Here is a 72,089-nt window from a genome sequence, read left to right as displayed (position 1 = left end):
TTGGTCCACAAAAGTTCTTATAAGGACTGGTAACTTGGTATAGGGTGCTACGGTACATAGGCTTGAGTGCGGTACAGTCTGCTGTTCTGTAAGGACCGCTATCGGTCCACAATAGATAGGGTTGACGTGCACCACTGCTGACCGCTGCCCTATACTGCAGCAGTCCTTCAGCGGTATAGGGACTGACGTACAGTCTGCTAATCACTAACACACAACCTGCTTGTTCCACAAAAGTTCTTATAAGGACTGGTAACTTGGTATAGGGTGCTACGGTACATAGGCTTGAGTGCGGTACAGTCTGCTGTTCTGTAAGGACCGCTATCGGTCCACAATAGATAGGGTTGACGTGCACCACTGCTGACCGCTGCCCTATACTGCAGCAGTCCTTCAGCGGTATAGGGACTGACGTACAGTCTGCTAAACACTAATACACAACCTGCTTGGTCCACAAAAGTTCTTATAAGGACTGGTAACTTGGTATAGGGTGCTACGGTACATAGGCTTGAGTGCGGTACAGTCTGCTGTTCTGTAAGGACCGCTATAGGTACACAATAGATAGGGTTGACGTGCACCACTGCTGACCGCTCACCTATACTGCAGCAGTCCTTCAGCGGTATAGGGACTGACGTACAGTCTGCTAATCACTAACACACAACCTGCTTGTTCCACAAAAGTTCTTATAAGGACTGGTAACTTGGTATAGGGTGCTACGGTACATAGGCTTGAGTGCGGTACAGTCTGCTGTTCTGTAAGGACCGCTATCGGTCCACAATAGATAGGGTTGACGTGCACCACTGCTGACCGCTGCCCTATACTGCAGCAGTCCTTCAGCGGTATAGGGACTGACGTACAGTCTGCTAATCACTAACACACAACCTGCTTGTTCCACAAAAGTTCTTATAAGGACTGGTAACTTGGTATAGGGTGCTACGGTACATAGGCTTGAGTGCGGTACAGTCTGCTGTTCTGTAAGGACCGCTATCGGACCACAATAGATAGGGTTGACGTGCACCACTGCTGACCGCTGCCCTATACTGCAGCAGTCCTTCAGCGGTATAGGGACTGACGTACAGTCTGCTAAACACTAATACACAACCTGCTTGGTCCACAAAAGTTCTTATAAGGACTGGTAACTTGGTATAGGGTGCTACGGTACATAGGCTTGAGTGCGGTACAGTCTGCTGTTCTGTAAGGACCGCTATAGGTCCACAATAGATAGGGTTGACGTGCACCACTGCTGACCGCTCACCTATACTGCAGCAGTCCTTCAGCGGTATAGGGACTGACGTACAGTCTGCTAATCACTAACACACAACCTGCTTGTTCCACAAAAGTTCTTATAAGGACTGGTAACTTGGTATAGGGTGCTACGGTACATAGGCTTGAGTGCGGTACAGTCTGCTGTTCTGTAAGGACCGCTATCGGTCCACAATAGATAGGGTTGACGTGCACCACTGCTGACCGCTGCCCTATACTGCAGCAGTCCTTCAGCGGTATAGGGACTGACGTACAGTCTGCTAAACACTAATACACAACCTGCTTGGTCCACAAAAGTTCTTATAAGGACTGGTAACTTGGTATAGGGTGCTACGGTACATAGGCTTGAGTGCGGTACAGTCTGCTGTTCTGTAAGGACCGCTATCGGTCCACAATAGATAGGGTTGACGTGCACCACTGCTGACCGCTGCCCTATACTGCAGCAGTCCTTCAGCGGTATAGGGACTGACGTACAGTCTGCTAATCACTAACACACAACCTGCTTGTTCCACAAAAGTTCTTATAAGGACTGGTAACTTGGTATAGGGTGCTACGGTACATAGGCTTGAGTGCGGTACAGTCTGCTGTTCTGTAAGGACCGCTATCGGTCCACAATAGATAGGGTTGACGTGCACCACTGCTGACCGCTCACCTATACTGCAGCAGTCCTTCAGCGGTATAGGGACTGACGTACAGTCTGCTAATCACTAACACACAACCTGCTTGTTCCACAAAAGTTCTTATAAGGACTGGTAACTTGGTATAGGGTGCTACGGTACATAGGCTTGAGTGCGGTACAGTCTGCTGTTCTGTAAGGACCGCTATCGGTCCACAATAGATAGGGTTGACGTGCACCACTGCTGACCGCTGCCCTATACTGCAGCAGTCCTTCATCGGTATAGGGACTAAGAGTTTTGTCACAGGGTCATTTAAAAAATGACAGGCAGAGGAAGAGGCAGGCCCTTCCGCAGGGGTGGTAGGGGTAGGGCAGGAGCAACAGGCTTGAGCCAAAGTGGGAAGTTGCAGAAGGTGCGTTCAATTACTTTAAAGGATGCACCAGACTTGGTTGAGTGGCTCGCTCAGCCTTACTCTTCTGCACCCTCCTCATCCTCTCGATCTGCACCCTCTTCTTCACTCTCTGCTATGTGCACCCCCAAAGACACTACCACCAACAACACGACCACCACCACCACCACCACATACCTTCCGCTTGAGTCACTGGAATTATTTTCCGATCCATATCAAGAGGACATTTCTGATGCGCAGCCACTCTTGGTATTGGATCAGGAAGAGGAGGTAGCAACAAGCGCTACTCAGCAGTCTGACGCCAGTACCCAGATCAGCCCAAGGAGGAGGTTGGTCCCCGGTGTTGCTGCCTACTCCGAGATCTCTACTTATAGCGGTGGGGAAGGTGACGTTGATGATGACGTGTCTAGTGATGTCACGTGGGTGCCCACAAGAGAGGAAGAGGAGGGGAGTTCAGAGGGAGATATGGACCAGCAGATAGGGAGGAGAAGCAGCAATGACTTACATTGCACAGCAGGGACAAAGCAGACTGCAAATGTATCAGGAGCGAGTCATCGACCATGTACGGTCACATCTGGCGCTCCCAGGACACCGGCACATGGCTCCGCAGTGTGGGCTTTTTTTAACGTGTCCGCTGCTGACAATAGCGTTGCCATCTGCAATCTTTGCAGTCAACGCGTTAGTCGCGGTAAGCCCAATACTCACCTAGGGACGACCGCCTTAAGAAGGCACATGAGCAGCCATCACCGAGCCCAGTGGGAGCAACGGAACACACAAAGCCACACTGCAGGCTCTCACCGTCCAGCCTCGTCTTCTACTTCTCCTTCTCCTCTCTCCTCACAATTGTCCTCCACTCCACCTTCCATCACGCCAAGCTCACATTTTTCTGCAAAAAGGCAGGCTTCCGTGGGCCTAATGTTTGAGCGTAAAAAAATGATGACGCCGGATAACCCTCTTGCCCAACGGTTGGCGGCTGGCTTGTCAGAACTCATAGCCCGCCAACTACTGCCATATAAACTGGTGGACTCGGAGGCCTTTCGCAAATTTGTGGCCATTGGAACACCACAATGGAAGGTCCCAGGAAGGAAGTATTTCTCAGAGAAGGGCATCCCAGAGCTATATGGCCATGTTCAGCGGCAAGTGAATGTATCTCTGGCACACAGTGTCGGTGCCAAGATACATCTGACCACAGACACGTGGTCTAGCAAACACGGGCAGGGAAGGTATATCAGTTTTACTGCCCACTGGGTGAACCTTCTGACGGCCGTCAAGCATGTAACCCGTGGCACCCGTGTAGATTTGGTTTTACCGCCACGGATTGCATGCAGGCCTGACTCTTCTTCTCCTCCTCCTACTCCATCCTCCTCCCTCTCCTCCTCAGCTGCCTCCTCCTTTTCCGCTGCTAGCGTCTCTTCCACTGCACCGCCCAAGCTCCCCAGAACCTATTCCACATGCCAGGTGAGACGTTGCCATGCCGTGCTGCGTCTGTTGTGCCTGGAAGCAAAGAGCCACACTGGCCCGGCACTCCTTTCAGCTTTGCGTTCACAGGCAGATGAGTGGCTAACACCGCTCAATTTGACAGTTGGTAAAGTGGTGTGTGACAACGGTGCCAATCTGCTTAGCGCATTGAAACAGGGCAAAATCACGCACGTGCCGTGCATGGCACACGTCTTAAACTTGGTCGTGCAGCGATTCCTTGTCAAATACCCTGGGGTCCAGGACATCTTGCGGCAGGCAAGGAAAATCTCGGCCCATTTCAGAAGATCTTACACGGCCATGGCTCGCCTTGCTGACATTCAGCGGCGACACCATCTGCCGGTCAGACGTCTTATTTGCGATTGCCCGACGCGATGGAACTCAACCTTCTATATGCTTGATAGGCTGCTCCAGCAGAAACGTGCAGTTAACGTCTACCTGTATGAACTCTGCGAAAGAAACGGTTCTGGGGAGCTGGGTTTTTTTTCACCGCGCCAGTGGCTGCTCATGCGCGACACATGCAGACTTCTGCGGCCATTTGAGGAGATCACCAAACTGGTCAGTCGCAGCCATGGCGCCATCAGTGACATGGTACCTTATGCCTTCTTTCTGGAGCGTGCATTGCGTCGTGTCATTGATCAGGCTGTGGAGGAGCAGGAGCGGGAAGATGAGGAAGTCGCAATGCTGGATGAATTCCCAGGGGGGGCTACTCTATCTGAGACAAGTCAACAACAGGAGTCTGATGAGGAGTCAGAGGAGGATGGTGCCGGGGCGGATGAGCAGGAGCAAGAAGAGCATGCTTTAAACCTTTCTGGGATCCCTGTTGTGCGAGGATGGGGAGAGGAGAATGAAGAGGACGACATTATCCTGGATGATGAGCAGGAGCCAGGCCACCACACCGCTTCCACTTTAGTGCAAATGGGGGCCTTCATGCTCCAGTGTTTTAATAGGGACCCCCGTATAAAAAGCATGAGGGTCAAGGACCAGTACTGGGTGGCAACGTACTTAGACCCCCCGGTACAAACACAAAATGGCGGAAATGTTACCGCCGTCGCAGAGGGCTGTCAGAATGCAGCACTTCCAGGCCTTGCTTCGAGAAATGCTGCATTCTGCTTTTGCGTGCGCTGGCAGAGGAGCAATTCCCACTCCCAGAGAAGGATTTGCGGGTACCAATCCAACAGCGCCTGCAAGAAGAGGCCGGTTTGAAGATGTGTTGGTGACTTCGGATATGAGGTCATTCTTTCAGCCGACCCATCGACAGGTGTCATCCGGATCCAGCATCAGGGAACGCCTAGACCGTCAGGTGTCCGACTACATTGGGTTAACGGCCGATGTGGACGCTCTGAGGAGTGATGAACCCCTAGACTACTGGGTGGGCAGGCTTGACCTCTGGCCAGAGCTTGCCCAATTTGCAATCGAACTGTTGGCTTGCCCCTCATCCAGTGTCCTGTCCGAAAGGACGTTCAGCGCAGCAGGGGGGATTGTGACCGATAAGCGTACTCGCCTAGCTCACCACAGTGTTAACTACCTCACATTTCTAAAAATGAATGAGGCATGGATCTCGGAGGAATTCAACACATGTGACCAGTAGACCATGTATATGTCTATAAACTATTTTTTTAATCAAGCACACAGACCTTCTTAATTCATTTGGCTCACTTCCTTGACCCAAAAAAGCACACCGTACTATATGCCCCTACCCTCCTCTTTGAAGAGGTTGAGCGGTGTCATATTTCTACTGGGGCTGCTTATGATATCCCTGTGCTGTGCTGACTTCCTCCTGGGGGTTCTTATTATGAAGGGATCACACTATCCCTGTGCTGTGCTGACTTCCTCCTGGGGGTTCTTATTATGAGGGGATCACACCATCCCTGTGCTGTGCTGACTTCCTCCTGGGGCTGCTTACGGTGCTGCTGTCAGTGCTGTATGTCACGGTGCTGCTGTCAGCGCTGTATGTCACGGTGCTGCTGTCAGCGCTGTATGTCACGGTGCTGCTGTCAGCGCTGTATGTCACGGTGCTGCTGTCAGCGCTGTATGTCACGGTGCTGCTGTCAGCGCTGTATGTCACGGTGCTGCTGTCAGCGCTGTATGTCACGGTGCTGCTGTCAGCGCTGTATGTCACGGTGCTGCTGTCAGCGCTGTATGTCACGGTGCTGCTGTCAGCGCTGTATGTCACGGTGCTGCTGTCAGCGCTGTATGTCACGGTGCTGCTGTCAGCGCTGTATGTCACGGTGCTGCTGTCAGCGCTGTATGTCACGGTGCTGCTGTCAGTGCTCTGTATTACGGTGCTGCTGTCAGATGCCTCTATCACGGTGCATGTGTCATTCCGGTATGTCACGCTGCTGGTGATCATCTCCTGCACCCTCTTCTTTGCCTACCCTGGTCCCTGACCTTCCCTCTCCTCCATTGCCTTCATTAGCTCCATAGTCCTGAATTGTTAGAACAATTTCCCAAATAAAATAAAAATGCTTGTAGTTATCGATCCCAAATTCACCTCATACATGTATTATGTCATTGTCCAGATGGTGGGACTACGTTTTACCCCCTAATAATTACCACGTGGCCGCAAATTCGACATGAAGGTTTGCAAAGTTCGCCTCCCATTGAAGTCAATGGGGCCCGCGGCGAACGTTCGGTTTCGCGAACGTTTGGGTCCGTTCGCATTTCGCGTTCGCGAAACGTCCCGTCGGAAGTTCGTCCATCACTATTCACGATGGAACTCGCACTTCTCCAGATTACAATAGAGATTGTTCTCTCTTAGTTTCTGAAGCACTTCAGTGTGGTGGCTCTCCAGGGACTTGAAAAATATGAAGATATCATCGCGATAAACCACCAAACCAAATCGCGGTACACCTCTGGCAGGGAGGAGAGTGAAGAGGTGCACAGGACCTTGGCTACCTTTTGGAAGCATGTCTTACTGCATTGTGGTGACCAGGAGAGAACCTCAGCACAGAGCCAATCAAAAGAGGGGTTGTGCCTCTGTAACCAAGGATAACCAATAACAAGCGGAAGCTTAGGTGAGGAAATAATTTGGAATTGGATTATCTCATGGTGAAGAGCCCCTACGGCCATGGACAATGGAACCGTCTCATGAGTCACATGAGCAGGTTGTAGAGGTCCCCCGTCAAGAGCCTCAATGGCAAGAGGAGTGTCACGCAGCTGCAGCGGAATTGAGTGCTTCAATACAAAGGCAGCATCAATGAACAAGCCTGCAGCCCCAGAGTCGATTAGAGCCTGTATCTCGATGGACGACTCAGCCCAAGAAAGGGTGACCGAAACCAGGGGCTTATCCTTCTGGATAACTGGGGAAGAAACAATGCCACCTAAGGTCTGTCCGGGAAAGGACCTCAAGGTTTGGGCGTTCCCTGGACAGTTAGGACAGGACTTAAAAAAGTGACCTGTCTGGCCACAATAAAGGCACAATATCTTCCTTCTCCTAAAGGCTCTCTCATCCACAGAGAGATGTGTGAAACCCAAGTGCATGGGTTCACCTTCACTGCCTGATTCGGTACCAGGAGGCATGGGAGGTGAGGGAGGCATGGGTGGGACTACAAAGCTCGGGAACAAACGTACAGGAGGCCTCCCCAAGCACTCCTTAAAATAAAGTCTTTCTCTGAGTCTGGAGTCAATGAGGATTGCAATGGTGATCAACTTCTCCAGTTCAGTGGGTATATCTCGGCTGCTCTCTCATCCTTGATGGAATCCAAGAGACCATGAGAAAAAGAAGCCATGAGGGCCTCATTGTTCCAAGCAACCTCTGCTGCCAGAGTACGGAATTCAATGGCGTAATCGGCAACAGCTCTTCTACTCTTTTTGATGGACATGAGGCACTTGGCAGCATAAGCGGAGTATGCAGAAACGTCAAATACCATTTTAAAGAAGGCCACAAACTCAGGGTAACTCAAGACAACAGGTTTTTGCATCTCCCATAGAGGGTTTTCCCAGGCCAAGGCTCTCTCAGAAAGCAAAGATATCACAAAACCTACTTTGCTTCTGTCCGTGGGAAACGCCTGGAGCAGCATCTCAAGGTATATCTCCACCTGGTTGAGAAACCCTCTACATTGAACTGGATTGCCCCCAAATCGCTGGGGAAGTGGAGTGGAACAAGACATACCTCTCATAGAGGTAATACTCGAGGCGGTTGCCTGCACAGAGGCTGGTGCAGCAGCATTGATGGCCTGCAATTCAGCTTGTACCGGAGCAGCCACAGTGGGAGATTCCAGGTGAGCCTTGTGACTCAGGAGCGTTTGTAATGTTATGGCAAACTGATCCATGCAGTGATTTTTCTCATCCAATCTGGAAAAAATATTACCATCAAGTGGATTGACTGTATCTTCTGAATTCATGGCCTTCGCCATGAAATCAGACTGAGAGAGAAGTATAGTTAAATCCCACTTCTTTAATAATAAAAGTAAAAAGAACAAACGTAGTCAAAACATAGCCAAAGTTCAGTAACCAGAACGGATCGTCAGCCAAGCAGCCAGTATTTAAACATGAATGCAGGAGATAGTTTATTGTGATGTGACCAAGGCAAAGGCAGGGCTCCTCTGGACTGGATGGCTTAAGTAGGCCAGACTGACGAGCAGGATCATCAACAGCTGGGTAACTGTGGAGAGAGATGGGAGCTGGCAATTAGCCAACAGCTAAGCAGCCAGCTCAGAGATGGAAGGGGTGAGCCCAACTCTGTCTTTAAGCTCCTTTCACAGATGGAAAGGGCTGCAAGGGCTGGGGCAGTGATAATAATGGGGTATTTTAACTACCAGGAAATTTACTGGAGTAATGACACTGTTGGGACAGTTAAAGAGCAAAAATGTATAAACCTTTACAAGACAATTGTATGATCCAGTTTATTGAGGATCCAGTTTATTGAGGACTAGAAATGATGCACTGCTGGACCTGGTAATGTCAAACTACGAAGAGCTTATTACCAATATTCATATAAAAGAACATCTGGGTAGCAGTGACCATAACATGATTTAATTTAATGTTAGCTGTAAGCAACAAACACATACAGGTAATATAAAAACACTTAACAAGAGAGCAAATTTTCCAAGGATGAGGGCTGCTCTCCAAGACTTAGACTGGGAGGGAATAGTTAAAAAATTCCCATGTGTAGTACTAACCCTGTATATATAGTGGATGTAATCAAAATATATGATAAACATAAATACAAAACAACAAAGCAGAGTATTCTACACAGCCAACTGAGTTAACTACATAATTTATTGCATCAAAAAACTATACAATCATTGCTGGGAGGGAATATTGGCATCAATGGACACAGAACAGAAATCTGAATTCTTCAAAAAGACTGTGTGCAAACTTAACCATGGGCAATATGTTTAAAAGGCTAAAAATAAAACCTTTGTGGCTCACAGCCACAGTTAAAATGGCTATAAATAATAAGAATTTTTTTTACAAAAAATATAAAAATGAAGAAACACTATCATCATTTAAATTCTACAAAGGATATAACAGAATATGTAAAAGGGAAATCAAGGCTGCAAAAATTCAAAAGGAATGGAAGATTGCAAAAGATAGTAGGACAAACCCCCCCAAAAAAATCAAATATATTAATAGAAAAAAGATCATGCCTGAGCATGTAGACCCTTTACAAAATAATCTAGAGTGGGTGACTGGGGACAAAGAGGAGGCAAATTTATTAAATACTTTCTTCAGCTCTGTGGGAGCTCATGTCCATAATGGGGCTGGCATAGACACAGCCCCAAATGAGCCACAATGGCTCAAAGTGATATGGCCCAGAAATATTTAGACAGAATAAAGGTGGATAAAGCACCTGGACTAGATGGCTTCCACCCCCGGACTCTAAAAGAATTGAGCTCTGTCATTTCAATGCCATTCTTTCAAATTTTTTGGTACTCGTTAATGACTGGAAAAGTAGCTATAGACCTGTTAGTTTAACTTCTAAAGTTGAGAAAATACTGGAGAGTTTAATAAAAGACCACATAGACGAATTCTTGCTGGTAAAAAAATATTTTAAGCAACAGCCAGGTTGGATTCATGAAAGACAACCGTTGTCAAACAAACCTGATTTCTTTTTATAAGGAGATAAGTAACAAGGACAGAGGGATGGCTGTGGATGTGGTATACTTGGATTTTTTCAAAAGCTTTTAACACAGTTAAAGTCGACAAGGACTGTTAGAACCTTGGAGTGAAGACCCATCCATGAACCGTGGATGCCCGTTGCGTGGGATTTGTAAATCACCCTCAAGAGGAGGACAGTGTCTATAATGTCTGATCCATCCACTGGGGGGCTCAGTCATCTTCACTATCTCTGCTGCACTTAGATGATGTCAGAGCCACATCACCTGATTCCTCCTCTTGTTCCTATTTTAAAAGCTGCCGCCAATTACTCATCATCGTGCTAGGAACCTGTTGCCAGGCGTAGTACACGATCCTCATGTTGCAGCTTACTACTGTACGTTTGGGCCGGACAGAGCCCCCTCTCGCTACTCTTCGCTTGGGCGGGACAGAGCTCCCACTATCTACTCTTCATTTTGGGCCGGACAGTGCCCCCACTCTCTACTCTTCATCTGGGCCAGACAGAGCCCCCTCTCGCTTCTCCTCGTTTGTGCCAGACAGAGCCCCTCTCTCTACCCTTCATTTGGGCCAGACAGAGCCCCCACTCTCTATGCTTCGTTTGGGCCAGCCAGAGCCCTACTTCCTACTCTTCGTATCGGCCGGTGAACGCCCCACCAACACGAAGGCTACCAGTACATCTCTCCAGATGGCACTGAGTGTCCCCATCTGCTTATTTCTACTCACTGCAAGTATACCTGTACCATATAAACTTTGTACCTCTGAACTGCTTGTACCTAAAAGTCTCTCATGTTACCTATGTTATGGCTGTATATAACCTCTCTAAATAAAAACAAATCAAATCTCACAACACACCTTTGTTCCTTTACCTTATACTTGCCCACATGGTGTAACTAATTAGCAACCTAGTATGCATGTAAGTCTGAAGCTGTGATCCACTACAATCACTTCTAGCACACTGCCTGAAGCATTACAGTGTCCAAAAGTTTACAGTCATCCAGGCCAGAGGGATATCCTGTTAAGGAGGATGCCATCATCTGGATACAGTTATTACGCCTGTTACCCCTGCAGGGGTGAGGCACTCTGGTGAGTGCAAACACAAGAGGGGGAAGTGTTTTTGCATGAATCATCACTTATAGACTATGTTTTTTTACTGTTTTTATTCTTTAAGGACTTGTTAATATTTTTGAAGTTTTATTAATTTCTTTTATTCTTGGGATTTTTTTCGGGAATGATTGAAACCCAATTTACGTTTGTCACTTTATTATTTATATTCTTATGGTGTTTTCGGCCACATTATTGGTCACCATCTATATGTTTTTTTGGTATTTTTATTTATAATTTTATTTATACTTTATTCATATGCACATTGCTGTCATGGTTATGCAGTGATCTTCCTGTCTTTGCTTACCTCCCCTCATGTCTTCAGACTAGAGGCCAGCCACTTCCACCTGGTGGTTTTTATAACCTCTCCTCTAAGCATGGCTCCACCCCAGGCCCTATCAGGGAGCCCTATATTAAGCTGTGCACTGCAGGCCTTCAGTGCTGATCAACCATTGTGTATTCCTTTGTGTGTTAGCGTCCTGTTTCCTGCTGTGTGCTCTGCTACTGTTTTCCGTTACCGACTTTGGCGTGTCTTGACTATCCTTGTTTGCCTGTGATCCTGACCTTTTGGCGTGCACCCGACTATTCTTGTCTGCTTGTGGCCCCGACCTTGGCTTTGTCCCTCACCATCCCTATCCTCCTGTTGCCTACTGTGGGTGTGAGCTGGGGGACCCTGGGGGTCGTGACCTGGAGCCAGTTGCAGCCAAGTCCATCCTCACCACTCGAGGCTCTGGTGAACACCTGCTGGCTCTTAGACTCCGCGCCCCAGGGAATCTTACGCTCTAACCCCAGTGGGATCTGTCCCCCGTCTGCAGCAGTCAGCCGTAGGGTCCACAACCTTGCAGTGCACTCCTGATCCCTACGGTGTGCACCTGTCACCTCGCCTCAAGGTGACCTGACAGTTTGATCAGCCATGGACCCGGCTGACGTGCCGCTTCCTGCAGATGATCCATTGCAGAGCTTAGTTCGGCAACTTGAGACCCAAGAATCGCATCAGACCCAGGTGATGCGATTCCTTCAGGATTTGGCATCCCATTTTGAACAGGTTCAGGCCTCATTAGGACCCCCAGTTCAACAACCGCAACCGCTATCGGCTGCTGCACCTATCGCATCAGTCGCAGCCACACATTCATTACTACTACCAGCTCCGGTCCATTTCTCTGGGGACTCCACTCCAAGGCTTGCAGGGGGTTCCTTAGCCAGTGCACTATTCATTTTGAACTTCAGCCCCAAAACTTCCTGTCCGATCGGGCAAATATCGCATATATCATATCCCTCCTGTCCGGCGAGGCGTTAGCTTGGGCCACCCCTCTGTGGGAACTGAATGATCCAGTGGTTTCTAGGATGTCTGATTTCTTGAAACTTTTTCGGAATATCTTTGAGGAACCGGGTCGTGTCTCCTCAGCGGCTAGCGCTCTTTTACGTCTCCGTCAAGAGTCTGCGTCTGTGGGACAGTATGCTCTTCAGTTCCGTATCCTCACAGCTGAATTGAGCTGGAATAATGAGGCCCTAGTTGCAACCTTTTTACATGGCCTCTCTGATAGAGTGAAGGATGAATTAGCAGGAAGATCCCTTCCTGCTGATCTGGACAGTGTTATCACCTTGTGTAACCAGATCGATATTCGCTTTCAGGAGAGGGCCCTGGAAAAAAGACGCCAGCACTCCCCGTTCTTTAGGCAGCCTGAGCCCCCAGTCCCTTCTCTTCGATCCGAGGAGCACCCCCTGCCTGCTGAGGAACCTATGCAGTTGGGCTGGACTAAATTATCTCCCGAAGAACGTGCTAGGCACAGAACTCTGGGCCTATGCCTCTATTGTGGGGCCAAAGGTCATTTCCGTGACACTTGTTCTCTTCATCCGGAAAAATGCTCAGGGCTAATACATCTGGAAGGTGGAGTATTAGACCCTAAAATATCACTTTCACCTTCTCGTCTTCTCCTTTCTGTGTTGCTTCATGTCGGTGCTTCCTCTCGTTCGGTCTCAGCACATCTGGATTCCGGAGCCGCTGACAATTTCATGGATTGGGAAACTGCATCCTCCATGAGTCTTACCCTTTTGCCCCTTACAACGCCATTGGTGGTCTTGGCGATTCATGGCACTGTTCTCCCAGGGGGCCCTATCCACTTCCAGACTCTTCCTGTTAAGATGTCATTAGGGACACTCCACCAGGAGTGGATATCCTTCTTTGTCTTACCTAAGGCTTCATCTCCTATCATATTAGGTCTTCCTTGGTTACGGCTCCATTCTCCGCACGTTGACTGGTCTGCTGGACAGATCCTGGCTTGAGGTTCCTCCTGTTCCTCTTCCTGCCTACTCAAGGGTACCCCAAAGGAGAGACTTCCTGTCACTACCATCCCAGTATCTTCTGCTCTTTCCACTGTATATAACAATTTCTGGGATGCATCCTGCAAAAGTCGGACTGTTGCACTCTCTAGGTCATGTGGTACTCTGGATGAGGGGCCCACCTATGAACCTGAGTCGATCATTCACTCCAGTTCGCATAACCATTTACCTTTGTCTGTCCCTAATCTCCCTTGGACGCACAGCCAGACTAACTTGTCTGCAAGTTCCACAGTTGCTATGCCATGTGATGCGATTGAGATGGTCGCTACACCTGACAATACTACTCAGTCGGCCTCTGCACCAGTTATGCCAGTCCAGCCCATGCCCAATGAGCTTCCTGCTTCTTGTTTAGCACCTTTGGTGACCTGGCCTCACCCTACTGCTACTATGTCCATCCAAACCCGTTTAAGAGGCTCAATCTATCTTTGGATAGAATACCTAATTCGGCCAGGAGGGGTTTTCAATCTTTTTCTCAGGGTTCTCTGCATTCTGTTTGTGTTGCAGCTACCCAGCTTGACTCTTGTGACATGTCACTTTCTAACCAACATGACCTCAGGGATCCACTGACCTCTGCCCAGTCAGGTGGTCCTGTTATGGATGCCCATCTCATTCTTAAGGGTGTGGGGATCCCTGCTCAGACTCCTGATCTTCTCATGCCCTTACCCATTCCTAAAAAGCCTTTAGTCCTCAAGTCCTCTCGTCCTCTCCCTACCTCTGTTTCGGTCTCTGAGGATAATCTAAAATACAAGGTTAGTCAAGTTTTGGATTCCCGGCTCCGTAAAGGCATTCTTCAATACCTCGTACTTTGGAAAGGGTTGGGTCCTGAGGAGAGGTCTTGGATCACTGCATCTGAGGTCTTTGCTCCCTGTCTGTTAAGGAGGTTCCATCTGAAGTTTCCCTTTAAGCCTGGACCCAGGCGGGGGAGGGGGAGGCCTCGTAAGAGGGAGGGTACTGTCATGGTTATGCAGTGATCTTCCTGTGTTTGCTTACCTCCCCTCATGTCTTCAGACTAGAGGCCAGCCACTTCCACCTGGTGGTTTTTATAACCTCTCCTCTAAGCATGGCTCCACCCCAGGCCCTATCAGGGAGCCCTATATTAAGCTGTGCACTGCAGGCCTTCAGTGCTGATCAACCATTGTGTATTCCTTTGTGTGTTAGCGTCCTGTTTCCTGCCGTGTGCTCTGCTACTGTTTTCCGTTACCGACTTTGGCGTGTCTTGACTATCCTTGTTTGCCTGTGATCCTGACCTTTTGGCGTGTACCCGACTATTCTTGTCTGCTTGTGGCCCCGACCTTGGCTTTGTCCCTCACCATCCCTATCCTCCTGTTGCCTACTGTGGGTGTGAGCTGGGGGACCCTGGGGGTCGCGACCTGGAGCCAGATGCAGCCAAGTCCATCCTCGCCACTCGAGGCTCTGGTGAACACCTGCTGGCTCTTAGACTCTGTGCCCCAGGGAATCTTACGCTCTAACCCCAGTGAGATCTGTCCCCCATCTGCAGCAGTCAGCCGTAGGGTCCACAACCTTGCGGTGCACTCCTGATCCCTACGGTGTGCACCTGTCACCTCGCCTCAAGGTGACCTGACAATTGCACTTTACAGAAAGTGCCGTATTTACTCATTTGTGTATGCACTTGTCCACGTTTTAGCTAATATTGATATCACCTATATTTTCCCTGGTACACATGCACTTGCATACATGACATACAGTAGTTACATTTGAACAGCGCCAATTTCCCTTTCTAGAGTTACATACAGTTCCCCACACATGACTAATGTGTAAGGTAAAGTCTACAGGCTTGGAAAGATCAGTTTGTAAATGGATAGAAAACTGGCTAAAATACTGCATTCAGAGAGTAGTGGTTAATGGGGGCAACTATGTGGAAGATGAGGTTTAAAGGGGTTGTAAACCCTTGCTGTTTTTCACCCTAATGCATTAATTAATTCATTCATTAATTAATGCATTAAGGTGAAAAACCTCCTGTGCTGCTGCAGCGCCCCAGAGACCCCCTTATACTTACCAAAGCCCTGTAATTCCCACGACAAGAATGAGCACACCAGCTCTGGCCGGTGTCTCGTGTCCTGATTGAATAGATTGATAGCAGCGCAGCCGTTGGCTCCTGCTGCTGTCAATCAGATCCAATGATGCAATGATCAAAAGACGCAGAAGCAGGACACAGGTGTCCGTAAAGGAGAGCGATTCTCCGACATTGCACTTGAGAAGAGGAGGAGCCAAGAGCGCCGCTGAGGGACCCCAGAAGAGGAGGATCAGGGGTCACTCTGTGCAAAACCAACCGCACAGCAGAGGTAAGTATAACCCCAAACCTTTACAACCCCTAATTTGATAAATGTAAAGTTATACACTTTGAGGCTAAGAATATGCATGCATTATACATACTAGGGGGAGTACAACTGGGGGAATCAATGGTAGAGAAGGCTTTGGGTGTTTTGGTAGATCATAAGCGTAGCCTCCCTGGAGGTATTCCCGAGTCTGGCTCGGGATAAGATTCCAGTACCAAAAACGGTAACCCCGAGCCAGATCGGGATCGATTCACAGTATCCATGTGGAGGTTACTTACCTTGTCCCCTGGATCCTGCGATGTCTCCCCGCTATGATCTGCAAGCCGCTGTGTCTCGCTCGATTTGTCACAGTGCCGAGCTCCATTCCCTGTGAGCGTTGTGACGCACGAGGATGGAGTTCAGTGCCAAATTCAAAAAGTAAAGAACACAGTAGACGCCGTATACTGTAATCTTACAGATTACAGTACTGTATCAAATAATTACACATCCCCTTTGTCCCTAGTGGTTTTCCAGTGTCCTGCATGCAGTTTTATATTATAAATACTATTCTTTATGCCAGGAAACTGGAGATTGTCCATAGCAACCAAAAAATGTCAGTTTACCTCAAAATGCTTTTAGACTAGCTAGAAAACAGCGATAATAAATTAGAATCACTTGCAGAATTGAACGATAGTGATTTGTGGGGATATTCATCATCAAACACCAAAAGTAATGACAGCGACAATTCTGCAACTGAGCAAATTTTATTATATTATTATTTTTTATTATTATTTATAGTTAATTATTATATTATAATTTATGATTTTGTGTTTCAAACTTTATCATACATGGGATGTTTACTAGACTGTCGTTTGGTCAGATTTAAGTGAGGTATTTCTAAGAATTACAGGCCTACAATATAAAATGCCAAATTTCCATGCAAAATAATGGTACCGCTTTCAGCACCTAAAAGCTGAAATAATCATCATATCGCCAGGGAGGTTAATAATGGCATGCAATACCAATCAGCAGTTTCCAAAGTGAGCAAAGTCCTTACTTGTATTAAGAGAGATATAGGAGTTGATTTACTAAAGGAAAATAGACTCTGCACTTTGCAAAGTGCAGTTGCACTCTGTGAGAGCAGTTGCTTCAGGGCTTAGTAAATGAGGAAAAGCTCTGCTGAATTCCATCATCCAATCATATGCAAGCAAAAAGGCTGTTAACATTTTCCTTGCACGTGATTGGGTATGCTTTGCACAGTGAAGCTTTACCTCATTTACTAAGCTCTGGAGTAACTGTACTTGCAGAGTGCAATTACACTTTGTAAAGTGCACAGTCTATTTGCCTAGTAAATCAACCCCTAAGTGTGCCGTTTTCCTGTATTAGGGTTAATTTACACTTGCTTCAAAACATGGCTTCGGACATGCTTTGTTAAAGCTCTTTGAACACCAGCCAAAGCCCCTGTCACTAAAATAATGGTTAGCTTATTGTCCTGTTTATACCTTGCATTTGCTTTGCTTCAGCTTCGCTTCAAAAATTATACCCCATGTCACTTTAGTGGTGCTTCAAAGCTTCTTCAAAGATACGATAGAAGTCTATGGCAAAGCTTGCTTGAAGCACCTACAGCTTTTGAAAGGCTTTACTTCAGCTTTAACTTTGCTTTGTTTTGGAGAAATTGCAGGTATGAGATATCAACACACACAGGGCATCTGCCAAGCTTCATTAAAGGTTCAAAAAACACCACTGAAGCATCACAAAAGCACCACCAAAGCATCATCGAAGCACCACTGAAGCATCACAGAAGCATCAAAAACACATTAAAAAAAGCATGTTGAATCAGTAGGCGCTTTAACCTCCCTGGAGGTCTGATTATGTCTGATTTTTGAATGTCAAAGCGGTACATTGTTTTGCATGCAAATTTTGTTTTATATTGTAGACCTGTAATTCTTAGGAATAACTCACTTAAATCTGTCCAAATAAGAGTCTAGCAGACATCCCAGTTATGATAAAGTTTGAAGCACGAAATCAGAACGTATAATATAATAAATAGCTATAAATAATTATTAATAATATAAAAATAATAATTTTTATTGAATAATGTAATCAAATCAAACACACTGAAATTTGTCCAAACAACAGTGCAATATTTCTAGTCACTGTAATAATAGACACTGCATATTGGTTTAGTAAACATCCCTGGTATGATACATTTTTAAACATGGGACTGCACAAAGGCCAACGTCATAATCAGGACAATGAAACCTGGTTTCCTTTCTGATTTTCTTTTCAATGTCATCTTGCTTCCAGCAACAAACCATGCACATCCTTGTAGGTGCTAACTTTTTCTCTGTTGGTGGTATGTAGTCCATGAAGAGACGGCCATTCAGGCATTCCAGGTTCACAACGCCAACAGCACAACGTCCAGCTCTATTCACAGCCATTGATGGTGTTTGGTGGTTCACAAAGATACGTTCAGCAACTTTCCAAATTAAGTCAGAATGAATCACAGGCTTGTCAATTATTTTTGGGTAGAATGCTGTTTCCTCATTGCTGGGTAGAATGTCATTGCTTTGTTGGCTCTGTCGACACCTCCCATGGTGTTATTGTAGTCTATCAATACTTGTGGCTTCATGATTTTGTGCATACCATAATAGTGGAGGTATCAAGAACTGTACTCATTAGGCACACATCTTTCTTGTCACGCCATCGCAGTGCCATAATTTTGCCTTTCTGACAGACATCCATTTCTCCAGTCTTCAGCTTCTTATTGCCAAAAATGTGCGTCATGTCGCGCTAGTTAGCCCTAGCGGTTTCATAGGCATCCGTATGGTTTTGCAGAAGATACTCATAAAGTTCAGGAGTTGTATAAAAGTTGTCAGTTGTTATGCAATAGCCCTGATTTAGCAATGACTCAATTATGAAAGAACGGAAGATGTTGCCATTCCACAGTTGCTGTATTTTGGATTGAATTTTGTTCCTTTTCCAGTGTATAGGACTGAATTTCAAATGTAGCCAGTTGATGATTCACATAGCATGTAGGATTTTACACCTAATCGTGCTTTCTTTGATGCAATGTATTGTACTTTCATCTATGCTGATATCTCTTTCTGGCACATAGCTCTGTTGGAAATTCTTTAGAATCATTTCAGATACTTCCCAAATTTTCTTTAGTTTTGGTGCAGGATGAGTAGTTTCATCAAATTCTTTGTTGTTTTCCAAGTATAAATATTTCATGATCAGGGGAAATCTGTACTCTGACATGACCATGCCAAAGAATGGAGTGGGAAGTAAATTATTAGTTGTCCAATACCACTTCTGCAGGGGTTTCCCCACCATCCCCTGAATTATTATTAGGCCCAGACATTTCCAAATGTCATCTTTGGTTACTGGTTCCCACTTTCTGCTTCTTGGAAATTTCCCATGCATAGTAGCTAATCGTTGCTCTTGAGAGGAAATAGATGTGGCGCTATACCTATGATACCAATTATTGTTGCGAACCTCTGTGTGAGGACTCTATTGTATGTAATTCTCAGTGTGCTGGCAAATTAAATATGGACATAAATGTGCTATCATACACCCTATGCTATTTGTTAGTGAACATCACATAGGTGGGAACACATATTACATGTAATTCTCAGCGTGCTGGTTAATTTAGCACAAAAACACGTATTACATATATTTCTCAGCGTGCTGGTTAATAAAACACAAAAACACAAAAAATCACAAAAAATCAGAAAATCAAAGACACAGAACCTTGTGACCATAATATGGAATACTTATCTCTATATCATAACAGTGTATAATTATTAATAAGGTACAAGTGCAAATAAATCCATATGTGCCTTAAAGGTAAGGATATACTGTTCGGTAATGAAAATAAAAAGGAAAAGGAGAAAAAGGACTGGATATAATAATTGGTGAAATAACCGTGAATGTGATATTAATATTTTAAAATTGGTGCTCAAAAGTAATATTAAAAGTGAATATCACAGTGGTGGCACAATCTGATAGCTAGTCCAATTGTGATAAATAGTACTATGTAAGATGAAAGAAAACATTTTTTTGCAGTAAACATGAGAATACCATAAAACTTAAATGCAATAAAATACCATAAAAATTAAATAAAAATTGGAAAAAATCAAAATCAAAAATAAAAATAAAAAATAAAAAAATGTGCAAAAATGCAGGTGAACTGTGGACACTAAACGTAGTGAAACAAGTCTCTAATAAGTGACGGAATCTTCCGTGAGTGAAGGGGGGAGGTGATGGTTTCCAGTTGTGTTCCTCACGTTCGGTGGCTACTGTATGTTATATTTTTATGCTCTCACCGGAAAGAATGCCCCATCCGGGGTGGATCAGCCTTCACAATATCAGCTATTGTGTCGCTCTCTGGCTTCCTTCAGATGTAAAATTAGGGATCCCTCGTTCCTCCGTGAGTGCAGTGCGCCACGTTATATAAGGTAAAGAAGAGGCACATCCATAGTGTGATACCATTTAAAACATTGCTTTTATTCCAAGAAAGAGATTAAAACTACTTACAAACAAAATGTTTAAAATTGCGGTAGTGCATGTAGCTTTAAAAGTCCCGCTCTGTTATCTCCGCCTGAGCTCGAGGTGTACGTTGCCTGGCCACGCCCTACGCGTTTCGTCACATGGACGTCATCTGGAGCGGCCATTTTCGTACACCTTTCATGCTTTATAGGGTGTATTGTGTCTATCGCGCATGAGCGGTCAATCTGCGCCATTTTAAGTGAGGGAATGCCCTCATAATCTTGGGGGTATAGGGGTATGGTATTACTGTAAGGAGTATGAAAATGTATAAGATATAGGATATGCAAGGTATAAAAATATGTAAAAAATATATATAGAAATATAAAATGGAATATGTATAAAATGGGAGAGAAATAGGACCCTATCCAATGATCAATATGTGGGGGAATATATGGCAATGTGGGAGAATATAAAAAATAATAAAAATAACAATGTGAGAGAATATAAAAACACAATTGGGTATATATATATATATATATATGTGAAGAATCTTCTTATGATATATGCAAACAAAACCTATAATGAATGAGTTTCCGTTTCTATCCTAAAAATTACCTCCAAGGGGTTTATTTTTATATTTATTTTTATGAATAACGTTCGACCCTATTCTTTACAATAAATGACATTCGACCCTATTCTCAGACTTCTGACTCAACTATTGGTGGGAGTGGGGTTCATAATTAATGTCATCTTAGCAGTATTATATGAAATTAGCTTAGGGTCTTGGTTATGAAAGTCTCTGAAATGTCGCGAGACACTGTGTTTGTCATATCCTTTTTTAATATTTTTAATATGTTCCTTAATCCTCTCATGTAGTTCTCGTGTCGTACTTCCTACATATTGTTTGTGACAGGGGCACACTAAATTTACCTCCACCACTAACGGAAGAGAATTCTCGATAAAAGAGCTAATTTCTTGCAAAAGCACTCATGTGACATATGTCATAGAGTGCCCCTGTTAAAAATATTAAAAAGGGATATGACAAACACAGTGTCTTGTGACATTTCAGAGACTTTCATAACCAAGACCCTAAACTAATGATTTTTTATGCCATCGACAAAATTAAAGGACATTGGCGAGGAGAAGATATGACTATTAAAATTTCACAGAATGAAACGAAGTGGATTTTTAACCTTGAAACGTTACATCCTGCAGGAATGAACATAGACCTGGACCTCAATTGCTTTTTAACTAATTTTTAATTGCTATTAACATATTTAAACAGATTTTTAATTTTAGCACAATCCAGGTCGAATGTAATACATTCAATTAGTCAAAAAATCACACATTTATACAATGAATTTTACGCCACCCAACACAGACAGGATAACCATTCTCCCTACCTTCATCTCCTTACCGACATTCATAGGCATAAAGTTTTAAAGTTTTAAATCGATTTTACATCGATTTTTTGATACTCTGACATTCTGACTTCTCCACTTGTCACACTAATGTTTACAGAGATAGCCATTAGAGTAACCACTGGATCCTCTACATTTTTGTACAAATAACTAATTTTCAATTTTTCTATTTTTCTATTTTTATACTTTCATCACGTAATAATTATATATCTCCCCCCCATGGGAATAAAAACAAAAGCTAATTTCATATAATACTGCTAAGAAGACATTAATTATGAACCCCACTCCCACCAATAGTTGAGTCAGAAGTCTGAGAATAGGGTCGAACGTCATTTATTGTAAAGAATAGGGTCGAACGTTATTCATAAAAATAAATATAAAAATAAACCCCTTGGAGGTAATTTTTAGGATAGAAACGGAAACTCATTCATTATAGGTTTTGTTTGCATATATCATAAGAAGATTCTTCACATATACATATATATATATATATATGATATGATATAATGAATCAGCGTAATATACATTTTATATATAACGTCTTCCATGCCCCTGCAAGACAACAGAGAGTTAATGTTCAAATAGCCAGCACCCACATTCACTTTAACACAATCAACCTCCTCACTAAGTATTTCAGTACAGACGCCCTCACACTCACTAGGAATTTCACATTTGTTTTTTCAGCATTTTATTCTCCTTGTTAAATTATGCTAGACAAAAGTTCCTTTTCCGGTATTAGTTTACTGCGCAGTCCCAATTCTTTATTGTGTATAGTCTGTCTCGCAGTATAAGATTATGAGGGCATTCCCTCACTTAAAATGGCACCGATTGACCGCGCATGCGCGATAGACACAATACACCCTATAAAGCATGAAAGGTGTACGAAAATGGCCGCTCCAGATGACGTCCATGTGACGAAACGCGTAGGGCGTGGCCAGGCAACGTACACCTCGAGCTCAGGCGGAGATAACAGAGCGGGACTTTTAAAGCTACATGCACTACCGCAATTTTAAACATTTTGTTTGTAAGTAGTTTTAATCTCTTTCTTGGAATAAAAGCAATGTTTTAAATGGTATCACACTATGGATGTGCCTCTTCTTTACCTTATATAACGTGGCGCACTGCACTCACGGATGAACGAGGGATCCCTAATTTTACATCTGAAGGAAGCCAGAGAGCGACACAATAGCTGATATTGTGAAGGCTGATCCACCCCGGATGGGGCATTCTTTCCGGTGAGAGCATAAAAATATAACATACAGTAGCCACCGAACGTGAGGAACACAACTGGAAACCATCACCTCCCCCCTTCACTCACGGAAGATTCCGTCACTTATTAGAGACTTGTTTCACTACGTTTAGTGTCCACAGTTCACCTGCATTTTTGCACATTTTTTTATTTTTTATTTTTATTTTTGATTTTTGATTTTTATTTTTTCCAATTTTTATTTAATTTTTATGGTATTTTATTGCATTTAAGTTTTATGGTATTCTCATGTTTACTGCAAAAAAATGTTTTCTTTCATCTTACATAGTACTATTTATCACAATTGGACTAGCTATCAGATTGTGCCACCACTGTGATATTCACTTTTAATATTACTTTTGAGCACCAATTTTAAAATATTAATATCACATTCACGGTTATTTCACCAATTATTATATCCAGTCCTTTTTCTCCTTTTCCTTTTTATTTTCATTACCGAACAGTATATCCTTACCTTTAAGGCACATATGGATTTATTTGCACTTGTACCTTATTAATAATTATACACTGTTATGATATAGAGATAAGTATTCCATATTATGGTCACAAGGTTCTGTGTCTTTGATTTTCTGATTTTTTGTGATTTTTTGTGTTTTTGGGTTTTATTAACCAGCACGCTGAGAAATATATGTAATACGTGTTTTTGTGCTAAATTAACCAGCACGCTGAGAATTACATGTAATATGTGTTCCCACCTATGTGATGTTCACTAACAAATAGCATAGGGTGTATGATAGCACATTTATGTCCATATTTAATTTGCCAGCACACTGAAAATTACATACAATAGAGTCCTCACACAGAGGTTCGCAACAATAATTGGTATCATAGGTATAGCGCCACATCTATTTCCTCTCCTTGTTTTAGCATCTTTCCACCCATTTGAGTGGAAATTAATAGAGGCTGCTCTTACCCTAATGTATTTTGTATTCATTTCTTTATTTATATTCAATTCTAAGGCTCCATAGCGCAACCTGTACCCCACTTAATCGTTGCTCTTGGTACCGGTTGGTCTCAGTAACTATTTTTTCAATAACTTCTTCGGTCAGAAATAGTAGTAAGTATACCAAGGGGTTGTCGTCTTCAATATCTACTTTCATACCAGATGCTCCAGTAAATGGTAATCTTGAGAGCACTGCGTGATCCACAGGCAATAGAGCACCAAGTTCGCACATCACTGAGCTCAGTTGTAGAATCGTTGCTGTCATCACTTTCAATGTCTGATGACTAATTTCCCCACAAATCGCTATCTCTCAATTCTGCACGTGATTCTAACTCACTATCGCGGTTTTATAGCTGGTCTAAAACCGCTTTTGACGTAGAAGGATGCTTTTTGGATGCCATGGTCGTTCTCAAGTTTCCATGTAGAAAGAATGAAAGAAAGAGTGGTAAAGTGCAGGCAAGGCACTGGACAAAGCACTAGGGACAAAACTGAGTTGAAATGATTTGATAAGGTAATGTTTTGTACTTTTTTTAATTTGCTGCTGGTTCTGCCCCCATGCGTCTCAACGCTCACAGGGAACAGAACCCGGAACACTGATGCATTGGGTGGAGGATCCGGTGGAGGTTACAGCGGGAGGACATTGCAGGATCCTAGGGTCAAGCTAGATGATGATGGACAACAATTCATCAGGCCAGCAGAGACAATCCTAAGGCACACGGCCCTACTTTCACTTTTTATATTCATGTGATCAGTGGGTCGAACCCAAAAAGATTTTGATGTAGCAGGTGTAGGTATGTGCAGTCTACTGTGTCCACTGTAGGTGGTGCTCAACTGCAGCAGCAATGCAGAGGGAGAGGAAGTCGTAGGGAATAGAGTCCCTCTATGGTTTCCTGGGTCACAGTAATCCATATGGCAGCCATCTTGGGTGTGGCAGAGTCTATTTAAGACCCTGCCCCTTGGGTTTGGCATGCTTTATGCAAGTGGGTAGGAAAAGGTACCCCATCTGAGGTGGACAGTACTAGTGATAGGGAAAGGTTCCTGACAAGGAGGTAAAGCGTAGGGTCGCATCTCTCTGGATACCTTCCTGATTGGATTAAATGCTATTCTTGCATGTGTTTGGAAAGTTATTTAATATAGCAGTGTGAATATATTATTACAGTGCAAAATGAATCCAGAAGAAATGATCCTACACATTTTGAAATACACATACTCTACACACTTTCTACTCTAATATATACTATATTGTACTTCCATTTAGCATATACACATGAGTAAAAGGAAAATAAAATGGCATTTTTTTTCAAGATACATTACAGAACAAATGTAACTGTACAGTCACACTGCAAATAGTTATTTTATATGAGGAAACTGATCTTTATTGAGGAACCATGCAATTAATTAAGCAATCTGGATGCCGTTCAGCAATGTGTGCCGCATGGGGTGTCACCGATATGTCATACACTGGCATAATGCATCAGATGTCATTTATGAACATGAGAACTTTCTATTTTACCATTAGGGAAGGTCTGAATTCTTCTGAGCTGGAAACTTTTAAAGACCTGTCTTGATTTCTGGTTACAACCCTTTCTGGGATGGTTCCCTGTTCTTCCTATAGATATATATATGCCACTGTAATGCCGCACAGGTAAACAGCAGGCAGATCTTGAAAACAAAATATTCCTGTCTTGCTTATTTTTCTGCCTACAGCACAATGAGGAACGAATTCTGCTCTTTGGCATTTGCTCGGGCGGTTTTTGCAGAATTTCTGGCCACTTTAATATTTGTCTTTTTGGGGGTAGGTTCTGCCCTTAATTGGTCTTCGGCTCTGCCAACTGTTCTGCAGATCTCGATAGCCTTTGGCCTTGCCATTGGTACCTTAGTACAAACGTTTGGACATGTCAGTGGGGCCCATATAAACCCAGCAGTCACTGTAGCTTTCTTATTGGGCTCCCATATTTCTATTTTACGAGCCCTATTCTATATAATTGCACAACTGGTAGGGGCAATTGCAGGAGCTGGCATCATACATGCAGTAGCGCCAGTGAATGTGCGTGGAAATCTGGCTATTAATGCGGTAAGTGCTATGTGTATGTAAGTAGAAGGCTTCCATATCTATCTATCTATCTATCTATCTATCTATCTATCTATCTATCTATCTATCTATCTATCTATCTATCTATCTATCTATCTATCTATCTATCTATCTATCTATCTATCTATCTATCTATCTAACTAATCTATCCATTTCCCTTTCTCCATATCTATAATTCTGTCTATCTGTATTGGTACCCTATCTATCTCTCCATATCTATCTAATAGGGAAGGTCTGAATTCCTCTGAGCTGGAAAGTTTTAAGGACCTGTCTTGTTTCCAAAGTACAACCTTTTCTGGAATGGTTCCCTGTTCTTTCTCTAGATATATATATGCCACTGTAATGCCACACAAGTAAACAGAAGACAGATCCTGAGAACAAAACATTCCTGTCTTGCTTATATTTCTGCTTACAGCACAATGAGGAACGAATTCTGCTCCTTAGCGTTTGCTCGAGCAGTGTTTTCAGAATTTCTGGCCACTTTAATATTTGTCTTTTTTGGGATAGGGTCTGCCCTTCATTGGTCTTCGGGTGTGCCAACTGTTCTGCAGATCTCCATAGCCTTTGGCCTTGCCATTGGTACCTTAGTACAAACTTTTGGACATGTCAGTGGGGCCCATATAAACCCAGCAGTCACTGTAGCTTTCTTATTGGGCTCCCATATTTCTATTTTACGAGCCCTTTTCTATATAATTGCACAGCTGGTAGGGGCAATTGCAGGAGCTGGCATCATACATGCAGTAGCGCCAGCAGAGGTCCGTGGAAACCTGGCCATTAATGAGGTAAGTGCTATGTGCATCTATCTATCTATCTATCTATCTATCTATCTATCTATCTATCTATCTATCTATCTATCTATCTATCTATCTATCTATCTATCTATCTCTTTCTCCATATCTATCTCTCTGTCTATCTGTATTGGTAACATCTATCTATCTATCTATCTATCTATCTATCTATCTATCTATCTATCTATCTATCTATCTATCTATATATCTATCTATCTATTTACCTATCTATCTATCATGCACACACTATCAGAAAATCGATATGTATGTATGCACACTCCATTCAAGCAAGCAGCAGCCAGACATCTAGCATTTCAGAAGTAGAGTTCAGCCATGGCAGCTGATATATTTTTTTTCTGTACAGGTTACCTTCATAATTACAATCATACAGATATGATTCATTTTCATGCTATAAAAACATTGCAAAAGCTGCCATTTCTTATATCAGTCCCCAATCACACGTATATGCTGCAACAGCGTAATTGTTAACCAAAACAGGGTCAGCATGCTTGCAAAAATTTTTGATCACCATACTTTGTTGTGTGTTTCCTCATTTACTGACACAATGCTCAGATGTGACATGGTGCTTGCGAAGCTCCCATACAGGCTTGTTCGATAATGCAGTGGGGTTGATTTACTAAAAACTGCAATGCGCAAGATCTGGTACAACTCTGCATAGAAACCAATCGGCTTCCAGGTTTTATTGTCAAAGCTTAATTGAATAAGATGAAATTAGAAGCTGATTGACCATGTTCTGCTGCACCAGATTTTGCACTCTCCAGGTTTAGTAAATAAACCCCAATGCATTGAGCCATGATGCTGCATAATGTGGCAATAACCTGTGGCAACCAATTAGATTTCAGTTTTCTGTAGATACATCAGTAAGGAGATGACATCTGATAGGTTGCTATGGGTTACTGTGCATTGAACAATTTTATGATTCAAGGTTAATAATATTGCCTTCCTCAACATTTTCGCTATGGGTAGATTTCACGGAATTTCTCTGAATATTTCAGCCATATGTTCCATATCAATGGATGCCTATTCCTACCTCATTGTCTTTTTATCTCAGCCTGATCTCTATGATGTCTCACCTAGTGTCCTATTTTTACTGTACGACAATCTGTTTACATTTATTCAAATTAGCGTTTGTTAGATAACCCTGCAGACGGCATGAGCCTCATTAATTTCACTTGGCATTCTTTGATATCATCTAGATAAACATGTAATGACAACATGGAAAGAATTTGAATAATATATTTTTACTAGATTGAAGCAGAAATTTTATTAAAAACACAGAACACTTACAATTCTGGTCCACAGTGTAGTTGGAATAGTCTCTCTGTGCTGGAATGTGATAGTACAGCTTTGCATAATGTGTATAACTAAATAAATTGTTGGCTCAGGCTGATAGGTGAAATGCAGTCTTAGCCCCTGTACACACGGTCGAAGATTTAGACAACCAAATCCGTCGGATTTTGTCCATCAGATTTTGTCCATCGGATTGTGTCCGAAACTGTTGCATACACACGGTCGGACTAAGTTGTCGAAAAATCTGATTATTCAGAACGTGATGACGTAATTTCGTTACGATGGGACTACGTTCAGGCTAGTAGCCAATAGCTTTGATGTAGGAATTTGATCTGAGCATGCGTGGCACTTAGTCCGATCAAAATTCTCTACACATGAACGGAGTATGTCCGATCGAACCAGTTGGTCGGGAAATAGTTGGAAAATTGGGTCCGACGGATATTCCGACGGAATCAGTCCGATGCATACCACACACAGTGGGATTATCCGACAATATTCCGATAGGACACATTCCGACGGATTCTCCGACCGTGTGTACAAGGGCTTAAAGGGGTGGTATCACAAATAATTCACCACTAATTTAATTTATTTTTGTATGGCAACTACAAGGGGCACTTTACATGGAAATAGAGAAATGAAAGTGAAGGTGATCGCTTCTAATTTTCTTCCAACTGTAATTTTTCTACTTCAGGTTTAAATAAATAGTCTCACTTCAATTTTTATTAATTCGTCCTGTTCCCCAGGAGACAAAGGACATGTTGTACTTTGTGCTATCTTCCTATGGCTAGCTGGGACAGGGCACTACTCCTCCCTCCTCGGCCATCCGACAGCGCAGTGAGCACAGAGACAGCTGCTTTGACAAACTGCCCTTTTCTCCATCTCCAAGCACTTGCTGAACAGAAGTGTCTCAGAACAAATGCAGGGGTCAAGGAGCTTGTCCGTGGCTGAACCGCGCTCTGTGTGTCAATGGACACACAGAGCTTGCTCAGGAGTGCACATGAATGCGTGCCCCCATAGCAAGCGTCTTCCTATGGTGGGCACTCGGCAGGGGTGGGGAGCCAGGAGCGCCAGCGGAGGATCAGAGAAGGGGAGGATCAAGCCTGCTCTTTGCAAAATCATTACACAGAGCTGGTAAGTATACCATATGTATTATTTTAATGAAAAACATGTAAAGCTTTAACATCACTTCAAGTTTTCTAAATAGTCACATATATTTAATGCTGCAAACTTAATTTTCTGAGAAGAAATGTTTATTCTAAAAACAACTGTAGATGTGAGATAAGAGTGAACAATTTCAGTCTTGTTGCCAGATCAAGGAACGATCGTAGTTACATAGTTAAGTTGAAAAAAGACAAGTCCATCTAGTTCGACCAATATAAAAAATAAATAAATAGAAAACCTCCATATGCATAATCCTATGCCCACAGCTGATCCAGAGAAAAGTAGAAAAAAAATGTAATTATGTAAATCATGTAAAGCATGGTCCATTTTGTTCCAGTGGGAACAATATCCAGTTATATTTTGTGCATTTAGGAATATATCCAGCTTTTTTTTTTTAAACAATCTACTGAGCTGGCCAGAACTAGTATAGTTGCCAGTATTGTTAATATCATGTCTATGGAACCCCAGCTGCTAAAACAGCGCAACTGAAGCAATCGGTCAGGAAGGTTTGAACACTTGTTCCATTCAATGTCTTCCCATCAATAAGCCTGTGTTGCTTCCTTTCACCTCTCCATTGATTGTATTACTCTAGGGCAGTGATGGCAAACATTGGCACCCCAGATGTTTTGGAACTACATTTCCCACGATGCTCATGCACTCTACAGTATAGTTGAGCATCATAGGATGCGTAGTTCCAAAACATCTGGAGTGCCAAAGTTTGCCATCACTGCTCTAGGGTCTATAGGCCACCTATAAATACTCCATTTGTTCATATGTGTCTTTTTATTTTTTTTTTTTTTAATATGTTTTTTATTGAAGAAAAAGGAACAGTACATAACAAAACATTATATATACCATGGAAAAAGGTGTATATGGTACATATGACTGGTTATAATAGCAATTACAACATTTTGAACAACCTTGGGAAGGATAACAATCAAACCCTTGTTACTAATCATCCTGATGGCTATTATAAAGCTAGAGGAGGGTAAGTGGGTCTTGTTATGTAGTGACTGGATAATATGTGTCTTACCTGATCCCCACTTAGTCCCACATCCATCTCAGAATTTTCCATTAATTGCAGGGGTTTCCTATTTCATTAGGATTACTGCACAAAATGTTACCTGTCTGTAAGGCCGCGTACACACGCGGGGACTGTTCGCTCAACTTTGTCCGCTGAACAGTGTTTCGGCGGACAGTCCGCTCGTGTGTGGGCTTTCAGCGGACAGTTTCAGCGGACAGTCTGCTGAACAAAGTTTTTCGGAAATTCCGAAAAACTGTCCGCTGAAACTCTGTTTCAGCGAACAGTCCCCTCGTGTGTAGGCTTGTTCGTCAAACTAAGTTCCGCTCATGCTCAGAAAGGATTTACACGCCGAAGTTTGCATTGCAGTGTATAGGACGTCGTATTTTTCGTCCCGTCGTACGTGCCGTTCACGTCATCGCGCACGGTTTCAGCGGACTGTTCGTTCGTCGTGTGTGGGCAAGTCCGTCCATGCTAATTTTGAGCGGACTGTCCGCTGAAACTGTTTGGCGGACAAAGTTGGGCGAACAGTCCCCGCGTGTGTACGCGGCCTAAGAAACGATTTCCCTTTCAACAGTCACTGCTTTGTCATACACCTTTGAAATGCTCATATATTTTTCTTTAACTTTTTTTTTTGTAAATTTAATATACATTTATGCTAAGATTTAAGGTGTAAGCTTTGAGAGCATAGCACATAGTGAGTTAATTTGGCAATATCTTGTAAATGATTTTAGTAACTGATAATGAGGCCATGAAGGTTGCCGTTGGAGGTTAGAGTGTTTGATTGTCTAAGTAGTAATAGGAAATATCCAACATGTATGGAATAATGGAGGTGTGTGTTCAGGCAAAGTAACTCACATGAGGGTCTTACCATGGTCATCTAATAAGGGAACTTTGATAATTAAGGGCAATGCAACAGGTCCACTTTAGAGCAGAGAGGGTAAAGAACATATAGTTACCCTGTGAGTTGTCTGCTTGTTCACCTGGCAGAGTGAAATCTGGTACTCCTGGGTCTCCTGGGGTAGAAGCATAAGGTGCACAGCCTTGGGCATGCTAGGAGGGCCGCTTAGACGGAAGCCTCTCTTACCTCTGCATCGCCAAGCCATGCCCGGCACTATGCAAGTCCTGCAGATTACATGGGGAGAGCTCTGATGATTAGTGATGGACGAACTTCCGACGGGACGTTTCGCGAAAGCGAAATGCGAACGGACCCAAACGTTCGCGAAACCGAACGTTCGCCGCGGGCCCCATTGACTTCAATGGGAGGCGAACTTTGCAAACCTTCATGTCGAATTTGCGGCCACGTGGTAATTATTAGGGGGTAAAACGTAGTCCCACCATCTGGACAATGACATAATACATGTATGAGGTGAATTTGGGATCGATAACTACAAGCATTTTTATTTTATTTGGGAAATTGTTCTAACAATTCAGGACTATGGAGCTAATGAAGGCAATGGAGGAGAGGGAAGGTCAGGGACCAGGGTAGGCAAAGAAGAGGGTGCAGGAGATGATCACCAGCAGCGTGACATACCGGAATGACACATGCACCGTGATAGAGGCATCTGACAGCAGCACCGTAATACAGAGCACTGACAGCAGCACCGTGACATACAGCGCTGACAGCAGCACCGTGACATACAGCGCTGACAGCAGCACCGTGACATACAGCGCTGACAGCAGCACCGTGACATACAGCGCTGACAGCAGCACCGTGACATACAGCGCTGACAGCAGCACCGTGACATACAGCGCTGACAGCAGCACCGTGACATACAGCGCTGACAGCAGCACCGTGACATACAGCGCTGACAGCAGCACCGTGACATACAGCGCTGACAGCAGCACCGTGACATACAGCGCTGACAGCAGCACCGTGACATACAGCGCTGACAGCAGCACCGTGACATACAGCGCTGACAGCAGCACCGTGACATACAGCACTGACAGCAGCACCGTAAGCAGCCCCAGGAGGAAGTCAGCACAGCACAGGGATGGTGTGATCCCCTCATAATAAGAACCCCCAGGAGGAAGTCAGCACAGCACAGGGATAGTGTGATCCCTTCATAATAAGAACCCCCAGGAGGAAGTCAGCACAGCACAGGGATATCATAAGCAGCCCCAGTAGAAATATGACACCGCTCAACCTCTTCAAAGAGGAGGGTAGGGGCATATAGTACGGTGTGCTTTTTTGGGTCAAGGAAGTGAGCCAAATGAATTAAGAAGGTCTGTGTGCTTGATTAAAAAAATAGTTTATAGACATATACATGGTCTACTGGTCACATGTGTTGAATTCCTCCGAGATCCATGCCTCATTCATTTTTAGAAATGTGAGGTAGTTAACACTGTGGTGAGCTAGGCGAGTACGCTTATCGGTCACAATCCCCCCTGCTGCGCTGAACGTCCTTTCGGACAGGACACTGGATGAGGGGCAAGCCAACAGTTCGATTGCAAATTGGGCAAGCTCTGGCCAGAGGTCAAGCCTGCCCACCCAGTAGTCTAGGGGTTCATCACTCCTCAGAGCGTCCACATCGGCCGTTAACCCAATGTAGTCGGACACCTGACGGTCTAGGCGTTCCCTGATGCTGGATCCGGATGACACCTGTCGATGGGTCGGCTGAAAGAATGACCTCATATCCGAAGTCACCAACACATCTTCAAACCGGCCTCTTCTTGCAGGCGCTGTTGGATTGGTACCCGCAAATCCTTCTCTGGGAGTGGGAATTGCTCCTCTGCCAGCGCACGCAAAAGCAGAATGCAGCATTTCTCGAAGCAAGGCCTGGAAGTGCTGCATTCTGACAGCCCTCTGCGACGGCGGTAACATTTCCGCCATTTTGTGTTTGTACCGGGGGTCTAAGTACGTTGCCACCCAGTACTGGTCCTTGACCCTCATGCTTTTTATACGGGGGTCCCTATTAAAACACTGGAGCATGAAGGCCCCCATTTGCACTAAAGTGGAAGCGGTGTGGTGGCCTGGCTCCTGCTCATCATCCAGGATAATGTCGTCCTCTTCATTCTCCTCTCCCCATCCTCGCACAACAGGGATCCCAGAAAGGTTTAAAGCATGCTCTTCTTGCTCCTGCTCATCCGCCCCGGCACCATCCTCCTCTGACTCCTCATCAGACTCCTGTTGTTGACTTGTCTCAGATAGAGTAGCCCCCCCTGGGAATTCATCCAGCATTGCGACTTCCTCATCTTCCCGCTCCTGCTCCTCCACAGCCTGATCAATGACACGACGCAATGCACGCTCCAGAAAGAAGGCATAAGGTACCATGTCACTGATGGCGCCATGGCTGCGACTGACCAGTTTGGTGATCTCCTCAAATGGCCGCAGAAGTCTGCATGTGTCGCGCATGAGCAGCCACTGGCGCGGTGAAAAAAAACCCAGCTCCCCAGAACCGTTTCTTTCGCAGAGTTCATACAGGTAGACGTTAACTGCACGTTTCTGCTGGAGCAGCCTATCAAGCATATAGAAGGTTGAGTTCCATCGCGTCGGGCAATCGCAAATAAGACGTCTGACCGGCAGATGGTGTCGCCGCTGAATGTCAGCAAGGCGAGCCATGGCCGTGTAAGATCTTCTGAAATGGGCCGAGATTTTCCTTGCCTGCCGCAAGATGTCCTGGACCCCAGGGTATTTGACAAGGAATCGCTGCACGACCAAGTTTAAGACGTGTGCCATGCACGGCACGTGCGTGATTTTGCCCTGTTTCAATGCGCTAAGCAGATTGGCACCGTTGTCACACACCACTTTACCAACTGTCAAATTGAGCGGTGTTAGCCACTCATCTGCCTGTGAACGCAAAGCTGAAAGGAGTGCCGGGCCAGTGTGGCTCTTTGCTTCCAGGCACAACAGACGCAGCACGGCATGGCAACGTCTCACCTGGCATGTGGAATAGGTTCTGGGGAGCTTGGGCGGTGCAGTGGAAGAGACGCTAGCAGCGGAAAAGGAGGAGGCAGCTGAGGAGGAGAGGGAGGAGGATGGAGTAGGAGGAGGAGAAGAAGAGTCAGGCCTGCATGCAATCCGTGGCGGTAAAACCAAATCTACACGGGTGCCACGGGTTACATGCTTGACGGCCGTCAGAAGGTTCACCCAGTGGGCAGTAAAACTGATATACCTTCCCTGCCCGTGTTTGCTAGACCACGTGTCTGTGGTCAGATGTATCTTGGCACCGACACTGTGTGCCAGAGATACATTCACTTGCCGCTGAACATGGCCATATAGCTCTGGGATGCCCTTCTCTGAGAAATACTTCCTTCCTGGGACCTTCCATTGTGGTGTTCCAATGGCCACAAATTTGCGAAAGGCCTCCGAGTCCACCAGTTTATATGGCAGTAGTTGGCGGGCTATGAGTTCTGACAAGCCAGCCGCCAACCGTTGGGCAAGAGGGTTATCCGGCGTCATCATTTTTTTACGCTCAAACATTAGGCCCACGGAAGCCTGCCTTTTTGCAGAAAAATGTGAGCTTGGCGTGATGGAAGGTGGAGTGGAGGACAATTGTGAGGAGAGAGGAGAAGGAGAAGTAGAAGACGAGGCTGGACGGTGAGAGCCTGCAGTGTGGCTTTGTGTGTTCCGTTGCTCCCACTGGGCTCGGTGATGGCTGCTCATGTGCCTTCTTAAGGCGGTCGTCCCTAGGTGAGTATTGGGCTTACCGCGACTAACGCGTTGACTGCAAAGATTGCAGATGGCAACGCTATTGTCAGCAGCGGACACGTTAAAAAAAGCCCACACTGCGGAGCCATGTGCCGGTGTCCTGGGAGCGCCAGATGTGACCGTACATGGTCGATGACTCGCTCCTGATACATTTGCAGTCTGCTTTGTCCCTGCTGTGCAATGTAAGTCATTGCTGCTTCTCCTCCCTATCTGCTGGTCCATATCTCCCTCTGAACTCCCCTCCTCTTCCTCTCTTGTGGGCACCCACGTGACATCACTAGACACGTCATCATCAACGTCACCTTCCCCACCGCTATAAGTAGAGATCTCGGAGTAGGCAGCAACACCGGGGACCAACCTCCTCCTTGGGCTGATCTGGGTACTGGCGTCAGACTGCTGAGTAGCGCTTGTTGCTACCTCCTCTTCCTGATCCAATACCAAGAGTGGCTGCGCATCAGAAATGTCCTCTTGATATGGATCGGAAAATAATTCCAGTGACTCAAGCGGAAGGTATGTGGTGGTGGTGGTGGTGGTCGTGTTGTTGGTGGTAGTGTCTTTGGGGGTGCACATAGCAGAGAGTGAAGAAGAGGGTGCAGATCGAGAGGATGAGGAGGGTGCAGAAGAGTAAGGCTGAGCGAGCCACTCAACCAAGTCTGGTGCATCCTTTAAAGTAATTGAACGCACCTTCTGCAACTTCCCACTTTGGCTCAAGCCTGTTGCTCCTGCCCTACCCCTACCACCCCTGCGGAAGGGCCTGCCTCTTCCTCTGCCTGTCATTTTTTAAATGACCCTGTGACAAAACTCTTAGTCCCTATACCGATGAAGGACTGCTGCAGTATAGGGCAGCGGTCAGCAGTGGTGCACGTCAACCCTATCTATTGTGGACCGATAGCGGTCCTTACAGAACAGCAGACTGTACCGCACTCAAGCCTATGTACCGTAGCACCCTATACCAAGTTACCAGTCCTTATAAGAACTTTTGTGGACCAAGCAGGTTGTGTATTAGTGTTTAGCAGACTGTACGTCAGTCCCTATACCGCTGAAGGACTGCTGCAGTATAGGGCAGCGGTCAGCAGTGGTGCACGTCAACCCTATCTATTGTGGACCGATAGCGGTCCTTACAGAACAGCAGACTGTACCGCACTCAAGCCTATGTACCGTAGCACCCTATACCAAGTTACCAGTCCTTATAAGAACTTTTGTGGACCAAGCAGGTTGTGTATTAGTGTTTAGCAGACTGTACGTCAGTCCCTATACCGCTGAAGGACTGCTGCAGTATAGGGCAGCGGTCAGCAGTGGTGCACGTCAACCCTATCTATTGTGGACCGATAGCGGTCCTTACAGAACAGCAGACTGTACCGCACTCAAGCCTATGTACCGTAGCACCCTATACCAAGTTACCAGTCCTTATAAGAACTTTTGTGGACCAAGCAGGTTGTGTATTAGTGTTTAGCAGACTGTACGTCAGTCCCTATACCGCTGAAGGACTGCTGCAGTATAGGGCAGCGGTCAGCAGTGGTGCACGTCAACCCTATCTATTGTGGACCGATAGCGGTCCTTACAGAACAGCAGACTGTACCGCACTCAAGCCTATGTACCGTAGCACCCTATACCAAGTTACCAGTCCTTATAAGAACTTTTGTGGACCAAGCAGGTTGTGTATTAGTGTTTAGCAGACTGTACGTCAGTCCCTATACCGCTGAAGGACTGCTGCAGTATAGGGCAGCGGTCAGCAGTGGTGCACGTCAACCCTATCTATTGTGGACCGATAGCGGTCCTTACAGAACAGCAGACTGTACCGCACTCAAGCCTATGTACCGTAGCACCCTATACCAAGTTACCAGTCCTTATAAGAACTTTTGTGGAACAAGCAGGTTGTGTGTTAGTGATTAGCAGACTGTACGTCAGTCCCTATACCGCTGAAGGACTGCTGCAGTATAGGTGAGCGGTCAGCAGTGGTGCACGTCAACCCTATCTATTGTGGACCGATAGCGGTCCTTACAGAACAGCAGACTGTACCGCACTCAAGCCTATGTACCGTAGCACCCTATACCAAGTTACCAGTCCTTATAAGAACTTTTGTGGACCAAGCAGGTTGTGTATTAGTGTTTAGCAGACTGTACGTCAGTCCCTATACCGCTGAAGGACTGCTGCAGTATAGGGCAGCGGTCAGCAGTGGTGCACGTCAACCCTATCTATTGTGGACCGATAGCGGTCCTTACAGAACAGCAGACTGTACCGCACTCAAGCCTATGTACCGTAGCACCCTATACCAAGTTACCAGTCCTTATAAGAACTTTTGTGGAACAAGCAGGTTGTGTGTTAGTGATTAGCAGACTGTACGTCAGTCCCTATACCGCTGAAGGACTGCTGCAGTATAGGTGAGCGGTCAGCAGTGGTGCACGTCAACCCTATCTATTGTGGACCTATAGCGGTCCTTACAGAACAGCAGACTGTACCGCACTCAAGCCTATGTACCGTAGCACCCTATACCAAGTTACCAGTCCTTATAAGAACTTTTGTGGACCAAGCAGGTTGTGTATTAGTGTTTAGCAGACTGTACGTCAGTCCCTATACCGCTGAAGGACTGCTGCAGTATAGGTGAGCGGTCAGCAGTGGTGCACGTCAACCCTATCTATTGTGGACCGATAGCGGTCCTTACAGAACAGCAGACTGTACCGCACTCAAGCCTATGTACCGTAGCACCCTATACCAAGTTACCAGTCCTTATAAGAACTTTTGTGGACCAAGCAGGTTGTGTATTAGTGTTTAGCAGACTGTACGTCAGTCCCTATACCGCTGAAGGACTGCTGCAGTATAGGGCAGCGGTCAGCAGTGGTGCACGTCAACCCTATCTATTGTGGACCGATAGCGGTCCTTACAGAACAGCAGACTGTACCGCACTCAAGCCTATGTACCGTAGCACCCTATACCAAGTTACCAGTCCTTATAAGAACTTTTGTGGAACAAGCAGGTTGTGTGTTAGTGATTAGCAGACTGTACGTCAGTCCCTATACCGCTGAAGGACTGCTGCAGTATAGGTGAGCGGTCAGCAGTGGTGCACGTCAACCCTATCTATTGTGAACCTATAGCGGTCCTTACAGAACAGCAGACTGTACCGCACTCAAGCCTATGTACCGTAGCACCCTATACCAAGTTACCAGTCCTTATAAGAACTTTTGTGGACCAAGCAGGTTGTGTATTAGTGTTTAGCAGACTGTACGTCAGTCCCTATACCGCTGAAGGACTGCTGCAGTATAGGGCAGCGGTCAGCAGTGGTGCACGTCAACCCTATCTATTGTGGACCGATAGCGGTCCTTACAGAACAGCAGACTGTACCGCACTCAAGCCTATGTACCGTAGCACCCTATACCAAGTTACCAGTCCTTATAAGAACTTTTGTGGACCAAGCAGGTTGTGTATTAGTGTTTAGCAGACTGTACGTCAGTCCCTATACCGCTGAAGGACTGCTGCAGTATAGGGCAGCGGTCAGCAGTGGTGCACGTCAACCCTATCTATTGTGGACCGATAGCGGTCCTTACAGAACAGCAGACTGTACCGCACTCAAGCCTATGTACCGTAGCACCCTATACCAAGTTACCAGTCCTTATAAGAACTTTTGTGGAACAAGCAGGTTGTGTGTTAGTGATTAGCAGACTGTACGTCAGTCCCTATACCGCTGAAGGACTGCTGCAGTATAGGTGAGCGGTCAGCAGTGGTGCACGTCAACCCTATCTATTGTGGACCGATAGCGGTCCTTACAGAACAGCAGACTGTACCGCACTCAAGCCTATGTACCGTAGCACCCTATACCAAGTTACCAGTCCTTATAAGAACTTTTGTGGACCAAGCAGGTTGTGTATTAGTGTTTAGCAGACTGTACGTCAGTCCCTATACCGCTGAAGGACTGCTGCAGTATAGGGCAGCGGTCAGCAGTGGTGCACGTCAACCCTATCTATTGTGGACCGATAGCGGTCCTTACAGAACAGCAGACTGTACCGCACTCAAGCCTATGTACCGTAGCACCCTATACCAAGTTACCAGTCCTTATAAGAACTTTTGTGGAACAAGCAGGTTGTGTGTTAGTGATTAGCAGACTGTACGTCAGTCCCTATACCGCTGAAGGACTGCTGCAGTATAGGTGAGCGGTCAGCAGTGGTGCACGTCAACCCTATCTATTGTGGACCTATAGCGGTCCTTACAGAACAGCAGACTGTACCGCACTCAAGCCTATGTACCGTAGCACCCTATACCAAGTTACCAGTCCTTATAAGAACTTTTGTGGACCAAGCAGGTTGTGTATTAGTGTTTAGCAGACTGTACGTCAGTCCCTATACCGCTGAAGGACTGCTGCAGTATAGGGCAGCGGTCAGCAGTGGTGCACGTCAACCCTATCTATTGTGGACCGATAGCGGTCCTTACAGAACAGCAGACTGTACCGCACTCAAGCCTATGTACCGTAGCACCCTATACCAAGTTACCAGTCCTTATAAGAACTTTTGTGGAACAAGCAGGTTGTGTGTTAGTGATTAGCAGACTGTACGTCAGTCCCTATACCGCTGAAGGACTGCTGCAGTATAGGGCAGCGGTCAGCAGTGGTGCACGTCAACCCTATCTATTGTGGACCGATAGCGGTCCTTACAGAACAGCAGACTGTACCGCACTCAAGCCTATGTACCGTAGCACCCTATACCAAGTTACCAGTCCTTATAAGAACTTTTGTGGAACAAGTGAGTTGTGAATGTTTAGCAGACTGCAGCAGAAGGGCAGCAGTCAAGTATAATATCCTTTCTATATTTGGAAGAAAGAATATTATACATGTACAAGCCTATTACTGTACCACTGATACCAGTCCTGAAAAGAACCTTTGTGGAACTAATAATAACAGCAAGTCTTTAAAATTACCCTCACTGCCTGACAACACTGCTTCCTTCCTGTCCCTATACAAATTGGCAAAAAAAGAGAACGATTAGTGGTTACTGGAACAGCTCTTTTGTGGACCTTGATAGTAACAGCTAATGATGATGATGATGATGATGATGATGAAAGACTAATCTGGCTGTCCCTGTAGCATACACCGTCCTTTCCCTTTCTCTAAACTAACAAAAGACACTCAGGCTGCTGCAAGAATCAGCAGCACAGCAAACCTATCAACACCTAACACCTATACCAGTCCTGAAAAGAACTTTTGTGTACCAAATAGCTAGTGGTTTATCTCTCCCTACTCCACACAGGAACCTGTCCCTATCGTAACAGAAGAAAGAATGTAAAATGGCCACCGGATCGGGTGTATTTATAGGTTAGGGGGAATGTACAAGTGTCCATGTGCTGTCATGTCTCAATTGGCTGTCCTGTATCACATGATAAACGTGTCACCAAAGGTTAAAGTTCTTGTATACATTAAACACGTAAGTCCGCCGCGGCGAACGACGGAAAAAGGCGTTCGAACGTGCGGACCGCGAATGTCGGAAATTCGCCGCGAAACGACCGCCGGGCGAAACGTTCGTCCATCACTACTGATGATTACACAGGAAGAGCCACATTCTCCCTCTGTAATCTATAGGACTGAGCTATTAGTTTGACAGATTACGTAAAAATATCATACTGGACTGGTGATCCCACAATAGGGATAAAACTTTTCCGTGAAAGGGAATTTAATAAGACACGTGGCTATTCACTAAATTTAGAAGAAAAGAGGTATAACGTTAAACTGTGTGGAGGGTTCTTTACTGTCAGCCCTTGTACACACGGTCGGACATTCCGACAACCAAATCCGTCAGATTTTGTCCAACAGATTTTGTCCGAAACTGGTGTTGCATACACACGGTCGGACAAAGTTGTCGGAAAATCAGATCGTTCAGAACGTGATGGTGTTATTTCGTTACGCCGTGACTACGTTCAGGCTAATAGCCAATAGCTTTGGTCTAGGAATTTGATCTGAGCAGGCGTGGCACTTTGTTCCATCGGAATTCTCTACAAACGATCGTACAAAGTCGGATATTCTGAAAGAAACGGTTCCGATGCAGCCCACGCACGGTCGGGTTATCCCACAACACGGTCCGATTGGACATTTTCCGTCGGAATGTCCGACCGTGTGTACAAGGGCTTAGAGTGGTAAGGATTTGGAATTCTCTTCCACAGGCAGTTGTTTTAGTGGGGAGCAGCGATAATTTAAATAAACTGTTAGATAAGCACCTGACCGACCACAACATACAGGGATATACAATGTAATACTAACATAAAATCACACACCTAGGTTGGACTTGATGGACTTGTGTCTTTTTTCAATCTCGCCTACTATGTAAGTATATGTAACTAAGGTTCTGTTCTAAATTCATATTTACAGAATATATACAGCTCTGTTTTAAAAAGATTTCTCAATCCAAAACTTTTTCTGAGTTTTGGATAGAGTGGAGAAGGATTAGAACCTCTGTGAAGTTTACACAGCTATCTGGGGCTCCATGAGATTATCCCTCACCCCCTGTCACAGTGACAACAGTGTTCACAGACAAGAAGCATGGAGAAATCTCCAACAACAATCCAGACAGATATAAAAAATATTTGTAATTGTTAGAGTAGGGTAAGGCTTGAATCTCAGCTTTTTGTTGTAGTCTGCATCCTTATTGCAGATTTCCCATCAGTTCCTTTCTGGTCAAACTATTGTCACCAAAATAATAAGTGAAGTGATAACTCTCTAACAAAGTCACAGTAAAAACCTTGCAAAGGTTGCATATCTTTCTCATGCTATCTAAACTAAAGGCAATACTTGGGCTCAACATATACTTTAGGTAAGTGGTTACAGCTTTGTCAGCACATTAAGATGTTCTCCACTTTCCAGACCCTGGTGCTAGCAGTCCCCAATCCCAAAACCACCACTCTAAGCATTCCTCTTCTGGCTGCTGATTATATGTAGAACCTTCAGTTTTCTTTGTCATATACATTCTCTTATATAGCCACTCTATATACAAAACTGTTTATATGAGCGAACACAAATAATTAGTAACATCTTGCTTTAAGATAATGTTTAATCAAGAGTGATTATAGTTAATCTATCTGTGAAATTTGTCATTTATTCAGGTCATGGTAAAGCTAGTAATAGTCACATTCAGCTGGCCTTGTTCTGTAATGTTGAAAATGTTTTCCAGTTTATCCAAGCCAATTTTTCAGTTCAACTTCTGATGAATGTCAGGAAGATACCCCAGCATGTATATTCACACTTTTATCAAATCGCATGTCAAATTGGCGGCAATTGTTGTTTCAGTTGTTTCTGTACTACTTTTTGTGTTTCGGGCTGCGATTTACATTTACATGAGCTTAAACACCTTAATCCAGAAACCATGGAATGTTTTAAGACAGATGATAGCTGTCCATGAACAGGATGGGAGGTGTTAAAGTGTGGAACAAACTGGTTCTAGTTACATAATCCCATGCTTTGGTGTTAGGTAGCCTACATAAGGCCCCACTCCAGTTCAGGGATGTTGTTCCAGTTTGGCGAAGATGGTCTTTTTCATACCTCTTATAAACAACTTGCCCTGAAAAAGTGAACTGAAGAAGTGACACCTCTTACAATTCAAATGCCCTGAAGAATTGAACTGAAGAACAAGTCCTTTCAAATGTGATTAACTATTTTTAGCTACAGTCAATTATAGCGTACTTCTAAAACATTATGGTTATGGTCTTATAGACATAAGGCTGCATTATAGATGGCTATGTAGATATCCAGTTTAGTAAGGGACTTTCTCTTCTCTGCAGGTGAACTCTGGAAATTCAGGCTTAGCTCTTGTTGTGGAGCTATTGCTGACCTTCCAGCTTGTACTCTGTATCTTCGCATCCACAGACGGCAGAAGGACTGACAATGTTGGTTCACCAGCTTTGTCCATCGGACTTTCAGTGACCCTGGGGCATCTTTTGGGGGTAAGAGATTGTAATATTACTTGCATCTGCATTCTTCATGAGATTAAAAATTAGGAGTGGTTAGGAATGGTTTTCTCAAGGGCATACATTTCTTAATCAATATATATTTTATAATATATTAAAGTGTATAAAACCAAAACCTTTTTATATTTTGGGAAGAGTAAAAACCACAACATGTTCTGCCCTAGAGAAATGACATAAAGTGAGAGGAAATTCCTCAAAATTATGGAAAAATACCATCGCTGTGTTGACTTCTCAAAAATTTTAGATTTTCCATCACTTTCTATACTGAAGTCAGTGGCCACCAGGACAATCAGAGAAGATAAACTTTTTCAGGGGGGCACAGACAACAATATACACCTTTAAACACGTTTTCATTATATCGAATACTAAAAAAAAGTTTTGGCCTTTACCCACATTTAAATAGGATAGATAAAATGCAAAACAAAATCCTTTTTTTAATACTGTATCTTCCCCATATCCCTTATTGCTAAATAGTCCTATCTAGAGAGAGGCAAATGCTTTTGCCATCAAGGCAAATCATGTATTATTGTTCTTACTAACAATTGGAGTTATAGCACTAATCAGGTTCATACTTTCAGGACAGGTCTACTGCTGATTGGTAGCTGAGAAGTAACTCCAATTGATACATACAGCACAAAGGGTTTCTGTCACAGATTAAAATGACTGTGGGAGAAGCATCAGATGAAAGCTGTCATATTCTGAATATGACCCTCTTGAATTCCATGATGTCTTCTCCCTGAAACCAGCAGTCAAAGAATGGCAACTGCCAGTTTACATACTGTAGGCATTTTGCTTCTTGACAGGTTCCCTTTTATTGGTGTAAAAATATATATACATTTTATCGTGTGTTTTCATGTCAAACATATACCAGATGAACTCTCTGATGGTATCAATGACATTGTAGAGTAAAATTGTTTATTTCTTCCAACAGATCTATTTCACAGGATGTTCCATGAACCCAGCCCGATCCCTGGGACCTGCAGCCATTACTGGAATCTTCAAAGATCAATGGGTGAGACTTATTTCCCTACATAGTCATGCCTTTATTTGAACCTTTAAATCAAGTTTACTCTCCTGGGATTGAGAAAATAACCTATTCATCTTCTGAACGCTTCATGCTTGATGTTATTGTTCTCTGTTAAGAGCCTGCAGTGATAGTTATAGAGTTATAAAAATGTAAAATAATGAAATGTAATAATCAAGAAACAAAAAATAATAGTTGAGCTACTGGGTTATATATATACTGGGATATACATATACAATACTTTTTAATCCTGCTATCTATTCATGAACTAGTAATTTTTATATACAACTAGAATTATAATCTGAATCTTTCTTAAAGTGGAAGTCCAGGCTAAATTTAACTCAGTTTAAATCAGCTCCCAACCCCCCCCCCTGCCCCCCCCCCCTCAACTCCTACTCTATGACCTTAATGACCTTGTAGAGGAAAGATGCTTAGACTTACCCAATCTCAGGGTGGTCAGTCCAGTCATGTGAACTCCCCAGTAGCCAGCTTCAGGGGAAAGGAAAGAGCGCCAACAACAGATGGAATACATGGGAGGTGATGTAACTCATAGGCTTACTATGGGGCATCCATTGTCAGTTTTTTATCATCTTCCTTTAAGCCAACTGATCAAATGACTGGACTGGAGTGTCCTGAGAATAGTTATATATAAGCATCTTCCTTCTATAGGGAATGGGAATTGGTGGCTTGGTCCCCAACCAAGTCTACCTTAGAGGACAAGGGCAATTGGACTATCTTGGTACAAATGAAACAAAAATAAATTCAAATGAATGAACAAGTATATAGAAAAATATATAAAGATCTATTGGAATAGTTGGTCATGGATAACATCTCAACTAGTTTTGCGGTCTAATGCCTCTTCGTCAGGAGTATATCTATAACCCTGGCAGACGCAGGACACAGGACGTCACCAATGATTATTATGATTATTGGTGACATCCTGTGTCTGCCAGGGTTATAGATGGGGGCATTAGACTGCAAAGTTGAGATGTTATCAGTGATCAACTATGCCACTGTGATCTTCCCCGTTTGGGGACCATTATTTTGGTGATACCTGTTACCATGTCACCATGCTTTTAATCTGTATTTGGTTTCTATATACTTGTCCATACATTTGAATTTATTTTTGTTTAATTTGTACCAAGATAGTCCAATTGCCCTTGTTCTCTAAGGTAAGCTTGGTTGGGGACTAAGCCACCGATCTCCATATCTCTACTTTTCTGGATGATGATACAATCCTTTACATATCCTCTACTATGATTATTGCTATAGAGGCTACATGATCAATATCTTCTATAGGGAAGGTCAAATAGGTGTTAGAACTGGAGGAGGAAGGGATTCACTGATAGAGATGAGGTGTGGGTTTGCTGCTACTATAGGTTCTTAGGCGAATACTGTAGGTTTGAGATCCACAGACATGCCAAATTTAAGAACAGATTCATGTGGTAGAAATTTTTAAAAGCTGTAATTCACTGCATAGCCTTAAAAATACTGGACAACAGCCTTAGACGGATCAATAAGGGATCTTTTAGTTAAGCCAGTCACCTCACTTTAAAAGGGAGCAGCAGAGCAGCTATACAATCTGTACATTGGAAGCTGGTAGAGAAAAAGTATTGGGAAGGCTGAAATACTGCACAGAGAGAGATTAGGATCTATTAGGAAATTATACTTTGTTTCTGATCAGAGGAAGCTTTGTATTCATTTACAGAATACGAAGCTGCCTATGAATGGCTGACACCGCTCAGCCAAATTCTGTTTTGTTCCAGGTGTGAGATGAGAAGTCTCTGTCTCTCTGCCAGAACCCAGCACTGTGTACTGTATGTGGCTGAAGTTACATGCAATACATACAGCTTTTAGAGACACTGTAGCAGTTAGTGAAGGAAATAGCTTGTTTGGACCAGCTGCTTCTGTATGTAAGCCAAGCTTATTGTAAAAAGAAAATCAATTCCACAACCAAATATCCATGGTCAAAGTATGCTAAGACAGTCTAAAAAAATCATACTTTTCTGTAACACCATGCGCAGCTTTACGGCATCCCCCATGCATTTTATTTGTATATATACATTGTTGCCCTTGAACCTGCACAAAATTGTATAGTATTTTTAACAATTATTTCTTTTTGCTTTTTGCTTTGGTGCATATTCCTTATTAAAAGTGTCCACGATCTCATGCTTTTTTGACAGTAGTTTAATTTGCCCAATATGACCTTCAGTGGGATTCACCTTTAAACTTATCAAACCCTTGGCAAATAGAAGTGAGGCTGATTCAACTACCATAACTCACTGAGCCTATCAGGGGTCTCTTGCATTGCACAGTGCTGTCAGTCTAAGCCCTTGTACACACGGTCGGAGATTCCGACAACCAAATCCGTCGGATTTTGTCCGTCGGATTTTGTCCGACGGATCTTGTCCGAAACTGTTGCATACACGCGGTCGGACAAAGTTGTCGGAAAATCCGATCTTTCAGAACGTGATGACGTAATTTCGTTACGATGGGAATACGTTCAGGCTAGTAGTCAATAGCTTTGATGTAGGAATTTGATCTGAGCATGCGTGGCACTTTGTCCGATCGGAATTCTCTACACATGATCGGAATATGTCCTATCGGAGCATTTTGTTGGAAAATATTTCCGACAAGTTGGAAAATTTGTCCGACGGATATTCCGACGGAAACAGTCCGATGCAGACCACACACAGTCAGAATATCCGACAAAACGCTCCGATCGGACACATTCCGTCGGAATCTTCGATCGTGTGTACAAGGGCTAAGACTGTGAACATGTTTACAGGAGGGGAGAGCACAGGGGCAGCCTCATTCTTTATTTCCCACTCAGAGCCTTGGGGGTGGTTCTAGGACCAAACCACATAGCCTGGCTGTGCTGCCTTGCAGGGATGGCTGTATTGCAGGACTAGTTGAGCAGCCTTGCAAATCCTTTGGCACAGTACACACACAGCATATTTATTTAAGTGGATTATTTACAATAGCTTATTGCAGGAGTTCCGCTAAAAACATGCACACATTTAATGTTAGTTCTCAGAGAAGTTAATACATCTGATGCATGTTAGCTTTTAACACTCCTTAGAGGTAAACAAATATATATTTTTTGTAGACTTTTATATTTTATAAAAGCTTTGGTGCTTATTCTATGTTTGCGTGTGCCAATATTTTGTATTGAAATATATCCTTATCAAACAATGTTATGAGATGTAAAATAACCAAGAATGATGTCCTATAATTGTATAGTTTTTTTGCTTTTTGAAATATTGAAGATATGCACTACATTATTAGGGGACTCAAAGTATATCTAATTACAAAACATTTTTGAAAATCTTGGATAGAGAAAGAAATAGATAAAACCTCTGTTAGTTTTATTTTTTTATTTTTTTTTAGCCATTTGAGTCAACTACTTGTTGTTCTTTAATCACTTTAGTGCTGGAAGAATTTACCCCCTTCCTGACCAGAGCACTTTTTGCGATTCAGCACTGCTTCGATTTAACTGACAATTGCGCGGTCGTGCGACATGGCCCCCAAACAAAATTTACATTCTTTTTCTCCCACCAATAATTCTTTATTTTGGTGGTATTTCAGGGGTGTCCAAACTTTTTTCAAAGAGGGCCAGATTTGATTAAGTGAACATGCACGAGGGCCGAACATTTTGCCTGACATTCTTTGAACCATTAAAAGTCGGTCTAAGTGTGTTCGTTCGAACACTAATACAGGGCCCAACAAGAATTCTCTTGCCTTTGTGGCTGTGTGTGTTGAAGAGATGAGCTCGGGCGTGTTATTTGGATATACCGTATTTATTGGCGAATAAGAGGGAAGTTTCAGGAAAAAAACTTAAAATTTTAAATTAATAACTGTGAAGCAAAATAAGGGTCAGTGCCCATCTGCGCGCCCACCATTGCTGGGAATGCAGCCCCCACCATTGCCAGGAATGCAGCCACCATTGCCAGGAATGCAGCCACCATTAGCCAGGAATGCAGCCATCATTAGCCAGGAATGCAGCCACCATTAGCCAGGATTTCACTCACTATTAGCCAGGATTTCACTCACTATTAGCCAGGAATGCAGCCACCATTAGCCAGGATTTCACTCACTATTAGCCAGTAATGCAGCCACCATTAGCCAGGATTTCACTCACTATTAGCCAGGAATGCAGCCACCATTGCCAGGATTTCACTCACTATTACCAGGAATGCAGCCACCACTAGCCAGGATTTCACTCACTATTAGCCAGGAATGCAGCCACCATTAGCCAGGATTTCACTCACTATTAGCCAGGAATGCAGCCACCATTGCCAGGATTTTACTCACTATTGCCAGGAATGCAGCCACCATTAGCCAGGATTTCACACACTATTAGCCAGGAATGCAGCCACCATTGCCAGGATTTCACTCACTATTGCCAGGAATGCAGCCACCATTGCCAGGATTTCACTCACTATTGCCAGGAATGCAGCCACCATTAGCCAGGATTTCACTCACTATTAGCCAGGAATGCAGCCACCATTAGCCAGGATTTCACTCACTATTAGCCAGGAATGCAGCCACCATTGCCAGGATTTCACTCCCTATTGCCAGGAATGCAGCCACCATTAGCCAGGATTTCACTCACTATTAGCCAGGAATGCAGCCACCATTAGCCAGGATTTCACTCATTATTGCCAGGAATGCAGCCACCATTAGCCAGGATTTCACTCACTTTTAGTCAGGAATGCAGCCACCATTAGCCAGGAATGTACTTACCATTGCCATCAGTGCAGCCTTGGAGGGGAAATGGAGGGGGCTGGACGAGCGCCAAAGAACAGGAGAATCTCCTGTTTACACAGCGGCCTCTTTAAGAGAAAGTCCCGCCTCCTTTGATGGACAGAACAGTCGTCCAATGGCGGAGATGGGACTTCCTATTACAGAGGCTGCCGTGTAAACAGGAAATACTCCTGCGTGCACGGCGCTCATACAGCCTCCTATCTCCAATGCAGCCAGACTATATATCTTTTGTGGCCCCGGTGCTGGGAGATCGTCGGGGGCCACAAAAGATATATGTTTAGATTACCAGGCGGGCCGTTCAAAACCGGACTTTGGAAATGCCTGTGGTATTTGATCACCTCTGCGGTTTTTATTTTTTTGCGCTATAAACAAAAAAAGTGTCAATTTTGAAAAAAAACGCATTATTTTTTACTTTTTGCTATAATAAATATACAAAAAAAAATAAAAAAAAGAATTTTCCTCAGTTTAGGTCGATACATATTCTCCTACATATTTTTGGTAAAAAAAAAAACGCAATAAGCATTTATTGGTTGGTTTGTGCAAAAGTTAGTTTCTACAAAATAGGGGATAGTTTTATGGCATTTTTATTGATAATTTTTATTTTTTTACTAGTAATAGCGGTGATCAGTGATTTTTATCATGACTGCAACATTATGGCGGACACATCAGACAATTTTGACACATTTTTGGGACCATTAGCATTAATACAGCGATCAATGCTAAAAAATTGCATTGATTACTGTAAAAATGTCACTGGCAGTGAAGGGGTTAACCACTATGTGGCACTGTAGGGGTTAAGTGTGTCCTAGGGAGTGATTCTAACTGTGGGGGGAGGGGCTTTGTGTTACACGTCACTGATCAGCGCTCCCGATTACAGGGAGAGCTGATCAGTGACAGTGTCAGTAGGCAGAATGGGGAGATGCTTTTGTTCATATTAGCATCTCCCCGTTTTTCATCACCGTGAGACGATCGCAGGTATGCCCGCGGACATCGAGTCTGCAGGACCCGCGATCATGGTCACGGCGGAGCTCCAAACTCAAAATATTGGATTTTTGCATTATCCATCACTTTTAGACCTGGTAATAGAGGTCATGAAGAGGGAGCGCATCTCCATAGCGAGGATACCAACAGCAATAAAAACCTGACAATAGTTCTAACCCCTCACCACTCCATCCAAAACAAAGAAAGTTTTAGATACATTTTAAGTGAATTTTAAAAATGAAAAAACACTGACATCTGGAGTGACAAATGGGAACCAGTCCAGTATAAAGATTGTTATAATTTGTTAAAGAAATCCTGGATTTGTGTGGTACGAGAAGGCCTATTTGGTAAAGGGACCATTTCCACTTCTGGTTAAATCATGCATAGAAATTTTACATAGGTAGCCAGGGTGAAAAAGAGATACAAGTCCATCAAGATCAACCAACAGAAATAATAATGCATATATTATTTGAAAACCTCTATATCCAGAACTCTATAGCCACAATTGAGAGAAAGAGAAAGGCAAACAAAAACCCTATAAAGCATGGTGAAATTTGCTCCAACAGGATAAATAAATTCTTCCTGATAAGATAAGATAAGCTTTATTGTCATTGTAGAAAACAAATTCACAATGAAATTACATTTCTACTGCAAACATTATTCATACATCACAATTATCAACCATGCATTTACCACACATGATTTAATTATACCAAAAAAACTATATATAAAAGTGTCCCTGTATTATAAAAGTATTAAAAAAACTAAACAAAACAATAAAATAAGACTATGTGACCGCATTTCATCCCTGCATTGATAGCCATAATAGCCCTGGGAAAGAAGCTCTCTTTAAAGAGGGATTCCACCTAAAAAAAATAATATTAAAAGCCAGCAGCTATAAATACTACAGCTGCTGACTTTTAATAAATGGACACTCACCTGTCCCGGGTTCCAGCGATGCCGGCAGCCGAGGCCGATCGATCGCTCGGCTCTCGGCTGCTGCCGCCACCATTCTAGGTGAGGGAATCAGGAAGTGAAGCGAATCGGCTTCACTTCCCGGTTCCCTACTGTGCATGCGTGAGTCGCGCAGCGCAATAGGAATTGTCCGCGCTGTCACTGGGACCCGTGTGTGTCCCAGCAGACAGCGCGGCAGGACAGGAAATGACATAGACTCCCACGGGAGTCTATGCCCGGAAGTGGGTGTAAATACCTGTCTTTGACAGGTATCTCCACCCCCCTCCCCCCCCTGTAAGGTGCCAATTGTGACACCGGAGGGGGGGAGGGTTCCAATCAGCGGAAGTTCCACTTTAGGGTGGAACCCCGCTTTAAATCTTTTTGTCCTTGTTTTAATCCTAAATCGTCTCCCAGATGGCAACAATTCAAAGAAATGACAACCAGGATGAGTCTGGTCTCTCACTATTTTCCCTGCTCTACAAAGGCAACGAGTCTCATATATTTCTTCTAGAGAAACAAGTTCACACCCTACAATTTTCTGCGCTGCTCAAACCACTCTCTTTAGAGCATTTTTATCTGCCTGCGTACAACTAGGATACCAAACTAGAATACAATACATTAATGTACTCTCAATGGCAGAGCGATAGAAGGTCTCTAGTACCTTCCTTCCCAAGCCATTGTTCCTAAGGAGTTGCAAAGAATATACTGTAACTGGTGTTGCGATTTCTCGTTTTAACGCTTTAACGTTGATTGTGCATGATACGTTTTTAGAAATGCTTGTTCCCAAAAACTTAAAGGTAAGAGACCAGCTCCACGCACACGCCTTTAACTGCTAAAGGACCGTCTCCTGCACATATACTTCGGCAGAATGGCACAGCTGGGCACAATCACGTACCTGTACGTGGCTCTTTAAGTGCCCAGCCATGGGTCGCGAGCTCCTGAGCTCCTTGACCGTGGCCGCGGGACCCGTGGACCCGATCACCGCTGTCACAGAGCTGAAGAACGAGGAGAAGTCTGTGCAAACAAACCTCTCCCCGTGCTTCCTACTGTGACTGTCACCAATCGTCTGTTCCCTGTTATAGGGAAAGATGATCAGTGACGTCACATGCCAAGCCACGTCCCCCAACAGTAAAAAAAAACAAACACACATCACACATAACCCCTCCCCGCCCCCTATTGGTTAACTCCTTCACTGCCAGAGTCATTTACACAGGAATCAGTGCATTTAAATAGCACTGATTGCTGTATAAATGACAATGGTCCCAAAAATGTGTCAAAAATGTTCGATGTGTCCGTCATAATGTCGCAGTCACTATAAAAATCGCTGATCATCATCATTACTAGTAAAAAATATATATTAATAAAAATGCTATAAAACTATCCCCTATTTTGTAACTTTTGCGCAAACCAATCAATAATCGCTAATTGCCATTTTTTTTATACCAAAAATATGTAGAAGAATACGTATCGGCCTAAACTGAGGAAAAAATGTTTTTTTATATAATTTTTGGGGATATTTATTATAGCAAAAAGTAAAAAATGTTGCATTTTTTTCAAAATTGTCACTCTATTTTTGTTTATAGCGCAAAAAATAAAAACCACAGAGGTGATCAAATACCACCAAAAGCAAGCTCTATTTGTGGAAAAAAAAACACGCCAATTTCATTTGGGAGCCACGTTGCACGACTGCTCAATTGTCAGTTAAAGCGACCCAGTGCCGAATTGCAAAAAGGGAAGTGGTGCTGGTTCAGGCCTGTTTCTTCCTTCTACAATCAGTTCCTTTGTTTTCCTTGTGTTTAGGATCAGGTTATTCGCTGTACACCATTCCACTATCCTATCAACCTCTCTCCTGTATTGCTCCTCATCGTCTCCAGTGATACAACCGATTACGGTAGTGTCATCGGCAAACGTAACTATAATATTGGTCTCATAATTGGGGGTGCAGTCATATGTGTACAGCGCATAGAGAAAGGGACTTAACACACAACCCTGCGGTGCACCACTACTTATTTCTCGCTTGGAAGAAACAAACTTATCCAATTTGATCACCTTTGAGCGGTGGGCCAAAAAATTCCTTATCCAAAAACAATTAAAGTTTGGCAAATCCGATTTTACATTTTTTTCAACCAACCAATTTGGAATGATAGCATTAAAGGCAGAGCTGTAATCTATAAACAACATCCTTATGTAGTTTCCCGAATGCTCCAGGTGACTAAGTGCCCCATGCAACGCTAAAGCATTGCATCTTCTGTGCTTCTATTTGCCCTATACACAAACTAATAAGGATCTAAACTACCCGGTAATCTAGTTTTGATATATTTCAAGACCAACCTCTTAAAGCACTTCATTAGTACTGAGGTCATTGCTATTGGTCTATAATCGTCTAAATTTCCCACAGTTTACTTTTTTGGAATTGGAATAATAGTGGCTGATTTTAAACATGTCGGACCAACAGCAGATGATAGTGATCGATTAAAGATCTTGGCAAAGACTCCAGCTAATTGATCAGCATAGGCCTTGACTATTCTCCCTGGGATTCCATCTGGACCTGATAATTTCCTCGTATTTATAGCCTTAAACAACTGCCTCCCCTAATATTCCTGTGTAGTGAGTGTACAGTTTACTGGACCTAAAGGACACCTTATATCCTGGTTTGGTAACACAACCTCAAACCATGAGAAGAACCTATTTAATTCTTCATCCAGTAAAGAACTAGAATTCCCTTCCATTTTTGTAGTTCATCTATGTTGTAAGGCAATTGAAAATGTCCTGGATCAACAATTCCTGGTGCTAATACTTATAAATGAAGAGGACAGGGAAATTTTCTTATACCTTTATAACCCAATTCTCCCACTTATGTGTGTATCTAATGTATGAAAAGAACCCGTACTGAGAGAAATACAGGGGATGCCATTGTGGGTCTATTTCTAAGAATTATAGCTACCTTACTTTCTCTGGGCTTAGTATACTTTGGTATATTAACCCCTTCCTGCCTGCCATATAGCAATATGACGTGCGCAAAGTGGTTGTCCAGCAGGATAAGCTTCTAGCATGCGCCCACAGGGTCGTGCGACATGACGATTGGTTATGTGGTGTGTCAGTCTGACACACTGCATCTCTGATCCTAGTAAAGAGCCTCTGACGTAGGCTCTTTACCATGTGATTAGCTGTGTCCAATCACAGCTGATCACACTGTAAACAGGAAGAGCCGTATATTGGATTTCCCTCCACTCGCACTAATGGGCGCGAGTATCGAAGAACAGATCAGCTGCTCTCCTGACAAGGGGGGGGGGGGTTTGCACTGATTGATTATCAGTGCAGCCCCCCCGAGGATGCCCACCCAGGACCACCATGGATGCCCACCCAGGACCACCAGGTATGCCAATCAGCACCCAATAGGGATGGCACTGTGCCCATCAGTGATGCCTGCTAGTGCCCCCTGATCAGTGCTGCCTAACAGTGCCACCCATCAGTGCCTATCAGTGCCACCCATCAGTGCCTATCAGTGTCATCCATCAGTGCCGCCTATAAGTGCCCACCAGTGCCACCTATCAGTGCCCATCGGTGCCATCCATGAGTGCTATCAGTGACTGTCAGTGCTGCTTATTAGTGTCGCCTATCAGTGCCCATCAGTGCTGCATATAAGTGCCGCATCATCAGTGCCCATCAGTGCCAATCAGTACTGCCTCATCAGTGCACATCAGCGCAGCCTCATCAGTGCCCATCAGCGAAGGAGAAAACTTACTTACAGTATTTACAAATTTTGTAACAGAAGCAAAGAAAAACTTTTTTTTATTTCAAAATTTTCAGTCTTTTTTTATTTGTAGCACAGAGAAAAAAAAAACAGTGGGGATCCAATACCACCAAAAGAAAGCGCTATTTGTGGGGGAAAAAAAATTATAAAATATTTGTTGGGATACAGCGTCGGATGAATGCTCAATTGTCATTCAAAATGTGATAGCACTGAAAGCTGAAAATTGGTCTGGGCAGGAAGGTGCATAAGTGCATATTTCCCCCATGACTCCCAATAAACAGGTTTTAGCAGGAGTTTCTTGGGACGTGAAAATGATTTAAGTGGCTCCTCTGGGATAAAAAGGTCAATCTGGGATAGGATGTGAAGAATCATCTCACCCCCGTGGGATAAAGATAGCAAAAATACACTAACTGGGCTTTAACCATTCTCTACTCCATCCAAAATGAAAAAATCAGCTGGGGTTTAGATATACTTATTGCAAATCCCATATGTTTTATGGGTTTCCAAAATAACTGCATCAGTGTACATTTCTTTATCATCATTAACTTTATTTTTACAGATGAATGTATTTGTAATGATAGTATACAAGGAGAACATCGATAATTAAATTATTCATGTGGTACAGATTATGACATACAGCACCATATTGAATAAAAACGTTGAGGCCCCTTATACGGCAAAGCAGTAAATACAGATTTAAAGACTGTTACATACAGTATAATGATCATAGTTTATTTATTAAAATATACACTCGCCCTTCTTAAACTAATAATTTCCTTTATGACTTGTATTTAATTTATAATGAGGCCTGTCATTATAATGATTCATACCTACAGCAAAGCTTCATTAATTTGACAACAGTTTGCTGTTATGTTATTAAAAAAAAAAAGTAACAGAGTGGTAAGAATCATTCAAAAATAATAATCCAGATTTATCATTGGTAGTTAAAAGTCAGTCTTCTCAAAACGTATATTTCAAATTTAACACATGCTGAAGATTTAAACGACAACTCATATACACGATATTACCAAAAGTATTGGGGCACCTGCCTTTACACGCACATGGACTTTAATGGCATCCAAGTCTAATGCCCTATACACACATACACATATTCAGAATAAACTAAGAGATGAAAGCTATTGGCTACTGTTCCGTTTATAGTCCTGGCGTACGTTTTTGATGTCACCTCGTTCAGAACGATTGGAAATTCCAACAACTTTGTGCGACCGTGTGTATGCAAGACAAGTTTGGGCCAAAAGCCGTCAGAAAAAAATCTGTCAGATTTTGTGGTCAGAATGTCTGACCGTGTGTATGGGGCATTAGTCCTGTAGTGTTTAATACTGAATTGGCCCACCCTTTGCAGCTATAACAGCTTCAACTCTTTTGGGAAGGCTGTCCACAAAGTTTAGGAGTGTGTCTATGGGAATGTTTGACCATTCTTCCAGAAGGGCATTTGTGAGGTTAGGCACTGATGTGGATGAGAAGGCCTGGCTCACAGTCTCCGCTCTAATTCATCCCAAAGGTGTTCTATCAGGTTTAGGTCAGGATGCTGTGCAGGCCAATCAAGTTCCCAAGCTTGCTCATACATGTCTTTATAGAGCTTGCTCTGTACACTGGTGCGCAGTCATGTTGGAACAGGAAGGGGCCATCCCCAAACTGTCCCCACAAAGTTGGGAGCATGAAATTGTCCAAATGTCTTGGTATGCTTACACCTTAGGAGGAGTTCCCTTCACTGGAACTATTGGGCCAAGCTCAACCTCTGAAAAACAACTTCACACCATAATCCTTGCTCCACCAAATGATTTGGACCAGTGCACAAAGCAAGGTCCATAAAGACATGGATGAGCAAGTTTGGGGTGGAGGAACTTGACTGGCCTGCACAAAGTCCTGAACCTGATAGAACATGAATGGAAGAGTGGCCAAACATTCCCATAGACACACTCCTGAACCTTGTGGACATCCTTCCCAGAGGAGGTAAAGCTGTCATAACTGTAAAGGGGGGGCCAACTCAATATTGAACCATACGGACTAAGACTAGGATGCCAGTAAAGTTCATGTGCGTGTAAATTCAGGCATATTATCAGGCATGTTAATTAAAAATACCCTGTCACCAACAAAAGAAATTGCAGGTAAAAACACAAAAAAATCTATTATTGTAAATACAGTACTTCCTTTCCATACATAAACTAATAATTTTCTTTATGACTTGTATTTAATTTATAATGAGGACTGTCATTATAATGATTCATACCTGCAACAAAGCTTCATTCATTTGACAACAGTTTGCTTTTATGCTATTTAAAAAGTACCAGAGGGCTAACAATTATTCAAAAATAGAAATTCAAAGGTATTGTAAGGATAATCCAAAATTATCATTGGTAGTTAAAAGTCAGTTTGCTCAAAACTGATATTTAAACTTAAACAGATGCTAAAGATTTAAACGATAACCTATATAAGGGAATGCAAGCCCCCTCCCTACCAAAAAACATATTTACAAAAAAAAAAATTCACCTGCAATAAACCTTTCAAATTCTTCATGCACAAAGCCCCGTTTTGTGAGAATGTTAATTAAAAAGATACTGCCACTAACTAATTGCAGGTAAAAACAAAAAACAATCAATAATTTGAAATGCAGTTTTTCCTTTCCATAAATAACTTTTTATTCACTTGCAATTTGCCTAAAACTTGCTAGAAAAAGTAAATACTCCAGGAAAGTAATCTAGCACAGCCCCCCACTTATATACCGTTTCGTTTTCCAGAAACGCCACCTCTCTGTGCCGGTTCAGCTCCTCTGCTTCTCCCCCAATGTGTTTTACTTCCTCTTTTGCTCCCTGCAAGCCCTGCAAATTAAAAGCATAATGGCATGGCATACTAGCCCATTATATGACATATTACCTGCAAACGAAGCTCGCGCTGGCCCCTGTGCAGGCTGCGTCCATCTTCTCCCATCTTTTGCCTTTTATTTTTATTTTAAATTGAGTGGGTTGTTTTACAAGGTGTTCCTGTACAATTACTTTAACTGCTCCTGTATTTTGTCTGGGCATTGACACTTCAATGACCTCTGGGCATGGAAAAAATTTACCAGCAAGCCCCACATTGGCGTTGAATGGTCACATGCCACTTGCCATGCCATTTGACAGGAAAATGTATGCCTATACATAGAGTAGAATTTTAAGAGCTAATAATAAAGTTCCATATCTCTACAGGTGTTTTGGATTGGACCCCTTGTTGGCGGGGTTTTGGCCTCGCTCACATACAACTACGTCTTATACCCGCACAGCAAGAGTTTGTCTGACCGGATCGCTGTCTTGAAAGGAACATATGAGCCGGAGGAGGAAGCATGGGACAACAAGCAAGAGCACAAGAGGCAGTCAGTGGAGCTGTACTCTGCTCACCCTCTCCCCAAGGGTACAGAGAAATTCTAAATTCAAAGGACTTGAAACCAACCAACCAACCCTATTATTTATGCCTTCAAAACCTGAAGCTTTCAGTAAAGGAAGTTGATAAAATTATTTGGTATTATCAGTTCTCTGTAAAACTGAATACACTGTAAATATACTTATGTTTCGTACTGCTTTAAAGTGTTTTTTTATATGACACTACTGTCCATTACTTTATACCCCAAGGCTCAGAGGCTTGTAAACCAAACATAATGAATCAGGTTCCATTGTTTGCGATGTATCTGTGGGTGGTCAGTGCCATTGGATGCGGGCTATACAATTATCAATTCAGCAAACAATTCAGCTTGCCAAAATCATCTTCTGTGCTGCATCCAGTGATAGCCTTCTATTCATTCATCAATATATAAACACAAAACGTCAGGGTTATTAGACTCTACATTGTACTTCTTTGTATATATACCATGTCAGTTTGATGACTTACACTATACAAAAAGCAGGGTTATGTCTATTGGTTTTTTTTTTGCCTTGTCTGCCCACCTGTGGCCACTTGTAGGTAAATCCAGACTCAGAACTACTGGGAAGAGATGTGCGATGATGTCCGAGAAGAGTCACTAGACCCATAGTATCTTAAAGCCCCGTACACAAGATCGGATTTTCCGATGGGAACAGGCTGTTGGTGGAAAATCTGACCGTTTGTATGCTTCATCAGACAATTGTTGTCAGATTTTCCGCTGACAAATGTTGGATCGCAGGTTTTAAAATTTTACGCAGACAAATGTGTGTTGGCAGATTTTCAGAGCGTGTGTACACAAGTCCGTCAGACAAAAGTACAAACACGCATGCACAGAAGCAAGGACAGACCAGAAGTGGTCGGTTTTTTCAAAGGCTTTTTTTTTCTATTGATATCAAGAATAATATCTTTATGCTTTTTTTTATATTATTGCGGCAAGTTACCACAACACCATTAGCCCATAGTTTTTAAGATCAAAGGTACAACTATGTTGGTGTCCCTTGTCAATTTTACATTGTATTTTTAAAATGTAACTGCTACTCCCAAACTGTCATTTGAATTAAAACACATAGCCAAGTATTATTCTACACAATTATTTTATTGTTCATTAAAAAACAAAGAAAACAAATACAATTAGATGTGCTATCTGCCAATAGAACTTAATCAACGAGTGCATTCTATGCATCCAAAAATATAGAAAATATACCAAATCAAATCATTGTTCAACCAAAAAAATAATGTCAAAGCAATAACTCCAAGGCCAATAATAATTAACACGTTATCTCCTCCGCAACATGGCTGGTTGACGAAAGGCTGTTCAGAAACGAACTGAAAAGCACAAAATGAAAAGCGCAAAATGAAAAGCGCAAATCAACACTCACCAAACTTCTACTAATAAGAAATTAGAAGAAGGAGCCCAAAGGTTGGTACTAAAGAGCTGAAAAACAATGTAGTACGTCGCTACTTTTGTATTTGTTGGCCGACAATTCCTTGCCGTTTGTATGAAAGACAAGAGCCAACGCCCTTCGGACAAAGTCCACGGTTTTGTTGGCCAACAATCCAATCGTGTGTACGAGGCTTTAGTTCCAAACAGCCATCTACTATATGTTGAACTGTACAGTGCAGCAGTAGCTCTGTATATAAAGCAAGAATCATTCAGCAAAGCCCTCTGGAGTTAGTTTTTGTATTAGAGCAATCGGGTACTATAGTTGAAGTACAAAAAGACTGGGAGTCAGAAAAAAATGCAAAGGGCATCATAAGTTACAAATACCTAGAGTAAAGTGACTTGTATATATTATATAGCCAAAGGGTTTTTCTTCATGACAGTATGAAGTGAGGTGCATGCAGTACTGCATAACAAACAATCAGGTATAATAGTTTTTTTTTTATTTGACTCAAAGCCCAATAAAAAATTTTGTTTAAATTAGCTAAATTCCAGGTGCATAAAAGCTAAAATTGTTCAATGTCGTAATCAAAAGGACTCACCCAATCTCCACCGTACATTAAAGGAAGTGAGAGCAAGGAGCCGGCGCTCAGGCTAAGGCGTTCACTTCAAAGAGCTGACACCTCAACGGCTTCTTTGTATACATTTTTTATTAATACACTATACAGAATCTTCACCACTAACAAATTTATATGAAGGAGCCATCAAGTTGCCAGCTATATCTTCAATGACTTTAATCTTGTAATGCCTCTTTTCTTTTTAAAGCAGAAAAAAAGTGGAAAAACCTGTCCCCTGCCAGAGTAGGACCGATGCTCATTGTGGGAAAGCAGTGATCTCCCTGCAGAGGTCTGTGGCATCCTCTACTGAGTCAGCAGATTGAAGAGCTTTGGCTGTCAGGAAGCGTGCCTGACCTTTGCATAGTGATTACTGCTTTCTGACAGGAAGCATGTATCGGATTTTAAAGGATGCTGGCAAGGGATGGGCTTTTCTGCTCAGGCTGTGGTTGATTTTTAAAGAAAATAACGTGTAAGACTCTGCAGATGTGTTATTTTGCATCCTGAAAGTATTTAGCTAATTGTAACTAAAAGGTTAGTTGGGCTTTAGGAGTTATAAGTGATTGGTTGGTAAGAGCTATTGCACTGTTGGGCTTAATTCACTGTAAAACAGACATGTGCATTTGTTATCGTTCGAATGCATTTTCATCCGAATTTTGGGATTTTCACGTTTGTTTTAATAAAACGATGACGGACACGTAGAATCTGAAATCCGAAAGATCCAAAATAAAAAAAATGCTTTATTTTCGTATCCATTATATTTTCATATTGTTCCGACAACAGTTCAATATAGATAGATAGAAGATTTGACATGATGATGACAATAGCGATCTGTGTCTATTGAACTTGCAGTCGAATTTGCCTAACCAAACTATATTAGTCCAAGATTATTCGACATAGAGAGAAAAGATTCAACATTATAGAGACATGAAGATTAAACGAAGCAACTAAAAACATACGATCGCCGTGAGCGGACATCTATGGTCAAATGCTCCGCCCGTAGGCTGTAGAAGAATTCTAATGTTGTTTGACTATTAATAATAATTAATAATTATAATTATTACTAGTCATACAACTTTAGAATTCTAGTATAGCTTGTGGGTTGGGCATTCGACCAGAAATGTATGATCCCGGCGTCGTACAGTTTAGCTGCTTCTAAACGTCTTAGAACATCCAATAGACACCATAAGCCTTCAATTGACAGATTCTACCTTAATTAATTTGTATTTTCATACGAATGCATTTTTTAATGAAACTAAATAAAATAAAAAAGAATTTTGGGAGTAACGAAATAAATGTATTTTTCAGACGAAACCAAAATTCCGAAACAAAATATTTCTGTATGCACATGTCTACTAAAATCCTAGGGATGATTTGTTTATTTTAAATCTTTTTGGACAAGTGAACATTTTGCTTTTCCTACATTTTCATTGTATATATGCTTACTATAAAAAGGTCTAAACAAAAAGCCATACCTGTCTTTTGTAGATCCATTCGTTTTATGAGGCTGTCGTAAATATATGTATACCTAATGTAATTAAATGTAATATGTGTATATTTATGATGGAATGTTTGAAAGTGTAATGCCAGCTGCTTTATGATTTACAAATACTGTATGACTGAATGCTGTTGTGAGTATATTTGTACTGTTCCTAAGAGAGAATAAAACTCTCTACAAAAGAAGTCTAGTTATTATTTACTATACACTGGGTCAGCAGGTAATCTAATAAAGCACTTAAACTGCACTTAAATTACTCATATTATAATTAATAACATTTTATTTTACAAAAAAATAGCACAGTGGCTTAGTGAATGACATTTCTGCTTTGCAGCACTGGGGTTTGCAGTTTGAATCAGGACATTACCTTCATGGAGTTCACCTTGTGCTTGCGTGGGTTTCCTCCACTCCCGTTCCTCCACAATATAGTAGGTTAATTGGCTGCTGTCTAAATTAGTCCTCGTATTTGTATGTCAGGTAGGGATCTCAGATTGTAAACTCCTTGATGTAAAGTGCTGCATAAATTGTCAGTGCTATATAAATACCTACAGAGGCATACCCCACTTTTAAGTACACAATGGGGTTTATTTACTAAAGTTAGAAAGTGCAAAATCAGCCTCACTTCTGCATAGAAACCAATAATCTTCCGGGTTTTATTACCAAAGGTTAATTGAACAAGCTGAGGTTAGAAGCTCATTGGTTTCTATGCAGAAGTGGGCGTGATTTTCCACTTTCCAGCTTTAGGAAATAAAACCCATTGTGTACTTAAAAGTGGGGTATGCCTGGAATAAAGAGATTGTTGTGATTGTACACTATCATTAAAGCAAAGCCCTGTTTCCCAAGACCGAAGTCTTGCCATTGCCAAAGCCTCTGGTGCCTATACTCACCTTTCTCACACCCTTCCCCTGCTCCGATCACTATCGGGACTGTATGCTCCCATGCTCTCTCCCAATGAAGCTCTAATGCCACATACACACGACCTGACTTTCGGGCAGAATAGGTCCGATGGAATCAGTCTGTCAGATAATCCAATCATTTTTCTTTAGAAAATTCAGACGGACCTAGAAATAGAACATGTTTCTAATCTGTCCGACAGACTCAATTCCTATCCGGAAAACCGTTTGTCTGTGTGCTGGCCCGACGGACCAAATACGACGCAAGGGCAGCTATTGGCTACTGGCTATTGAACTTCCTTTTCTAGTCCCGTCGTACGTCATCACGTTCAAAACGAATGGACTTTCAAACGGACTTTAGTCCGTTCGTGTGTGGGCAAGTCCGTTTGTTTGGAAGTATGTCATAACTCCGTCGAAAGTCTGTCGGGAAGACTGTTGGACGTTTTCTGCTGGAAAGTCTGGTCGTGTGTACATGGCATCAGAGCTTGAGCACAATAAAAGAGTCCCCAAGTGGAGCACATATCTCCGAGTGGTAGAACTGACTTTTGTGGAGGTTTCTCTTTTGCACAGATTTTTACAGAGGCATTGGTGGGGACCGGAGCAGTGGTCTGGAACAAGGGCAGTAAGCATGGGCACTACAGAGTACCTACTGTACTTGGAGGCTGGGGTGTGGTTTCGTACAGCTCCACTATAAGGCTTGGTTTAGAACTGCATCTAAACTGCCACTTCTTTGAAAATCTGTTTGCATTCGGAGCACTTTCAAGAGCTGGTTGACAAGCAACGAGGAGGTGACGTGATGCCTCCACACTGCATGCTTTAACCTCACAAACACACAGCTTCCTTATTCGATTTAAGGCATCCCTTTCGGTGGACTTACTGCCTGCTGAGTACAATATGTTGTATCATTTTTGCTGCAGACGTGAAGCAAAGCAACACCCCCATCCACTCCCATCATAGCTTAAGGGGGGGGGGGGGGAGTTGGGGGGAGCTAAAAGCACAGCTCATCTGCATGTTTACAAGGTCCCCCAACCACAAGTCTAAACAATTAATTTCCTATTTATAAAAGCTAAAATTCTAACTGAAAAATTATAAGAAATTAAAAAAATACAGATATTTACAACAATCTCTTACATCTGTCTTCCAGGCCATGATATGACTCTAAAGCAAAATCTACATCCTAATATTCTATATAAACTATATTACTAAAAGTATTAGGGTGCCTGCCTATACACGCACATGAACTTTAATGGCATCCTAGTCTTAGTCCGTAGGGTTGAATATTGAGTTGGCCCACCCATTGCCGCTATATCAGCTTAAACTCTTCTGGAAAGGCTGTCCACAAGGTTTATAAGTGAGTCTTTGGGAATGTTTGACCATTCTTCCAGAAGCACATTTGTGAGGTCAGGCACTGATGTTGGACTAGAAGGCCTGACTCGCAGTCTCCGCTCTAATTCATCCCAAAGGTGTTCTATCAGGTTGAGTTCACGACTCTGTGCAGGCCAATCAAGTTCCTCCACCCAAAACTTGCTCATCCATGTCTTTATGGACCTTGCTTTGTGCACTAGTCCAAATAATTTGGTGGAGGGGGATTGTGGTGCCATTAAGGTTCATATGCATGTAAAGGCAGGGGTCCCAATACTTTTTGGTAGATTAAATTGCTTCTTAAACTTTATATATTTTTATAGAATTTTTTTAAATAATTCAAACAAATATTGCACTGGTGCCATGGTAGAAAACAGAAAAGGTGCCGTACAGGAGAATAAGACAGATTCAGTATCTATGTGGAAAAGTTTTTTTTCTGGTGTCCCCTGCGATGTGTTTATATACCATGTATCCTTTGTAGTGTATACATTTTTGGATTGTATGTATACATGTGAATGCCATTGATGTTTTAGTGAATTAAAGCATAGCTACAGAAATGCATTTTGTATAATCATTATTTAAAAATATTATATAGTATAAGTATAACTATGGGATAAATTAATATTTTTCTTTTTAAAAGACCAATCATGCACTTTCACAGCCATTAAAATCTTGTTTTCACACTCCCCTTGCTTCCTCAGGTGTTGACTGTTGATCCTGCCAATGCTGCAAAGATTGCATCACTTTTTTGGGGGGGGGGGGGGGGTTGACAATGTTATGATCTCTTTGCAGCCCCCCAAGAACAAATGTCAACAATACTTAGCAAGTTACTACCCCACTCCCCCCTTTTTAGGTTAGCATTAAGAAACTGTGACATAGGAACACCTTTAGTGCTTGTTCACTGTCTAGACTGGAAGAAGCACTGAGTAGGTCGCAGCGGTCATGTGATCAAAATAAAATCTTTAAAAAAGAGGTATTTAAAAGTATATATTTCAAAAAAATTTGAAGAGCCGAGTAGAGTTATCCATGTAGGAGTGACTAAGCATTATTACAGTTTAGACTTCCCATCTAGTACTAGTATGTAGTACTATAAATTAATGTTAGATATACTATAAAGATACATAAACTACTACTTCAGAAACGATTTGTTTATTCCATTATTAAAAATGTGTCCTTAATACCGTGACCCTAAACTATGTAAGAAATATATTTTCTGGTCATAATCGCAATGTGGAATTTAAGCAGTAAACTAGAACGAAAGCACACCTGGAAATTAGTAATAAAGAGTCTGTGAACTAGGTCAGTGGTGACGGCAGATGCTAAGGTCCTGATTCATCAAACTGCCAAAGCACTCATGGCACCCTAAAGTGCTCTTAAATCATGGTACAGTGGCCACTCGAGCAATATCGTTATATGTTATTATCTGATTCCTTAATCATTATTGCATGCCTTAAATGTCAGTTAAATTGATTAATAAGAGCCTAAATTCTGCCAGTTAAAAATTGTAATTGTATCTTGGATATGTCATGTTTGAAGCTGAACTCTGGATATGTCTAAATCTTCATGTTGCAGTGCCCTCTCAGCACTACAAGGATTAAATGCTGGTTTTGTCTACGGGAAATAGTATAAGCACAATACTTTAGAAAAGAACTGGCAACCTCACAATGATGATGTCACCATATCAAGAAGCTTTATCCAATGAAAATTTGCAATTATAGAAGACACATCAAGCACAATGATAGAGGACTCTTCACCATGAGGACACCGTATCAAGAAGCTTTATTCCACGAACAAGCACAATGATAGAAGACCTGTCATGATGACATCACTGTATAACAAAGTTTTATTCCACAAACAAAAACAATGATAATTGATTCACTAAAATATATGTCGGACCCTCAAGGTGCCGCCTACCTAATTAATATGTCAAAAAGGGTGAAGCAATACTAACATATGGGGATTAGATACCCTCAAAAACTTTAGAGTAAAAATGACAAAATGAAAGGGAGAAGGAGAGTATGGGAGCTCACGGTATAGAGACGGAATGACAAACGTGATATAAAAACCTTTAATAGCTCAACCAACCCCGTGGTAGCACATATCTATGGAACTTCACTCACTTACAAACATGATTAGCAAAAAAGATTTATTGGTGTCAAAAATAAGAAAAAGACATTAAAAAAAATCATTAGCATTGAAGCTATAAAAACAAAAGTTGAAGGAGTTGTTGTTTTTTTAAAAATAATAAACATATCATACTTATCTCCACTGTGCAGCTTGTTTTGCACAGAGTGGCCCCGAACCTGTTCTTCTGGGGTCCCTCGGCGGCTCTCGTGGCTACTCCCCACATCAGATAACCCCCTGGGAGAAGCGCTCTGCCGGAGGATTACCTTGCAGGTGCACTCTCGAGTCTAGCACTCAGCATCCATAGAGGCCGAATGGGGGATTCGACTGCACCCCCAGCACCCGCATCATTGGATTTTTAATTGACAGGAGCGGGACCCAATGGCTGTGCTGCTATCAATCTATCCAATCAAGAGTCGAGAACCCCGCTCAGAGAGATGACGCGTCCCCGTGGGTCAAGTTCCAGGGCTCAGGTAAGTAAAATGAGGGGCTGGTCACTGGCAGGTGTTTTTTCACCTTAACTGCTTCCGGACTAGCCGCCGCAGTTTTACTCCCCTGCGCAAAGCCATTGTAATTATATTAGCAGGCATGCGCGCCGCCAGTGGGGCGCGTGTGCGCTGGCTGAAAAGGCAAGGGTGCCAATGCTCGTGGCCGACGGTCGCCATGACCACCAGCCACAAGCAATCATGACCAGGAGACACAGAACAGGGATGAGCGTGTGTAAACACACACTTCCCTGTTCTGTTCTGAAAGGAGTGACAGATCGTGTGTTCCTATTAGCTAGGTACCATGATCTGTCACTTCCTGCAGTTAGTCCCTCCCCCTTCAGTTAGAATCACCTCCCAGGGAATATAGTTAACCCCTTCACCACCCCCTAGTGTTAACCCCTTCACTGCCAGTGAAATTTTTACAGTAATCAATGCATTTTTAATCCCACTGATCATTGTATTAATGCCAATGGTTCCAAAAATATGTCAAAATTGTCCAATGTGTCCGCCATAATGTCGCAGTCATGATAAAAATTGCAGATCACCGCCATTACTAGCCATTACTAGTAAAAAAAAAAAGATAAAAATACTATAAATATATCCCCCATTTTGTAGACGCTATAACTTTTGTGCAAACCAATCAATATAAGGTTATTGCAATTTTTATTTTACCAAAAATATGTAGAAGAATACATATCGACTTAAACTGAGGAAAAAAATGCTTTAATATATTTTTGTGGGATATTTATTATAGCAAAAAAGTAAAAAAAAAAATGTGTTTTTTTTTTCAAAATTGTCACTATTTTTTTGTTTATAGGGAAAAAAATAAAAACCGCAGCAGCAATCAAATACCACCAAAAAAAAGCTCTATTTGTGGGTAAAAAAGGACATCAATTTTGTTTGGGTACAACGCTGCATGACTGTACAATCGTACAATTGTCAGTTAAAAAAGGCGCAGTGCCGAATCGCAAAAAGTGCTCTGGTCAGGAAGGGGGTAAGTGGTTAACACATAGGATGCATTAAGATGAAAAACACATAGGTTTACAACCCCTTTAAATCAAGGTTGAACTGATATTCAAAAAGGGAGGATGAATGAAGTCAAACCACAAAAGTGGAAGCTACCCTGTTTCCCCTAAAATAAGACCTAGCGTGATTGTCTGTGTTGGCTGCAATATAAGCCCTACCCCACAAATAAGCCCTACCCGGTTTCCACGAAAATAAGCCCTACCTTGAAAATAAGACCTACAAGGACTTTAACTAGGGCTTAGTTGGGGGGTAGGGCTTATATTGCAGCCATCACTGACAATCACGCTAGTTCTTATTTTAGGGGAAACAGGGTATGAGACGATATCAATAGTTCTCCCAAACTGCATTGGAAAAACTGTGGACAAGCAGATGTATTAGGGTGGAAGGTAGCCGTGAAGAAATGGGGGAGCATTGCTAGGTAACAGTGGTGAAGAGGAGGCATGCCAGTGGAATGGTAATGAATATAAGTGTCCAATAAAGTGATGTATTGCTCACTGAAACCATAAGAACATAGTCCTCCTTGACCTCCCTCTCACTGTACCAATCAGAGTCCTTATGAAGACTTGCTCTCACACCCAAAAAAAACTGTAGTGAAGTGAAGAGGTAATTCTTTCCACAAAGTAATAGTCCTTTCCCAATGCAGGGACCTCATTGGCAATCAGCCTCTGATGCAGCCGTCAGGGAGCGGTGAAACTTTTCAGGCCAGCACAGTCCATCTCTGGACTACATGCTTTTGATGGTTCTACATACTTTGCAAGAGTGCTGTTTTCAAAGACAAGGGAGGAACTTGTAATGAGATCCTGGACCTGTGGACTTGATCACAAGCTGATATGTATCAATACATTTACCATTCTTGGGAAAGGACTATTCATTTCTGGAAAGGATTCATATAATCAAATGGAGCAGTGTGAAATGTAAACACTTGGCAGAAAAGATATTTCCTTAAAGTGCAAAATATTCAATAAAGTGCAAATTGTGATAATAAATATTCAAAATTCATAATCAAAATTCCAAACCCCAGTAGGTCTAGTCACACATCTGAATACTCTTTGAAGACAATCTCCACTCCTCTCCTTCCTGCTTGGGGATATCACAATGGAACAGGGAAACAGCAGTATCTGCAGGTGGTGAAGGCTCTTATCCTATATAATCCACGTCTTTGCAGACTTCTCTCCAAGTATCCTCCAGTTAATGGATGTTATGTAGGGATAAAAGGAATCTCCAATGTGTAGTATTTAAAACAAATTTCATTTATTAAAAGTAGTAAATTACACTTTAAAAAACGCAGATCGGCAGTGTCTAAAACAAAGGGACTTCTGGTCTCAGCCATTCCAGGAAGTGACGTCACCTGGCTCCTCCAGATGCGTTGCATCACTATCACATGACTTTTTGCTCTTTTTGCATTTTTTGCACATGTAACAAAGTCCAGGGCTTCCCCTAGTCCAATGAGAACCTCTAGAGCCAAGAACTGCTGACATATACGGTGGGTTGCAAGGCATAGTGGGTGTAATATAAGGTATATTAATTGGGTGCCAGACACCTCTTGAATGCAAAGAGATTTTTATTTCTCTTCATAGAACTTTGGGAGAGAGGGTTAGGGCTAGGACACCCTTAGGTAGTTGCAACTTGCAATGTTAATTGGCAGACTCCAAGACTTCTACAGGTAGACAGCCATGCAGGGAAAGGCATCCAGCTATACGCCACATCTGCATGTGTAGGAATGCTGTCTCCTATGGCAACAGCCTTGAAAATGTCCTAACAAAAAGTGTAACAGTTCATTCACTTCCACTACAATCACTTCTTGTAGTTCTTCAGCGCATTGAGCTCCCAGTCTCTCTCTCACTAGATGATTCACTGCCATCCCTGAATCCCTTGAGCTCTTCCAATCTTCACTGTAGTATCCTCCTCAAGCATCACCCCTGCTTCTCTGCTGGGTCCCTAGCTTGGCAGTCAAGATACTTTTCAAGCTTCACTCTACTGGCCTGCTCGGTCCCTGGCTTGACACATGGGGCTGCTCTGCAAGCGTCACCTCCACTGGCTGGGTCCCTGGCTTGATACCCACTGAAGTTTTCCGATTCTTCACCGTCCCCAGTTGAATTCCAGACTTAAGGTGAACTCAATTGATCCTCAACAATTAGCCAAGGTAGCTTTTCCTGGCAGGTAAATTTAGGAGCAACCCTGCCTAAACTCAAGGGTGCTACACACATCTTGAAGAAAATAATTTTTCAATTTATATATTTTTTCAGTTTATTTTGGACTTTTATATTTTTCTTGCACTGATTGGACTATTGTTATTTATGAATTTTGCACCTTTATTATGAATTTTGATTATGAATTTTGAATATTTATTATCACAATTTGCACTTTATTGAATATTTTGCACTTTAAGGAAATATCTTTTCTGACACACTATCACATATCTTTTGGAGTTGTAGTCACCTTAACCCAATATGGCAGAAGTCCTCTGCCATAGTTGCCTCTATAGCAGGTCGTCCTATTACTCTCATGATGCAAATCTGCCTATGCTTCTCCTCCATCCCCGATATACCAACACACTGTAGAAAGCTTATTTATACACTTTTTGTTGCGATCCATTGGGTCATTGCCCTTAACTGGTGTTCTCCATCTCTCCCTTGGCCTCAAGTCATGGCAAGGATGGAAACTATTAAATTATCTGAACGCATCCACCACATTTTGATACTATGCAGATTTTTGATGATAAATGGAAACACTGGAACACAGCATTACTGTATTTTATAGGACACCCCCCTAAGGCTTCTGTATGTTTTCCTAACTCACATCCTTTATTAATTGCTTTGTTATTTGTAACCTCAGGTCGACTTTTATACTAACTAGTCCAATTTATTCCACCTTGTACATGAATATCTTTTCTCACTCTATAGATTTAATCTGATCTGACACAACTGTTGTACTCTTTTTTATAATCCTTTAATAAAAACTTTTTGTAAACAAGAAATATCTTTTCTGATATTGTGAAGATTATCTCATAATGTTTGAGTCACATAGGAGTTTACATATAGCGCTGCTCCATTTGATTATATGAATATTTTTATAAGGGCGCTAGTGACACTTTAGGAGTTCAGCAGCTGTATATCCACACATTGCACTTTATTCATTTATTCAAACTTTGAGTAGGGCACAAGTACTTTTTTCCTACTTTATGGAAAGCATTACCTCATGGGATTTTTTCAAACAGATGTTGGCTTAAACTTGTCTTGTATACACACAGTCACACAATGTTTTCAGAAATTCCAAACGTCAAGAACGCGGTGACGTACGACGAGCTGAGAAAATTAAAGTTCAATAGCCAGTGTGGCTCTTCTGCTTGATTCCGAGCATACGTAAAACTTTGTGCTTCGTAATTGTGTACACATGACCGGAATTTCCGACAACGGATTTTGTTGTCAGAAAATTTGAGATTCAGATCTCAAATTTTGTGTGTCGGAAATTCCGATGGAAAATGTCCGATGGAGCCTACACACGGTCAGAATTTCCGACAAAGAGCAATCTATTGAACATTTTCCATCGGAGAATCCGACCGTGTGTATGAGCTATTACTGATAGTCAGATCACTGCAACCAAAAGGAAAGGAATTTGGACATTTGGAAAGGCCTGCAAGGAATAAATGGGACTAAATAGAGTGAATAGAGATTAGAACACCTGTCAGTGTTTATTGCTGTCCGTGTGCCCGTTAAGAAGAATCACCCTCACTATTTGTCCTGTTTACCATTATCATTGAACGTGAAAGTAAAAGAAAATCACAAATTTTGGGTTGTCCCCAGAAAAGTAATATAGAGGAAACCTCCAATGGGGAGACTAGTTCTGGTGACCTGAGGGTCTCCAAGGAATTCCTTTCATTTTCAGGGATTTCTCCTTACTTCCTGTTTGGCTAAGGGACAGGAAGTGAAGGGGAAGCAAAGGGACACAGATGGCAAAAAATATCTGACAGGGGGGTATTCCTCCCTTGCGCTATCCAAAATGAGTAAAAAATGCCTATAGCACTACTTTAAGAATACATAATTGAATATAATTTATTTTTTAATTAGATTTTAGTGTCACTTTAAATGTGTAGATACAAGACATAATGCAGAATTATTACTTTTGAATGTTGTTTAATCCCTGTGGTAAGAAACCGGTCAATGATAAGTAAGTACAGGCAAAAGTAACTTCCATTTTCGGCTTTTCCATCTAGTTTTTACAGCTCTAACAACTGTAAATGTCATTTTTAGAGAGAACTGAAGCCAACTGCTATTTACTATAAATACCGAATGTCTCTGTTTGCTTATAGCTTTTATCAGTGATATTTGTACATGCTCATATTTACTTCTGGCATTAGAAAATGTTTTTTATGACTTTAACACTCTAGAATTCAGCACTCAGAGCTATTATAACCTAAAGATGAAAGTACAGGCTGCGGGAAGTTGGGGTTTGTCTTTGACTAGAGTGTTGATAATGCGGTTAGTTGAGTTCTCCGTTAGAGCTACACATATCTCTCAGGTTATGATTGAGGTCACTGTTGCAGCCTGGTAATATTTCACATCGAGAAGCCGAGGAAGCGTGCACAAGCTGGTCACAAAGTAAAACACGGCCGACAGCTTGATGATTGGAACGTCCGTCACTATAGACAACCATTAATTATTCCAATACACAGAGTTCTGGAAGTCGGCAGTAACATTCTTTCAAGTATACGGATGGAAATAAAGTTTTTATAGGAAGGAAAACTCCCATACATTTTTTTAATGGGATTATCTGTCTTATTTATTATATAGCAAATTGAGGACGTATAAAGAGTACCAGCAAAGTGTGCCAGTTCCTTATGCCGATTATTTTGATAGGTGGCTTTAATAGATGCAGCAAAATCGTGTGTGTTGGAGTATAGGACAAATCAAGCCGGACTTTTACCAAGGCAATACACTCACTGGCCACTTTATTAGGTACATCTTGCTAGTACCGGGTTGGACACCCTTTTGCCTTCAGAACTGCCTTATTTCTTTGTGGCATAGATTCAACAAGGTGTTGGAAACATTCCGCAGAGATTTTGGTACATACTGACATGATAGCTTTATGTGGTTGCTGCAGATTTGTTGGCTGCACATCCATGATGCAAATTGGATTGAGATCTGGTGACTGTGGAGGCCATTGTCATGTTCAAGAAACCAGTGGTG

General features: G+C 42.8%; 1 protein-coding gene across 1 annotated transcript; it reads left to right on the top strand.

The window, feature by feature from the left end:
* The first annotated feature begins 26,080 nt into the window (after positions 1–26,080).
* LOC143984034 (aquaporin-5-like) lies at positions 26,081–58,175 on the top strand. Its single transcript, XM_077484309.1, has 4 exons — positions 26,081–26,535; positions 42,438–42,599; positions 43,555–43,635; positions 57,310–58,175. The coding sequence occupies exons 1-4, from the start codon at positions 26,173–26,175 to the stop codon at positions 57,526–57,528; spliced, it is 825 nt and encodes a 274-aa protein (XP_077340435.1). The 5' UTR covers positions 26,081–26,172; the 3' UTR covers positions 57,529–58,175.
* Positions 58,176–72,089: the final 13,914 nt, after the last annotated feature.

This window comes from Lithobates pipiens, unplaced genomic scaffold (assembly GCF_037356315.1).
Source record: "Lithobates pipiens isolate NorthernLeopardFrog02 unplaced genomic scaffold, aLitPip1_a1.2 Scaffold_16, whole genome shotgun sequence".
Lineage (NCBI taxonomy): Eukaryota > Metazoa > Chordata > Amphibia > Anura > Ranidae > Lithobates > Lithobates pipiens.
Note: the sequence above shows the minus strand (reverse complement) of the source record. Positions and strands in the feature narration are given on the sequence as shown.

Coding starts and splice junctions, on each gene's coding strand:
- LOC143984034 (XM_077484309.1), top strand. CDS start 26,173: ATGAGGAACGAATTCTGCTCCTTAGCGTTTGCTCGAGCAGTGTTTTCA. Junction 26,536..42,437: donor GAAACCTGGCCATTAATGAG/GTAAGTGCTATG, acceptor TCTTCTCTGCAG/GTGAACTCTGGAAATTCAGG. Junction 42,600..43,554: donor CCCTGGGGCATCTTTTGGGG/GTAAGAGATTGT, acceptor TTCTTCCAACAG/ATCTATTTCACAGGATGTTC.